The sequence below is a fragment of the Sciurus carolinensis genome, chromosome 2 (genome assembly GCF_902686445.1).
Source record: "Sciurus carolinensis chromosome 2, mSciCar1.2, whole genome shotgun sequence".
In the NCBI taxonomy this organism is placed as follows: domain Eukaryota; kingdom Metazoa; phylum Chordata; class Mammalia; order Rodentia; family Sciuridae; genus Sciurus; species Sciurus carolinensis.
Window position 1 is genome coordinate 1,173,640 of NC_062214.1, and position 69,318 is coordinate 1,242,957.

Genomic DNA, 69,318 nt, shown 5'->3' on the forward strand with positions numbered 1-69,318 from the left:
GACCCCAGATGCAGCCTGTTCGGGACCAGGTGGGCAGCAGCTGCAGGCCTCCAGGAAGCAGATGCACATGAGGGCTAGATGCCTCTAGGCTGAGCTGGCTGTCCAGTCCTAAGGACAGTCTGACCACGTGTAGATGCAGCTTCAGCATGGGGATATTGTGGGTGCTCTGACATTGAAGCATCACAGTGCTTAACTAGACTCAGAGTAGACTCATCCCCTAGGGATGCACATGTGTCTCGAACCCACAGCAGTTATGATGGGGGGGCTGGCCCTCCCGCCCAGGGGGCACTGTGGAGGAGTCCACAGCAGTGGGTGCTGCCGTCAGTCCTGCTGCCACGGTGACGCGTACAGCAGACGGGTGGGCACTCCCTTGCTAGGTCCTGTGGCACAGCTGCTTGCTCTGCTCTGGGGCTGGAAGGCTGAGAGGAGGCCCAGCCAGCAGGTTCCCATGTTCAGGCCACCATGGGGATCAGCCTCCTGGGTTGAGGGACCGAGGCCTGGTGTCCTCCTGCCGTTGGCTCTGGGAGGCTGCTGTTCTCTGGGGTCCCACCAGCTTCAAAGCCAGCGAGGGCAGGTGGAGTCCTGCTTACCTTGGGAGGTCAGCCTCCCCCGCAGGGAGGAGCTGGAAGGCCCTCTCTAGGGTTCCCGGGGTCACTCTTGGCCCACCTGGCACCCCAGAGCCACCTTTCACACTCAGGGTGCAGCCTTTGTCCCATCTGCAAGGTCACCTTGACCCTGTCACCCAACACCGCCACTTGTGCTGAGGTTCCAGGTTGGGGCCGAGGACGTTCTGCCTCCCGCAGACATCAAGCAGCCTTCCTGGGATGAGGCAGACCTGAGGCTCTGAAGTAGGAAGATCCAGAACTGCAGCCGGATGAAGAGGAAGGACGGGCCGTACGGGTGACAGAAAGCCCCGTCCCAGTAACCCCAAGAGGACCAGAGTGCCCTCGGGGCTCAGCTCTGGGCTAGGCCTGGGGAGGGAAGGACCCTGAGGTTCCCTTTGCCCTTCCTCTGAGTCAGGTCATGTGCTACTGGAAAATCGTATATATTTAAATTATACATTAGAAAAATGAAGACTGGACTTAGAAGCAGGTCCCGGTCAGGGCTCACAGACAGGCTCACAGCCATTTGGGGCTTCCTGGCAAGTAATGAATGGAGAATCATTTCAAGTCACCCACAGGCACTTCCTTTGACGAACTCCCCAGGCTCAGCTCCAAGTTTGCAGGTGGCCAGCAGCGAGTGTTATGATTGCTCCTTAAATCATGCAGGAGCTGGCCTTCCTAGGCTGGGAAAGCGATTTCAGACTCACCTCCCGCCGGCAGGTGGGCAGCTCTGGCTGGGGTCGGGGAAGGTGTCCCTGGCGGGAGCATCAGTATCTCCGGGTCCCGCATATTCCATTCTCCCAGAAGCTGCCTGTGGGTGTGTGAGAGTCAGGAGTAAGCCGGAAAACGCCCCAGTGTTGGGGGCACCCTGGGGCTCCTCCCCTGTAGCTGCCAAAGTTTGCAGAGTTGGGGCCATGGGTGTCAGAGAAATGTAATCGAAAAACAAAGCTCCTGCTGAAGCAAAAAGCTTCTTTGCTAAGGCAGAGAGAAAGATGACGGCTCTATCACGGGGTGAGTCTTAAACTGGAATACTGGGTGCTTCTCAGGCCATCGGCTGGGTGTTTGCAGAGACAGAGATCTCAGCCTGCACATAGTCGGGCTCATGCGACCCGTTACATGTGTGTTCTTAAGATAAGCAGCAGCTACGCCTCGGGTGGGCAGCGCCACACGTGCTTCATCCCGAACAAACCCACCGGGAAATCCTGGGACCTTCTGTGCCTGCCAACTGGCTTCTCCGGAGGGACCCTGCGCTTCTCTGTCTCTGGGACAGGAGGCAGCCGGGAGCAACCTGCAGTGGGAGTTAGGCCCCTGCACTCTTGCGGGGGCTGTCAGGCTAGGGCGCCTTGCTTGCTGTTTACATTTCAAAGAGACGCTAGCTTCCAGGTCCTCAGAAAGACACTAGAGTCCTTTTAACTTCTAAAAAGATCTACATACAGGTCAAGCACAGCCTCCAGGATCACAAGTTCTCAGTAAAAGCCGAAGTGGGTGGCTCTCTTTCCACTTTTGACCAGGGAAAATGGACTTCTTCCTCTTTTTGTTGTTCACCTGTCCCAGGGCCAGCGGCAAGGGCCGCAGGGAAGGTGGGCGCACACAGTGGTGCTGCCGTTCCCCTGACTGGCAGATCCTTTCAGAGTGCCCGATGCCCGCCCCTCAAGTCTGTTCCCACGAGATGGCTGTGCTGCCAACTCCTTCCTCAAGGCCCTTGTGAGGCCCAGATGCAGGAGGTTGTAGCCAGAAGACATTAGCCACGGTCACTTCTGTGGCCAGGGGGCAGGCCCTGGGGGCTACTCGTTCTTACTGAACAGAGTGAGAATGGAGGGGCTGCAGCTGGGTTGGTGGCCAGAGGGAGAGCCGCTCTTGCTGTGGTTGGGGCAGGGATCAGGATCCCTGAGTGGACAGTGGACCTTACAAGTCCATCCCTCAAGCCCAGCCTGATTCTCTTTCTTGGTGCACCAGTCAGGGCCTGGGGGCAGGTTGTTCAGGGGATGTGGGCCCACCCTGACCTAGGCCCCTCTCTGCATCCAGTCTACGGTGAAATGCAGATTCCAAGGCCGCATCCCACAGAGGAAGCCTCATGCACCCATGAACCCCTGGACTTGCTGCCCATCCTTGACTTGGTATGCACAGTAGGAGCTTATTAAATGTGGGCGGTGACAGAAATGTGGACTGGAAGAGTAGGCTGTGGGGACAGGTAGGTGCAGCAGCCCAGGAGTTACAGGTCCAGGGCATATGTGGGAGTGCGCCGTCTGGAGGAGGGGCCTGCTGTTCCCTCCAGCCCTGGGGTCACTTCTGCAGGCCAAGGTCCATGCCGCTGGACAGGAGAGGGGTACTCTGTGCCCTGTTGGTGGTGGCCCGCAGCATCAGCTGTCTGCTGGTGCTGCCTGAGTCCTGCTGGACTCTAATGCAGCTGGATGACTCTAACCCGGTGTGGAGGAGCTAGGCTTCCGGCAGAGGGATGAGGTGATCCAGGGTAATTTGGCCCAAGAGAGGGTTGAGGTAGACAGACAGAGCCAACAGCTCAGGGTGCACGCTGATCAGTTCCCTGTGGGAGAGCAGGGTTCCACCACCATGCTGGGGTGACTCTGGGGACAGGGGTGGCTGTTGGGGATGCTGTAAGTCACAATGTCCCCATTGCCTACATGCCCTCAGAGGCTTGGGGTGAGATCCTGTCCCTCCTTCCTGTCCCTGTTGGCCTCACCTGGGCTGCATCCAGTGACTGGCTAGGGGTAGGTCTAAAGCCCTGGCCCTCACCCTCCGGGGGCACACTGGAGGCATGGAAGCCCATCTCTTCCTGCTGCCCCACCCTGCTCTGCCCTTCCACAGTGAGTCAGTGCCTGACCCCCGCCCCCGAGGGCTCACCCTGGGGTGTGCCCCAACTCCCAGAGCCCTGTCCTGCAGACACTCTGTGCTGGGTTCCTCCCAGGGGGAGGCTCAGTCTCCCTGGGTGGGGGTCAGGCTGTGCATCCTGCTGTCGACCCTCTGCTCACTGAGACCCTGGCTACCACACTATTCTAGGAGGTAGACTGGAGGGAACCAGCCTGTCCTGCCAGCTCTCTGCCTGTTCAGTGGGGACGGAAGCCCCTGGGGCCTTTCCCCCTCTCCCTCTGAGGGAACTCCTCCTGTGGGCTTTGTGGGGCCTGAGCTGGTCTGACTCATTTGTGTAACAGAACAGGCTCTCATGGACCCTCCCGGGACCAAGGAGAGCAGGACGAGGCTCAGCCTCTGTCCTCTCCCACCCTGGTGCTGGAATTCGGGTCTCTGTCCCATGTGTTTTCTCCATAGTCCGTCCTGGGACGGTTTAAAATCGCCCACCTTTGGCTGTGGGTGGGAGTGCTGGGGTACCTTGCCCTGGGTCCTCTGTCCACACAGATCCATGGCTTCCACAGTCCCTGCTTCTTCTCGGCCTCTGCCTGGAAGGAGATTTCAGGGTCTTCCCCTCCGACCCCAGCTGGGGAGGAAAGCCCACGTGGGCCTGGGGGCTCCCTGCAGGGTCTCCTGCTGAGTCTGGGCTTCAGGAGCCACGGCCAGGGACTAGAGGAGACCAGGACAGCTGCACCCTGCCCAGGGCTTGTTACTGACTCTTTCAAGAGGCAGCCGCCCATTCAGCCCCCGTTCCCTCTGTCCCCTGCCCATGATGCTGCCAGGGCCCAGGAAGTGGTGACGGCCAGGGGGCCATGGCAGAGCAGCTTGACTGCAAGGCCTCACTGTTCCAGGTCCCCAGCCCAAGGGTGGGACCCCAGAGTCTGGGCCTCTGACAGGACAGTGCAGACTGCTTCCCGCTGCCCCGCAGGCGCCCTGGGGCTCTCTGCAGACCCACTGGGCCCTTAGTGGCTCTGTCTCCTAGGGAACTTTGGTCGTCTGATAGGTGAGAGCCAGAGAGCCCGGCCACCCCAGGAAAACTGGAACCAGCTGTCTCTCACACTCCAGGGCTCCCTGAGGTGCGGGCTTACCTAGCGCCACACCTGGGCCGTGTACCCTCTCCTTGCCCCCAGTGCTCCCTCCTGGGAGCTGGTCCTTGACAAGCCTCTGGACCACAACACCTGCTTCTGGAGACCCCCCCATCACCCTCAGGGTGCCAGGTCACAGTGGTGGGGGGACAGCCCCTGCACAGCCTCTGCAGAGGCCCAGCTCAGGGCTGGGTGGGGGGCAGAGGCCTTTGAGCCTGTCAGGGAGGGTTAGCCTTTGCTTTGGGGCCCCTGTTGGGGTCGTAGCCCCCTTCCACCCTGGGGCAGCAGCAGTGGGTCATTTTGAGTGGACAGGGCTGCTCCTGGAATTGGCGTCTCTTCTCTCCTTATGGCCTGGCTGCTTGACCTCATCCTCTGGGCTCAACACCGGGTGCCCCCCAAGGCCACAGCCTCCTTGTCTGGTGAGCTGTGAGCTTCCAGCAGGAGCCCACCCTGGGGCCTCAGTCCCTGGGGTGTCACCAGGCCTGTGTGGCACCTGTCCTGAACCCTGGGCACCACCTGTGCTCAGACCTACTGGGAGGTGAGAAGCCGGCAGTCCCACAGAGGCACCTGCACTAAACGCCAGTCAGGAACCGGGGACAGGTCAGCAGTGGTGGGTGGCCCCTGCACTTGGGACCTGGGCCAGCTCTGCGACCTTTCAAATTATCCACAATTTGCCTTTTCCACTGATTGACAGCCATGGTGGCTGCCGAGCTCTTGAAATGTGGCTTGTGACTGAGAAACTGAACTTTAAGTTTTTATTTGAAATAACCCCCTATACTCCATCCAGTTATTGAAGACCATCAGCAAACTACTGTTGTTTGGAGCAACATATGTGAATTTATTTTCTGAATTGCATAATTTACAAAAATCCAGATACAGAGCAAGTATTTCCAATGCAAATTGAGTGGCTAAACAGAGAGGTGCTGGAGCGTAAAATCCATGCTGGATCTCAAAGATGTAGCGAAAAGAAAGCGTGATTCCTTATCTTGATTCTAGGCTGAAGAGACAACATTTTGGGTGTAGTAGGCTAAATTAAATATTTTATTAAAACGAGTCCTACCTGTTTGTTTGGCCTTTGGAAGGTGTTCCTGGACGCGTGACTCCCAAGTGGATGGAATGCATGCCGGGAACCCAGCCCGACCAGGTGCATCAGTGCCAGAGACGGTGCAGAGTGGGCTGGGGGCAGTGGGCCACCACCACGGGCCCCCAGGCCTGGTCACTGCCCTGTGCGAAGGGCCAGAGGGGTCTCTTGGCTCCACAGGAGCCCATGGTGGTCCTGGAGTGGCCTACACTCCCTCCCCTGTGCATGTGTGAAGTGGCGACACAGAGCGGCACGGAGAAGAGGACAGGCTGCCGTCCTCTGGCTCCTCCCCCGCCAGCCAGAGGCTGGTGTTTGCTGGACTGAAGAGCAGCCTGGAGTTGCTCACCCGGGGGTTCTGTGAACCAAAAGTCCAGGCAGGTTCAAAGTGCAGCGGACGGTTTCACCCTCGGATGGAGCAGACCTGCCCGTCGAGAGGCACAGGTTCAGCCAGAGGCCTCACAGGGCCCTGGGAGGCTCCTGCAGCTCAGCTCCTGGCAGTGAGCGGGCACGGCAAGGCCAGGGCCAGGAGTGAGGTGGAAATTAGGCGTGTCCACTCAAACACCTGGGCCGGGGCCTGGGCTGGGCAGGGTCTGCAGATGACCTCGAGGAGGCCCTTCTCAGTGAGGTCCTGGGGGTGACGGTGGAGCTGGGGGTCTTTGGTGGCGGTCACTGTCAGGCGGCGTGCGCGAGGACCATGCTCTCCAGTCTACTAGTCCGTGTCTGTGCCTCCAGGGTCCCCGCTGGGACCCTCTCTCGATTCTCAAGGCTCTCAGGCTCCTCTTGCAGTTCCAGGGATTTCCTGACAGCTCCCAGCAGGGCTGGGAGGAGCCCGTGGGTTCCTCTGTGCTCCGCAGTCCTGGCAGAGGCTGCCCTCGCTGGGGACCCACTGGCTGGGTGTGGAGCTTCCTGAGCAAGCCCTGATGAGGGGCCTGCACCGTGACGCCTCCTTGGAGCATGGCAGTGGGCACGTGGGGCCGAGGTGTCATGAGCCCTCTGCCCCACAACATCTCACGGCTCCAAACTCCCCACCCGTTGGACGAACCCATGACAACAGGCTCTGTGGTCCACGGCTCAGCCGAGAGAACCTGGTCAGCCCTGGAGTTGTCCCCAAGATGCATGGCTCTTGATTTTGGTGTGGCCCATGCAGCCCTGTCAGTGAATGGGGCCGACCCCTAGAGCGAGGGCGCCGGAGCTGTGGAGGACAGTGCAGGCCACCTGTAGCCAGGGGAGGGGCTCACGGATGACGAATCAAGCCAGGACAGCCGCCCAGGGACAGCCTTCCTTGCTTCACTGTGCATGCCGCCTGGGGCCTGGCCTGAGGGGTCAGCAGTGTCCCTTGCCCGGCTTGATGAACTTTGGTGCCTAAAGCAGCACCCACTTCCTGCAGTGGTGGGTCGTGCTGCACCCTGGCAACGCTGTCCATTCACAGCCTTTGACCCCATGCGAGGCCCTGGGGCTGCCATGAAAAGTACCACAAACGGGGAGCCTTCAGTGACAGAGCTAGTTCTCAGCTGGGGAGGCCAGGAGTCCCTAGCAAGGCCATGGAGGAATGGTCCTTCTGAGACTCCGGGTGTGCAGTGGTCTGCCCCACGCCTCTCTCCCAGCTTCTGGGGACAGCTGGGGATCCTTGGTGTCCTGGGGACGTCTTACTCAGAGTGCCTCTGCGTCGCGTGGCTTCCCTGGGTCTCCTCCTCTTGCTCCTCCTTCTTCTTCTGGGTTCAGTGCCAGGGATTGAACCCAGGGGTGCTCTACCACTGAGACACCTCACCAGGCCTTTTTAGATTTGAATCAAGGTCTTGTTAAGTTGCTGAAGCTGGCCTCAAACTTTCAATCCTCCTGCCTCAGTCTCCCAAATTGCAGGGATTGCAGGAGTGCACCATGGTGGCTGACCCTCTCTTCTTCTAATAAGGACACTTTTCATGTGATTTAGGGTGCACCCTAATTAACGATGATCTCCTCTTGAGATCCTGAAATCTACCTCTGCAGGACCCCTCCCATGTAAGCTCCCGTTCTCAGGTACATGGAGAAAGACTTGGCTATGTCTTTAGGGGACACCGTTGGACCCACCACACTGTGACTCGTGGGCGCAGGGACTGTACTGCTCCCTTCATGCACTCCAGGGCCTGGACCTGGCAGGTGCTCATCAAACAGCCATTGACTGAATTGCTTTGGAGGAAACAGGAGAGGACGTGGGGGTGTGGTCCAGGGGCCACCAGACAGAGGTGAGTGGAGCCCGTTTGCACGTTCCCATGAAGACAGCAGCAGGCGGCCCGGCGCGGCCCACACAAGGCAAGGCAGGAGGATCGCAGGTTGGAGGCCAGCCTAGGAGACTCACGGAGACCTGTCTCAGACTAGATCTGGAGAGGGCTGGGATGTGCTCCATGGTAGGGCACCCCTGGGTTCCATCCCTGGGAGGAGGTGGGGCAGGGCAAGGGTGGGCAGTTAGAAGTGTGCCCACACTGACCCGAGACCCCTCTCAGGGTGGTGCAGGCTGGTGGGGGTTTGGCTCCGTCAGCCCAGGGGAGAGACGGTCGCGCTGCTGTTTCTCCAGACACAGGTTGCAGCGTTGGGGGGCATTTTGGTCCACCTGCTGCCTAACCGTGTCCCCTGCAGTGTCCCTAATAAAGAGGCTGGTTCTCTGCTTGGACACCACCGGAACAGGACCTTCATGCTGCTCAAGATGGGCCATTTTGCTTTGAGAAGCACTCAGTGTCAGGAAATCATTTGAGCTCTGAGTCTGAGGGACAGAGGTCCCTGCAGCTGTGCAGCCCGAGGCAGGGGGCGCCACATGCTCTGCATGGACGGGCTGTTGGCGTGGAGCCCGCGCTGCGAGCCGCGAGCTGCTCCAGGCTATATATACATCCGGCAGCTGCTCGGGTGCCAGAGCGCTCGGCAGCATGTTCTCCCATCTGTCAGCAGTGATTATCTCTTCGCAGGATGAGTGGAGACTCGCTGGTACTATATACTCTTTCATATTCAAATTCTTCACGAGAATGACTGCTTCTGCAATAAAAGAACAAGATTTTTCCATCTTGAACCTTAATGTGCGCACAGTGAACTGGAGGGACAGGGGAGGGGCTGGGGAAGCGGAACCAGGCCGTGTCGGCCCTGCTCCCCGGTGGGAGAGAAGCCCGGAGGCTGGGGTGACCCCGGTGGCTGTGTGGAGCTGGTGTGGGCAGTGGGAGCAGCACCTGGTGGCCAAGCGTGCTGTCTGGCGAGGTGCCGAAGGACAGAACAGTGTGACCCGAGCCTGTGGCTGCTGCTGGGAGCCCACAGGCCAGTGGGTGGGGCAGCTGAGGGACCCTCGCCTCAGGCCACCTCCCTGGGCAAGAGCCCACGGTGTCCCAGCCTCCTCCAGCTCTGGCACCAGGATTTGTCAGCACAATGCCCACGTAAGGGTGGCGACAGTGGCCATCACATAGCCGGTGCCCAGGGCTTTCTCCAGGAGCTGGTAAGCTCAGGTCCACACTGCACGCCCAGGAGTCCCGGGCAGGGATCTGAACCAGCTCTGCTCAGTCCTCTGGCTTGCCCTGGAGGTGGAGGGTGCTCCCCATCAGAAGAGTGGAGCCAGAGAGTCATTGAAGGGGAGCCAGCCAAGCTGAAGCTGCTGTCCTCCCACCCACCTGTCCAGTTCCTCCGACTCCCAGCGCAGCCGGGCAGGCCAGGCAAACGCAGGCCTGCTGGGGTAGCTGCAACCACTGCTCTGGGGTCCTGGAGTCCCATGCCAGGTCCACCTCCCAGGTGGCAGGAAGGACTCCCCTGGAGGTCAGGGCTTCCTCCGGGCTCTTGGTGACCAATGTAGTAAGAAGCATGTGGAACCTTCCTCCAGCAATTGCAAAGGGGAGCTGTAGAATTTCCCTGTGAATGCTAATGGGGCGTGGGCACAATTCTGCAGAGCACTTGTGGTGACAGCAACAGCAGCACAAATACACCAGCGTGTGGCCCAGAAATGCCAGTCCCACGGGAGGCACTGAGGTCAGGGGCACCCAGAAGAGGGTGGGGTGGCTCACTTTGCGTGCTGGAGAAGCCAGGGCTAGGAGACAGCCTGTGTGGCCGGCTTGCACTTGCCTGCCCCCTGAGCCTCATCTGCGTGAGGCAGATGGGAGGCCGTGTGGGGGCGCAGGTCCAGACCCACTCCAGGATGTGGCAGCCTGATGGGCACGGGGCAGACGTGGGGCACAGAGGGGGAGGAACCTGCGCCACCTCTGCCGTGGGTCACAAGGGAAGACTGGACAGGATCCAGGAGCAGAGACAACAGACTGGGCAGCAGTGACCAGCAGGTGGACTGTTGGGGCTAAACCAGTGACGATCAGACAGGCTGGAGGCCCCTGGCGTTTCCTTCTTTACTCCCTGACTTTGACCCCCACTAATGATTGGCAGCTGTGTCCTAGGGGCCCATCCAAGGGGCTGCTTTCGAGGACCACCCTGAGGCTAGGCCTGGGGTGCACCTGTTCTTCTGGGAGCTGGGCATTGATCCTGGCTCCCTTGAGTTGGTTGGAGGCTGCACTGGGGGAAGCAGAAATTCTGGGGTGACTTCCCTCCACCAGCTTAGTTTGGGGAGGTGGGGTGTGCAGTGCCCCTTACCTGGTTGCCCTGCCTCTCTGGCACAGGCCTCTTGCTGGGATCTCCGCCTGGTGTCAACAGCCCTGGAATGGCTTGCAGGGTAGCTGTGGCCTTTGGGGGCACAGGAGGTGGAGCACTGGGCTTTCTGGTGGAAGTGGCAGGGTGGGCCTCTGGCAAAGTCACCCATGGTTGCATTCGGCCTGCACAGGAGGTGGCAGAGCATCTGTCCAGCCTGCAGGCTAGCTGGCCTTGGAGCTATCGGGCCCCCCGAGGTGGGACTGGGAAGGCACAGGGTTCACCGACACAGAAGCACATGTACCTGTGTCCCCAGGTGTGGGCAGTGCTGGCAGACTGCCCACTCTCACGCTGGTGCCCCTCTCCCCATGGGTCCTGCAGCAGGGGCACCCAGACCCACTACTGCCCTGGGGTGCTAGCCGTCCTCCTCTGCAGGCTGCTGCCCTGCAGGACTACACCCCAGGGGTTCTTTGCGTATTCTGTGGGCTCCAGGTGGGTCAGCCAAAATAGCCTTGCTGTGCTCTCTGCTTGGAGCAGGGTAGGCGCCATAGCCTTTGAGCCTTAGCTTCCCCATCTGAGAGTGCGGGCGTAACACCCAAAGCAGAGTCCAGGTGAGGCTTAGATGGGGCAATGGACATAGACACCCGGTTGGGACGGCCACACACCCAGCACTGGCCCTGCTCCTCATAGAGAGCATGACTTGAGCAGAATTTATCACGCTTGTGAATGTTCCTTGTAAGAGCCATGGATGCCACTTTTCCAGATGGATCTGTGGCCACTGCTCCAGGGACAGTGTTCTCTCCAGGACAGCCCATCATGTGTACACAGGGACAAGTCCCCTGTGCCTGCTCTCTGTGTCCCTCTGTAATGCACAGTGGAAAGAAAAGTGGGGGCATGACCACTCCAGACACTCCTGGGGGAAGTGTCCCCAATAGCCACTATGTACAGCAAGCTTCCTCCCAGAGCCCAGACATTCCGCTTTATCAAGAGAATACCCTGGTGGCATTTGTGTGCTCCGGGATGTGCAGGAGGGAGACTGACCCATCCTTCTCCAAGGCTAGCACAAAGCCTAGCACCCAGGATAAGCAGACCAGGGAGAGGGTGAGGAGGGAAAAATCCCAGGGAGTACCCCCGGCAGAGACCCTCCCTTTGTTTGTGGCCCCAGGGCCTCCCCATCTCCCCGCTACCCCTCTGGGAGAGTGGCAGCCCTTGATCCCCTTCCTGTGGGCTGTAGGACCCTTTTAGCACTGTCAGCTTCCAAAGTCCCTGACTGCTGCTAACATGACATCTAGAGAACCAAAGTGCCCATCCCCATGTGCAGCTGTGAGACCCACTGTCCCTGGGGAGGAGGACTCGCTGGGGCCTCAGCTGCAGGCCATGGACTTGTGGGTGGCATTGGGGAGGGTCCTTTTCTCCAAGGGCAGCTTGGGCAGGAATGATCACGGACTCTGTCTTGGGGGCAGAGGTGGGAAACAGGCTCCTGGCAATTGACTGGCCTGTGGGAGCTGGGCCCCAGTACTGTGGCGTGCACCCCACTGCCTCTGCCCTGTCCTGCGAGCATGTACCCAGAGTCTCGATTCCTGTCTGGGTGCAGGGAAGGATGTGGTTTTAGTTCCATCTGACACTGGCACCTCTGGGACCCTAGGCAGGACCCTTCCCAGTCCAGGTCTGTTTCCTGGGCTGTACAAGGCTCACCATAGGAGCCAGGCGGTCCTTCCAGTCACGAGGCTCTCTGTACAGGGAAGACCCTTGCCACCTGCCCTCTCTGTACAGGGAAGACCCTTGCCACCTGTCCCCTCTGTACAGGGAAGACCCTTGCCACCTGCCCCTTCTGGCCTACAGGCAGGAGGGCATCACCTGGAGGCAGACTCTGCAGGGTGAGGCTGTCTCTTGGAGGTGAGGGAGCCCTGACCGTGGGCAGGAGTCTTCTCTCTGCCCATGACACCCCTCCTGTCTGTCTCCCTGGCTGGGTCCCTTCCTCAGGGGCCTCCCTTGCTCCTTTCCTCCCTGTCCTCCCCTTTCCCCTCTCCCCACTCTCTCCACCTTCCTCTCCACTCACGGGTCTAGGCCAGGGAACTGGCGTCGGGACTCCGGTCCCCGCGTTGCCCTGTCTGTGGCTGTGTGGCACGCCCTTGTCTCTCTCTGGCAGCCGAGCCTGAAACCAGGGTTCGAGTGTGAGGCACCTGAGATGACCGAGGAGGAGGGAGTGGGGAGGGGCAGGGAGGGAGGACGCCCTGCAGGGCAAAGGCTGGAGGCTCGCTGGGGGGACGGATCAACCTGTGGACGCTGGAGTGATCGCCCTCAGGGAGAGGAGGATGCTGGATTTTCATTCAGTTCCTGTCTGCAGAGGGGCGTGGGTTGCTCTGGGGCCCTGTGTGTGCTGGAACTGGGTGCTTATGCCTCCTCACCAAGAGCTTGGGTCCAGCTGCAGATGGGCTCCCAGCAGCTGTCAGTCTTGAGCTGGGGGAGGGGCAGGGTCTGGCTAAGGGAGGTCTTGCTCCAGGCAGCTTCTGGGCCCAGCTGGGGCTCTCCTGGGCTCCCCAGTGGTCTGGATCGCTTGTTAGCTGGGCAGTCAGACCAAGCAGCGAGGCTCTGTGGGTGGGAGGGAGGCCCAGGAAGGCTGGTGTGTGTGTGCAGGTCATGTGCTCATGTGGCGTACCCTGGTGTGTGCACGCGAGCATGTGCACTAGTTTATGCTCTTGCACACGTGTGCCTGTGTGTGTGCCAGGAGGGCCCTCAGGTGGAGCAGGTGCTGGACGGCCTCCTGCCCGCCTGATGCTGCCTGCCTGTCCACCCCCACTGGCCCCTGAGTCGGCTCCTTCCTCGCCTTGGCGGGCTCTCTCTGATGGGCGGCGCTCCTTTCATAAATTCAGCCTGGCCGTGGTTTCCATGGAGTTCTGGTAGGAACTGGATTCAGATCATAATTGCAGGGAGTGGGGTGTGTGTGCTGCGTTTCCTTCCTGGCAGCGTATGTAAGATGTATAGGATTCTCTCTCAAGCCCTTCTGTTGCCTAGCAATGGTGCTAAGCCTGTGGGCTCCTCTGTCCAGGCCCTGGAACAAGGGCCAAGTTCAGAAGACCTGCAGGGTGGGACAGGGCGCAAACAGGGCTCTGGCCTGGTGGGCTTGCATGGATGGTGGCCAGGGCCAGGGCTCCCTGCCTTGGCAACTGGCTAGACTTTTACCACGAGCCTCATTCCTCTGACACTCTCATCAACGTGCCTCTGAGGTCAGCGTGGTGGCCAGCTTCCCACACCTCTGTGAACAGGATTGAGGTCCTTCCCTGCAGAGCTCTGGAGCCTCACAGCCTCATCTCTGCCAGTCAGGAAGCAGGCTGAGCCAGCTCTGAGGAAGCCAGCCCAGGCGCACCTGGCTGGAACGGACGAACGGAGGATGAGGTGGGAAGCTGGGGAGGCGTGGGTGGTTCCTGCACTCCAGGGGCATCCGACTTCCCAGGAACCGCGGTCCCAGGGCGACTGACTGCACGGGCTGGGCTGGGCTGGGCTGGGAGTCTGACCTTCAGCAGGCCCTGTGGTTCTGGTGCTGACCAGAGCCCTGACCACCAGGGACACTGGGGTGGAGGAGTCATGGAGGCCTGCAGTCTGGAAGACTTCCTTATTGCCCCACAGAAGAGAGCACTTGGCTATGGACAAGGCCCTTCCTCTGCCTGTTGGCCAGGGGACATGCTGCAGGACAAAGGCAGAGATGGGGGTGGCAGGACAGGGGACGAGGCATGGATACACCCCGATCCAGAAGGAATCCCCGCAGGGATGTTCGCCTGCCCGGGAGAGCTGAGAGGTGGCTCCGGAGCTGGGAGACTGGATTCTCAGTTCTTTAAAGCTGGTGTGTGTGCGAATGGGCACGAGTGTGTGTGAGCACACAAGTGTGAGGACAGGTCACATGAGAATGTTTACACATGAACATGTGAGTGTGGGAGTGTGTGAGCACAGGTCACATGGCACATGAGCCTGGGAGTCTGTGTGAGCGTGTGTGAGCACATGAGTGTGTGTGAGTGTGCGTACCTCACCACTGGCTACTCACACAGGTGGACAGGACCACACCCCTCTGTCCCTGGACTCAGTGCCGCTTCCCTCCCTGCTCCTGGTTTCTGGGACGGAGAAGAGACCTGGGCAGGTCAAAAGGAGTGAGGGCGGGGCCATGAACCCGGTGAGGGAAAAGCAGACAGTAGACCAAGGGAGCCAGGGGAGCTGGTGGTCAGCACCAGGCCCTAGAGGCAGGGAGCTGGGTGGGGTCCCCCGACAGGGTCTTCCGCTGCTGCTCTGACCTGGTTGGTGGTCTGCGCTGTGCAGCTGGTGGGGTAGGGCAGGCCACTCATGGCGGTCAGGGGTTGCCCTGGCTCCTGTCTGGGACCTGGCTTCTTACTTAAGGAGAGTCCAGCTTGCGGAAACCCAAGGGTCGTATTATATTTCACCAAGTACGTCTGTGAGGAGCTGGGGATGGAGCTCAGAGCCTGCTAGGCAGGGCTCCGCTCCTCAGCTACAGCCAGACCTGTAAATCCATTTTAAAACAAGGAACCAGAGTTTGAGAACAACCTTCAGTCGTGTGCGGGGACTTCTCAGAGAACAGTGTGAGGCTGCGTGTGGGTGAGGAGCGCGGAGGGCTCTGTGCCCACCTGGCAGGGTCCCCAGCCAGGGACGCAGGACCTCAGCCCATGTGTCTTGGTAAGAAGGCCGAGCAGGGCTCTGCCTGTGGACCGCTGTGGGCATGAGCGAGTGAGAGAAGGAAAGCATGCAGGCAGGCCCTCAACAGGAAAGTCAGGCTCCGAGTCCACAGAGTGCTTTACTGAAGATATGGGGCTTCTTCGATTGCAGAGTGGTGGAGTGGGGACGTTTGGAGGGACATTGGGGGCACACAATGGGTCTTTCCACTGGGCTCATGGGACTCTGGATGCTGCCGGGGACATGCCCACGGCACTCAGGGCTGGCCTCCAGATCTCTGCACACCCGGCCGGCAGTTGGACTCTGTCAGTGTCACGGCGCATGTGGCGGTGCGTGGACATGTGCCCCACTTACTTGGAGCCACAGGGCTGTGACAATGACATAGACAGATACGGGGGTGCAGCTCAGACCTGCCTCGCAGACCTGCCGGCAGTGCTAAGGAGGACCCGGTGGTGGTCAGCTCCACCCCCATCTCAGGGTGCGTCCCTTCTGCCTCTCCAGGTTTTGTCCTCCAGGACAGTCACAGCAATCTATAGGCAGAACAGCCAGACTTGTTTCTGGATGGGGAAACTGAGGCTCGGAGGATTCGTGCTTGCCAACCTCTGGGAGCCCCAGGGAGAGGTCTGGGCTGGACTGTCCGGTCCAAGCTCAGGAGTGTGGGGCCAGCACCCAGCCTCAGAACCTTCAGGGCACACCGCTGGGTAGGGTGCTGCCCCAACCTCCAGGCCTCCCAGACTGGGCAGAGCAGACCTCCGTGGGCCCTGGGATGAAGGAACAAGGGGCTGACTTGCCCAGGCCTGCCATGGTGACCCGAAAGGCCGTGTGGCTCGCAGAGGGATTTGTGGGGTCCCAGGCACACTCGATTCACAGCAGAGAGCCGGAGCTGGGTGGTCACGGAGCACCACCCTGGCATCTGAACAACTCTGCTTTGCAGGCGTCTGCCCATCCTCCTGCTTCTCTCTTGGGCAAGGGGCCCCAAAAGAGCAAAAGCTACTTTCAGACAGGCTTAGTCCTGCTTTCTGCCTGGCTGGTCCAGGGCCGCTCATCCTGGGGTCTGTCGCAGGGACTCTGGCACCTTCTGGACAGGGGGCCTGGGCAGGTTCTGTCCTGTTTGGAGACAGTTCCTAGAGACCAGGGAGGCGCCTGCCGGCTCTTCTGGGCGCCGGGAGCCTGGGGCCAGGGCTGCTGCCTGGCGGCTGGTGACAAATGAACCCATGTGTCAGCCTCGGGCTGCCGGCCAGCTGGGGGCCTGCAGCTGGCTCCTTACCTGTAGCCGGGTCCTGGGCACCTGGCATCTCACCCAGGACATGGCACCAGCAGCCCTGACCCATGCCTTCCTGCTGCGGAGGGCACTCACACCCCCGGAAGCCATCCCAGGCTGCTGCCAGTCCTTAGCCTGCTCTGCTGTGTCGGAGACTCAGAGTGCACTGCACTGACCTAGGGTGCTGGGCAGGGCAGGCAGGCACCCCTGGTCTGTGATGCCTCTGTGCCTGAGAGTTCTCAGTCCCTCCTGCAGGGCCTCCAGGGTCTTGGCCTGGGAAAGGCCAGGCCAGGAGGAGCGGAGGCCCTGGGCTGGAGAGTCCAGGCTGGCTCTTCTTGGACATGTCAGTTGGAACCTGAGCTCCTTCGATGGTCACCAGGGTAAGGGCGATAAGAGGGGTCCCCACATGCCATGTGGTCCCCAGGCCTGAAGGAGGGTATCAGGGCTGGTCTGCCATGGAAGGGTCTGGATGTGAGGCCCAGAGTCGTGGTGCTCACTAGGCCTTGGCCTGGGCCCACCCTGAGCTGAACCAGAGGCAGAGGGAGGCCGGGACAGAGCCCACGCCTGGGCAGGACTGCCCCCTCCCGGCTCACCCCTCCCCTCTGGGGCTGGGCCACGTCTGTGCTCCTGCTGGTGAGACCCCAGGGGCGCTCCTTTCATGTCCTTTTCTCTGGCCATCCATTAGCCTGGGAACAAAGACAGCTGCCTTTCACTGACCACTGACTGGTCCTGTGAAAGGCCTTTTTTTGGGTCTGGGAGACAACAGTGTCTCTATCTGGCTTTTAATGGCGGGGAGGAGGAAGTGGGGGAGGAGGAGGTGGGGAAGAGAAGCCTCTGGGGTGTGGGTGCTGGGCTCAGGCTAGGCGAGCTGGCCTCTGGCTGGGCTGTGGAGGCCCTGGGTGGGGCTGCGGCCTCCTCCCAGCTTCCTTAAGCCTCGCAGCTCCCGCCAGACCCTAGTACAGCGTCTCCCGGGTGGCGCTGCTGGAGAAGGCGTGGTTGCTGGACACACTGTTGGGCTTCCGTGAGAAGGCTGGCCTCTTCCTCCTGCGCCGCCATGCAGGACAGAGGCAGGCCAGGGTGGACAGGAAGATCTCGCGGAAGTTGGCGGAGACCAGGTTGTAGAGGATGGGGTTGATGGTGGAGCTGACGTAGAAGAGCGCGTTGGTCAGCATGAAGAAGTAGTGGTAGAAGTCGTAGAGGAACCTGCAGGGAGAGGCACTCAGACCCAGCGGCCAGCAGGGCAAGGCGTGGCCAGCTCCTGAGAATGGCGGCCACAGCAGCGTGGTGGCTGGGGACACAGGCACTCCCTGAGGACTGTTCTCCGTGCCTACCTGGTAACAGGCCCGGGGTGCGGCTCCTGCACTCCGGCCTGGACGGGCCTCTTCAGGCGGGGCTCAGCTTATGTTGTCTGGTCCCAACCTCCCCCTGCAGCCCACCTGGACTGTTCTGTAGTCCTGTGCAGAATCCCAGCACCGAGACCATGCTGGACCCTAACCTAACAGGGCAGCCTGGGCAGGGTTGTGGCCTCCCCTCAGCTCGCCGGCCCCGGCCCTGGGTGTCTCACTCCCTGGCTGGGTGGGAGTTCCAGCAGCCTCTTCTCAGCCTGCCCTGTGCTGTCTCTCCCAGCCAGCCCTGGGCACCCTGACCCAGGGATGCTCGATATGTGAAGGCCCCGCCACCCGTGGACCTGGTGGCCCTGCTGTGCATGGGGACAGTGTTTGCTGTGGGTGCTGCTGTGCCTCAGAAAGGCCTGCTGGCGGGGAGTGTGCAGCCAGGGGCTCCACCACCTCCTGGAAGGAGGCTCTCTGTGCCTAACCTGTCTGTACATTTAGGGAGTATGCAGCACACCTTCCCTTCCCTCTGGAGCCCAGGACACCACTGCCCACCGGGCAGCAGGTGCCTTGTGGTGTCTCCATGACCAGTCCTGGGAGAACCTGGGTGCTGAGTTGCCTGCAGGTTCCCAAGTGACTGGCCTCTGGGGAGCTAAGCATGTCGCCCCCCCCCCCCCCTTCTGGCTCCTGCGTCCTTTCCCTTTGCTGACTTAGCTGTGACAAGCCACAGTCCTGAGGGTGACCCTGCTCAGTCCTTGAGTCCAGCCTGGGTTGCAGTGGCCAACAGCTGCCCGTGTGCCAGGAAGCCCCGTTCAGACCTAATGTAAATGCGGCAGGACTCTAGGATCCACTGCCCCTCCACAGCTTCTCCTGCCCGGCTGCCCACCTCCACCTGCCCTGGGGGTGCCCACCCAGGGCTCAAGCACTCACGGGGTCCACTGCTCGTCAGAGATGTAGCAGAACATGAGGCGCCGCACGTGGTAAGGCAGCCAGCAGACCACAAAGGCGATGACCACAGCACCTGAGGGACAGACGGGCCTCACAGGACGCAGGGAGATACTCAGAGCGCACGGAGCGGGAGGACCCCTCTTGACCTCAGGACCTACCACAGGTCACTTGCTGGGGCATTGACAGGATCGCCACCAACGACGTCCCCAGGGCAGCTCTGCTTGGGGCGGGGACGCCCCTTTCTGTTCCCAGCCAGGGCCCCTCTGACAGCAGCCCACTCCTCAGTGCCAGGGTCCCACTCATTCTCCTTCAGTGACTGGGAGACCAGGTGGGTGCTCTGGGGACTGGGCAGTGCCTTCCAGGGGACCTCTTCACAGAGGCTGCCTCCGGGCGTACCAGGGCCCAGGATGGCCGTGGCTCAGGAGTGAGCCCTGCCCCAGCTCCTGGATGGGGGGCTCTGAGCTTGCAGGGGTGTGCAGGCCGGCTGGGGCAGAGCCCAGGGGACCTGGCCACAGCCTGGGACAAGTCTGAGGGGCCAGGGACCAGGAAGGAGCTGAGCCTTGGCTTTGGCAAATGGAAACAAAGACCGGGCCTCCAGAAGCAGAAGTCTTTCCTGACTCTTTTGCTTCACACCTGGAGTAAAACCCATCCTGAGGCTGTAGGGACAGGGATGCAGCCCACCCCTCTGCCCAGCACCCTCTGGCCACGGGGCCTTGGCACGGCTGTCCTCTGCTGTGGCTTTGGTCCTGAGGGCTGGGGTGCCTCCTGGGGTCTCTCAGCCCTGCTTTCTTTTTCTGGCTTATCTCCTTTTGAAAGTGCCGGGGCTTGGGCCTTCACCTCTGCCACCCTCACGCCTGTGAGCAAGAGGCCCCGCTCCAGACTCGCAAGTGAGGCATGAAGGACAGGGTCCACCCTGGCCTTCTGTCCCACGTATTCAAGCCTCGCTCCACTCAGGGTCCCACGGCACCAGTCACCTTTGCCGACCCTGGCCGCCCCCTGCCCCCAGGGCCAACAGTTACGTACGTAAGACCCGGACGCCATGCCGCAGGGCCTGGACCCTGCCGGGCTCAACGGACATGCTGAAGGCGCTGTGCTGGGCCCCCACGGTGCACACCCGGCCCTGCTCGGCAGCCTGGCGCACCATGGTGGTCAGCTTGTTGGCGATGACCGTGTTCAGGACTGAGATGACCACCATGGGGAACACGAAGGACATGAAGGTGTTGATCTGCAGGGAGCAAGGGAGAGCGTCAGCCAGGCAGCAGGCCGGCCTGGGCCTGGAGGGGAGGCACCCTGCCCACACAGGCTTAGACCTCCTGCCCACCAGGTGCCCGACACCCAGCCCTGAGCTGACCCCGTCTGCGTCCCCAGCCCTCCTCATCCCACCTGGCAGCCCCTCTGCCACCTCGGAACAACAGGTGCACAAACTGGGTGCTGTGGGGAGGGGCCAGGCTCCAAGTTCAAGGTCTGGGCAGGTCCACACCTGCAGCCCCCGCGGGTGTGGTCACTCCAGACAGCGGGCAGGTCCCACCCTGTGCGCCCACCATTCAGTCACACTAGGTGGACCTCACGCTCCCGCTGCCTCTCAGACTGGGAAGCATCAGCCCTTCTTCCCAGCACGGGGCCACCCACACCTCCAGCTCCCACGCCCACCCTGCATCTGGGGAACCGAGTCTCAGCGAGGCCAAGGACTAGCCTCGGCCACCAGTGCAGAAGTGGCAGGACCTGAATCTGAGCCTGGGCCTGGCTCCCTACTGACGCCGGCCTGAGGCTGCCTTGGTGGGCACCTGTTTAACCGGGGGCCAGATCTGTCCAGAGAGGACAGTGGTCATGTCACCTTCCTGAGCTGGAGCCGCTGATCAGCTCAGGAAGAGAGCACACCAGTGGACATGCCCCAGGGCAGTGAGGGGGCAAGTCCGGGCTGGAGGGTGGCCTCGGGGCAGGGTCTGCCATAACCTGTGAAGGAAGCAGGGATCATGGGGATCCAGGATGGCCACCCGGAAATGCTGCAAGTTTCTGGAACGAGGACAGGTTCCCTCCCTGGGCGTCTTATGCATGGCCCTGTCCCCACAGCAGCTCCAGACCCCCCTGAGGAGGGCTTGGAGGCTTCTGGGAGGAGGAGGCCCGAGTGCACCCGGTTCCTTTGGCTCCAAGCTCAGCTCAGCAGAGGCCAAGCTGCTGGGGCTCGGGGGAGCACTGCCCCACACCAGCCCAGGGCCAGAGCCTTCTGACCTGGTGTGTGGACGGTTCTGCTCTCCTCAAGGGGCTCTGGGGCCTGGGGACCCACCCCTCCCACCTTGCTTCTGGGGCCACTTGAAGGAGAGCCAGGTAAGGAATCTTCCTGCTCTGGGGGCTGGAGGGGGTGCAGGGCTGGCCGGGCCCAGGCTCCGGAGACAAGCCAATCCTGGTGAGTCCTTGCATGCAGTCCGGGTAGGATTTAAACAGAGGAATGTATCCAACAGAGTTTAAATGTCAAAACATTGAAAATGCCATGCCTCAGTGAACACGGCCTTCAAAAATAGCTACTCTGGGGCCAGCAGTAGGGTCTGGCCCGCACCCCAGTAGCGACCCCTGCTGGGAAGTCTTGGCCCTGGACCCTGGGGCTCCCAGGGGCGAGGAGAGAGGTCCCTGCCCTGCAGGCGCACCCTGACCAGAGTCCACTCAGGGGTAGTGTGGGGGGTGGGGGGACAGAGGGAGTGGGGCCAGCAGTGCCATGCAGAGGGTGACCACCTCCCAGGATGAGTTCTGAACGAGGAGGGGTTCTCCTCCTCTTGTGCAGGCTCACAGCAGGGACCAGGACTTCAGCTGGGCCCCCGGTACCTCTGGGCAGGGGGACAGCCCACGACCCCCATCAAGCAAGAGGAACATGGCTGGGGCAGGGCGCAAGATGGCTGGGAGGCCCGGGAGGCCTGGAGGAGGGGTGTGACCGGGAGGAAGGCGCCTTCCCTGGACAGCGGGCTGGCCTTGCCTCTTCGCTACGCCTGGTCCTCAGGCGACATGAATAGGCACAGTGGCTCTAAAGTTCAAGTGGAAGACATATCAGAACAGCCAGGAACATTCTGGAAAGGAGGAGTGGTGGGAAGCCTCTGCCTCAGCTCTCTTGCTGGCCCTTGCTGGGACCACCGAGCCTGACCGGGTGAGAACAGTGGTGAGAGGGCAGACTGGAGAGCAACCTGGCCAGAAGCAACGCCCAGTCAGACAAAGACGTGGCTCGTGGTAAAGATGGCATCTAAGTCACGGGGGAAGGTGGGATCCAGCAAGTGCACTGGCCAGCAGGGCAGGATGCTGGGCTGCGGGGCCTTGCTCTTTCTGCCTTCTTTCCCTGGGGAGTTGCCCGCTCCTCCACAGGGAAGTGGCCATCGGCACATTTCCAAAGGCCTGGGCTGGTCCTCATCAGACAAGTGCCCGCCATGCTGCCCTCTCAGCACTGATCACATTAGTCTGATGCAGGACACAGGCTTTGCCCTGGGTTCACTGAACTGGAAACAGCACCTGTGGCTGTGGACTCCATCTTCCCCCTGGGGAGAAACTGCCTAAGAATGAAGCCATTACTGGAGAGAGAACACTCAAGACACCTGGGAGCTCCTGGACCCCACGGTGCCTGCAGCTGTCACTCCTCGACTTGCAGTGTTTCTTGAGTAGAATGAACATTCCTTTCCCTGTTTAAGACAAGTTGGCTTACTTCCTGGAAACTTGTGCCCCAGCTCAGTGATCTAGCACCAAGAAGGTCCAGATGGAAGGAAGATTGACACGTACAAACCATAAGATTATGAGCAGAAATCATGGAAGATTCACATACATATGTCTCCTTTTGTATCTCTTCCCCTACGTCAGACTTTACTGCAGCACGGGGACCAATAGCAGTTGTCTGTGTGGAACGTTTAGATGTATGGGTTTGTTGTGAATGTGTCCGCACCGTCAAGCCAGTGAACTCACAGTTAACGCACAGTCGGCATTAGTGAACGCTTCCGATGCGTTCACCTCGCATGACTGAAAGCTCAGCTCCTTGGACCAACAGACCAGTCACCACCCCCAGCCCCTGGCAGCTGTGTCCTGCCCATTTCTGAGACTGCCCTTGCAGGTCCCACACCTAGCTGAGGTCACACGGTCTCCATCTTGCCAGGCCTGGCTTGTCTCACTTAGCACCCTCTCCTTAGGTTTACCCGCATTGTCCCAAGGGCAGCATCTCTGTAAGGGCTGAGTAGCATTCCGCATGTTCTTTACCCATCGTCCACCTGTGGATGCTCAGCGTCATCCCCTGTCTTGGCTGTTGGGGCGGTGCTGCTGTGGGCAGGGGTGCAGATGTCCCTGTTGCACGGGGGTCTGTTCCTCTGGATAGCCACTCGGTGTGAGACGGCTGGCTCCCGGACAGTTCTAAGCTCTTAAGGAATCCCTGCGCTGCTTTTCCTGAGGACGGGAGCAGTGTACCTCTGCACCAGCAGTGTGGGGCTCGCTGCTCTGCCTGCTCCCAGCGGGGCTGGCCACCTGTGTTTCTGAGTAGCCACCCTAGCTGTAAGGCCTCTGCCTGCAACTTTTGATTTGCACTTCCCCCATGTGGGTGCTGGCCACTTGCTCTCCTACCTGCTGGCCATTTGGGGTCTGCTTTGGGGACGGCCATGGCAGTCCTCTGCCCACGGTGGCTCTGTGCTGTGGAGAGGTATGAGCTCTTTGCTTATTTTGATGCTAATCCTTGTCAGGTACACAGGTTGCAAGCGTTTCCTCCCCATCTGCAGACTGCCTTTCGCTTCCCTGTCTCCTTTGCTGAGCAGACACTTTTGAATTTTAGGTGTTCTTACTTACTTTTGCTTTTGTTTCTTATGCTTTTGGTGTCATGGCCAATAAACCATGGCCAAGACCGGTGCCAGGGAGATGCTCCTGTTTCCTTCTAGCACCTGTCTGGCTTCAGGCTTCGCACTCAGCCCGGGATCCGTTTTGAGTTATCCTTCCCCTGCGGTGTGACACAGGGCCAGATCCTCTTCTTTCACATGTGGATATCTGTTTTCCCAGCTCTGAAGTCTGCAGAGACCTTACCTTTGTGTACTGCTGCCCACCTCTCTGCCTGTCAAGGATTGTCTGACCCCACGGGTGGGGTTGGTTCCTGATCTCCGTTCTCCTCCAGTGGCTGCCGTATGGTTCTCTGCCAGCACCACACAGAGTGACTGCAATAGCTCTGTAATGCAGTCTGAACTCAGGATGTGTGGAGCCTCCAGTTTTGTTCATCCTCAAAGCTACTTCAGCTCTTTGGGACCTTTAAGGATGGCTTCTTCATTTCTGCGAAGAATGTCAGTGGAACTTTCGTAGGATTTGCACTGGGTCCGTAGATTGCTGGGCATTTGGCCGCATGGATTCTTGCAATCCCTGAACACGGGACACCTTCCTGTTCTGTGTTTTCCTGATTCTTCTGTGTTTTATAGCTGTATGCATCTTTCATCCCCATGGTTAAATATATCCCCAGATATTTAGTTTTACTTGACTTTGTAGCTACTGTAAATGGAATTGTTTTCTGGATTACTTTTTTAGCTAGTTCTTCATTACTGAATAGAAACAACTAATTTTTGTATGTGCAACATCCAAAATGTAACATTTTGTATTTTTGCATCCTTTAACTCCAGCTCTTACTTTGTGGTGGGATCTTTGGGTTTTCTGCAGGGAGGTAGTTCTGTTGATGAGCAGACCATGCCATGTCTCCCTCTCCAGGGCAGAGGGCTTCTCTGTCTCCTGCCTACTTGTGCAGCCAGGGCTGGTCTCCCTGCCCAGGGCGGGCTGTGGCTTTCACCACTGTGACTTGTCCCATATGGCCTTCACAGTGGGAACTCGTTCCCCAGACCACAGGGAGCCCAGCCTGTCCTTGGGCCAACTGTGGCCTTGGACAGGTTCTGAGTAGACTCTAGCCTCAGCTTGCTCCTTCCTAAAAGGGAGACTTAGAACAGCTTATCCCAGAGCCAAGAGCGTCTTTTTCATCAGGCGCAGACAAAGGAGCAGGTTGGGGTCGGCACGGGTCTCAGGTTGGGAAGCTGGCACAGGTCACTCTGAGGGAGGCCTCTGTCCTCCTGTGTGTGGACTTTTGTGGGGAAGGTAGAGTGCAAGGCTTAAATGGTGAAAAGGGAGTTCAGGGGCAGCTGGAAAGGGGTGCAGCCTCTGGGTGTGGGTCTGAGCTTGCTGTGGGCCACCCCTTGCGGATGGGGCGCAGGAGGGTGCACTCAGCATGCCTGGAGCAGGAGAGGCACCCAGGCTGGTGGGAGGCCTGACGCGGCTGCAGACTCTGGACGTTGGTCTCACGGTCACCTGCCCTCCTCTGCAGGACAAGGAATGCTGGCTTTCTTTGCACTGGGGCCTTTTGCTAACTAAAGCCCGCGTGTTGCTGGAGAAACAGCTCTGACCCACTGACTGCCTCATGGCTCAGCAACCACCGGACATGAGGGGCAAGGGAGCTCAAAACCTGGCCCAGGTTGTTTTCAGAACCCTGCAGAGGGCGGCGGTGGGGAAGAGGCCTCCCACACCAGAACCCTAACATATAACTGCGGGGACAACTGGCCAGTCTGGCAGGGACTGCCCCTCCCCAGGAGCGTCAGACGGTCAGCCCCTGCCAGGCTAGCTCAGTGCCCCCTCCAAATGCTGACCCAGGGCAAGTCCAGCGTGCTTGCGATTGCCCGTCCTGCTCCTCCGCCATGCTGGGCCCAGGAGCCCCGAGTGCCGAGGTGCAGCCTTGGTTGAAATGGAAAGCTGTGTGGGACTCACGGGTCACCCTTAGGGTGCTGGCCAGTTGTGTTGCATCGCACCTTGGGCGTTGGCTGACTGGGGATGTGTGGCTGAGACTGTGGCTTAGGGAAGCGCGAGCCAGGACAGGTGAGGTGTGGCGGCTCCCATGCACCCCTGGAGCACCCAGCCCGTTCCTGCGGGGAATCACCAGGTTGAGCAGACGGGCAGCAGTCTGAGGCTCTCGGGATTCGGGCAGATTTGGGCTCAATTTGGAAGTAATGTTTGGATTCTCTAGCTTTCACCTCTGTGCTGGTATCGCACGCTCTGGTCAACACTGGGGTGGCTTGCAGGAACCAGTACCGGACCACCTCAGTGGACAGGTGTCGACTCTGAGGGAGAAACTGCTGCTGCCTTAGCTGCCTTGCTGGGGACCCAGGAGGTGCGTCCCAAGCCCGAGCTGATACTGCCATGTCTCAAGGCAGATCTACAAGCAGGTATGTGAGCTGAGGGAGCACCCACTGGGTGCAGACTAGGTGCCAGCCGGGCGCAGGGTCCTCCTCCTCAAGGGCGTGTGGTGGACACGCCCACTCCTCTTCCCAGGGGTGCCCTTCCTGGGCTGTCCCAGGATCCTCTGCCCACAGCCCTCCTGTCCTCACCCCTCTCCTCCCCACCTGCTGTCCTCCTCTGGCTTGGAATCTCTGGGCAGGGCTGGATCACACTGACTGGGGTCACAGTTAGAGGCTACCAGAGCCTCAGGGAGACTTGGGAGGTCAGCACCATGGACAGTGTCCCCTCACCAAGGGCACAGTTGACTAGCCTTTGTCCACGGTGGGGCAGGCAAGCAGCCTGGCCTCGGCAGTACTGCCCTCCCCACCGTGCCACACAGCTGGCAGCCCTGGACGTGGGCTCGGGAGGGCTGGAGCCATGGAGCCCACCGTCTGAGTGTGAACTTGGCAGAACAGGAAGCCTCAGGAGCCACATCCTGTCTGCTCCCATCTGTGCTGCTGGCCTGGCACCAGCCTGGCTGCTGGGAGACCACTAACTCAGCCCAGAGGCCTCAACTGGATTAGGAGATGGCCTCCCCACAGGCTGGCCTCCACCCGTGCTGAACCCTAAGCCCTCAGGAAGGGCCGCCCTGGCTCGGTGCAGCAGGACGGCTGGGGCAAGGCCTCGTGGCTTGCCAGAGGGAGGGCTGGGGCCTAGCAGTCGCAAGCTGGACTTCTCTGTGTGTCTCAGAGCACACGTGTAGAAAAGGACTAGGGTGCCGGCCCCACACTCCTGCCCCGCACGGCTGGTTGCTGTGGGTTCTCTGGCTCTGGTGGCCACTGGTGACTGAACCGCTGGCCCCACAGATTTGAGTGTTTCCTTGCCATGTAATTGTGTGGGGAGCTTAGCAAATATCCTGTTCCTCCAGCGTCTAATTGCCTCCCACTGGCAGGCTGGTCCCCGCACTCCCCATGGACATCTGGCTCTCAGCATCTCCATGACTTTCAATAGAATTAGTGCTCTGTCCTGCTTAGGTGAATCTGATTAGGGCAGACATGGAGCCAAGTGTCCTCTCCCACCGGAGGACGCTTTGGGCGAGTGCCGTGGGCTGGCAGAGGGTGCCATGTCCCCAGAGCCCTCGGTGCAAGAGGCGCTTGCTCCCACTCAAGTGAAACCAGACTTCTGCCTCTCCCAAGATGACCGGGCGCAAGGTGTCTCCTGGGATGCGGACGTGGTGCCTCAGACCCGGCCCCTGACTGGCAGCAGCTCCAGCCCCAAGAGCACTTAGGAACTCGGGCTCTTTCACAGGCAGCAGGGCCGGCACTGCCCTACGCAGGCCCTGGTCACTCTGGGGAGCCCCCAGGGGCCCACGGCCCAGAGGGGCTGCAGAGTGCCAACGACAGCTGGAGACAGCCTTCCCTCTCCACGCAGGCCCCTGACGTCACCCCCCTGGACCCTCATGGCCACACGGGTTTCTTTGCCAAAGGCAGGGTAGTTTCTTCCTATTTCTGTCTTCTGTTGCTCCAGCTCGGCCCTCCACGGCGCACTCCTGTGTGCGACAGGGCTCTGGGTGGGACAGCCTAGGCTTTCTCTCCAGGTGGTGGAGAGGAGGCAGGTGGTGGGCTCCCCTGCAGGGCAGCCGATGCCGGCTCAGCACTCAGCCTCCTGAGTGGGCTCAGGAGGGCCAGGGCGGGCACCTTCCTGCCACTGCATTGCGAGGCTGGAAAGCCGAAGTTGTGGTGAGGGTCACCCGACAGTGGCCCATGTCTCGCCCACCAAGCCCTGGCCCTGCCACCAGACCTGGGTCTTAGAGTGGGGCCCACAGACGTTTCCTGTGAAGCCAGAAGTTACTGATTTTGGCTTTGCGGGCCAGACAGTCTCTGCCACAACCATTCAGCCCAAATGCGGCCAGAGACCACATGAGAAAGGGCGGGTGGGCTGTGTGTCACCAGAGTAGGCCGGGGCTGGCTGCTGTCCCCTGTCCTGTAGGCTTGTGTTCATGACCATGGGACAGGCACTGGGTGCTGACCAGAGCACTGTCTGTCTTGGAAAACTCAGGACCAAAGTGACCAGGGACTGGGGAGCGGCCGCAGTCTGTGCCTGTGTGAAATGGAGGAGCAGAAACAGAGTGTGCAGAGATGCTGGCTGGAGACGGCAAGGAGCTCTGCCCCCACCTCTCTCCTCCCCACCAGAGGCAGTGACCCTCACAGGGCGGCTATGGGCCCTGCAGTCAGGGTGTGGCCAACGGGGGCCGGGCCATGGCGGGGAGCTTGTGGGGAGACGTCAGGCTATGGAAGCCCTTTCCCTTCCCTTGTCATCCTGTGGCCTGAGGTGACCCCAGGATGGGTGTGCCTGGCGGAGGCCTCCCTCCCGGTTTCCCATCTCTCCTGCCTAAGCTGGGCATTGTCACATTGGCGGTCACGGCCCTGCTGGCCTTGTCTTCTGGGATCAGACTAGACCTTGCCCAAGTGCCTCATGCTGACCCTCTCCCAGCCAATGGCTCCCTGACCCCACTCACTGATGGCTGGTGTCTCATCCCCATGGAAGCCCTGCAGAGAGCCTTCGCCCTCTGGAGAGCGAGTCCCTTCCTGCAGGCACCGGCTCCTGATTTCCACTGGGCGTCACCAGCTGCCAGTCGCCTGGCTAGAATGTCCAAGGTGTGCGTGGGATGAGGTTTGTTCCCCTTCAGTGGAATTCAGAGTAAGTGCCACCCCGTGGCCCCCCCCACGCTCAGAGCCAGAGGAGAGGGGACGTGGCCCCCACGCTCACACGGGGTCTACCTGCAGAGCCAGAGGAGAGGGGACGTGGCACCTCCCTCCCCGCAGATGAGAGGGTACTGCCTCCACTGATGGGCAGAGGCTGCTCTCTGCTGTGTCCAGCCTCAACCAGGATGGATACCACCTGCCTCCCGGGCCCTTCAGGGCGACTAGGCCCTGGATTCCCACCTCGGCCGCCCACACAGAAAGGAGTGGGCTCTGGTGCCTTTGAAACGGCCACTTGAAGGCTCGTGAGGGCTTTGGTCTACAAGTTCTCCCAGACTGCAGTGGCCATAGGGGATAGTCCATAGCAACTCGGTTGACCCTGCATTTCAGGACTCCCTGGGAGAGGGGGTTCAACGCAGCTGTCCCCCAGGAGACCTTGTGTCTGCTGTAGCCCACTGGAGGCCTACGGGCCTCACAGGCTGCCCACCCGTGGCACCGTGACAGCTGTGTCCTTGAAATCACCTCCCAGCACCCTGAGTTGCGGAGAGCTGTGGGCTCAGGGTGACTGAGCTGCACAACCACCCAGGGTCGAGCGGAGCCACACTGCATCCAAAGGACCATGAACAGATAGTCACTGTGTTAAGACAAGACGTTTGGGCCGTTTTCTTACACAGCAGAGATAACGGAGCCACTGCCCTCGGACAGAGGACCGTGTCTTCCTTCTGTCCCGCCCTTCCACTCTCTCCCTGGAGAAGAACACCCTTGTTTAAACAAAACAAAATCCTACCCCAAGGGCTGAGAAGAAGGCAGGCAGGCTCCCTCCTCACTGGCCGGATTGGGGCTGGCTTGTGGTAACTCAGCGCCACATGGAGTCTCCCTGCAGAGCCACCGTGGAGCTCGGGGCACAGGCCAGCCTTCTAGACACACTTCCTGTGAGGAGGGCTGTCGTGAGCCTGACTTGCCATCTGGCTCTGGACCCCAGGTCCTTCCCCCTGGAAGAGAAGGGCTGGCTCTCCTGTGGGTTCAAACTCTGTGGAAACAGACAAAACAGCCTCGGGCACTGGGTCTGGGGGCAAGAGTTTCCCAGTCCTCAGAGGGCTCAAGAGCCCAGTGTCCATGTGGCATCCCCTTGGGTACTGACCCTCAGAAAGTGCCAGTTCAGACTGTATCTGGCCGTGTCTGGCATGTGTCTGGTGTGCCCGTGGCTTCTGTGGGCATGAGCAGGGGTGGGCGTCGGTGTCTTTGTGTGAGCGTGTGTACATGTGTGTCTCTGTGGTCCAGGTGTGCCACCTGTGTCTCTGCACACGTGTGTCCCTGTGTGTGCGGGAGCACGTGCATGTGTGCAGCTACCATTTTTGCTGTTTTGCTGTCATTCGCCCAGAGCCATGACAGTCGCTCAGACATGAAGACACCTGTGGCTGCCTGCCCCGAGCAGCCCCGGGAGCGGGGACCCCCACCACACAGCTGCGTGGAGGACGTTTGGTGGGCCCCTGCTGCCTGGGGTGGTCCTCAGCCCCGAGTCCACGCGCCCTCTGACGAGGGTCTTGGGTGGTTCCCTGGGAGCCGCACGCCAGGGCCCCGCAGGCCTCACCATGGGAAAGGGCTTTGGGGTGAGTCTGACCCCCCGTGGCCAGGGCCCCTTATTCCCTGCTCCCCCAACCTTGGCTGCCTGGTCAGGACGAGCAACCCAGGAGATTCTGAGTGCAAACTGGGCCCTAAGCTGGGAGCGTGACTGATCCTCAGCTTTCCACAGACAGCCCATCGTGCCCCAGCGTTTGGAGAGGGCCTGGTCCCGGCTCCCAGGGCCTCCCCACTGCCAGTGCAGGGACCCAGACCCGGGCCTGGGACATGTCTGGGGTCCCTCTCACCCAGCTCCACCTGGCTGGGCATGTGCAGAGCAGCCCCGTGGCCCCCAGCCGCCCTCCCAGCTCCTGTGACCTCAGCTCTCACTCCACACTGCAGGGAGGAGTTCCGGAACAAACTTTCCTCTGAGCTGGCAGCCCAGCTGGATAATCACCACACTGGCTCCTGTCTGAGGGAGGAAATAAACAGATTTAGACGGTGCTCACCCCTGGGGACAAGACTGCAGTGACGGAAGGGGCTGAAGATGGAATTCAGACTTGGGCGCAGACTAGACCCTCTGAGGAGACTTGAGGCCATGACTTATCTCTTCCACTGGCCACACTGGCCTCCAGGCCGAGGCTACCCCCAGCAGTGCCCTCCACCCTGTGCCCCTCCACCCCGTGGTGTTGGGTAAGGCCTCTTCTACCCTCCGTTCCTGCAGCCGCGCGGCACACGAGGGCTCAGGACTCCATGTCGGCCACCTACAGCGTCCATCCGGTGGGGCCTGGGAGCACCCTGCAGAGCAGCTGGGAGGGGGCTGCTCCCAGGCGGGACCACTTCCACAAAGGAACCTCCCGCTCCTAACAGCGTGTCTGTCACAAAGACACAACCAGCTCCTTTGTAAGGGCCAGTGCCTGCAGGCTGTACGTTGGGTCTTTGTTGTAGAGACGCCAGCAGGCTCTGAGGGAAGCCAGTGAGGCACTCACCCTCCTCCCGGCCCGGCTTCTGCATGCACGTGGTCGTCTGCCTCCTCCGCAGCCAGGCAGGCTGGGTGCTGCGAGTGGGCCTGGCTGGAGCACGGGGCTGTTTGGCACAACCAGGCAGGGATAGATGGACCGTGTGCACACCGGCCTGCGCTTCTGCAGAGGCCCCAGCAGGTCAGGTGGTGACCCACACTCCCAGGCAAAGGGATGGAGCCCTGCTGTCCCTCGCCCGGCCCGAGCTAGTGGAGCAGGAGGAGGCCGGCTCCTCCCTGTTCACGTGCACCCTCCACCTCAAGATACCTTTTGTTCTGAGTTGCTGCGTCCTCCCCCAGGGATGTCTGGGGACAGGCTGTGTTCATGTCATTCAACACAGGTGCTCAGACTTAGCGAGGAGTGCCCATTAGGAGGGCAGCCTGCCCTGAGAAGAGCCTGGCAGCCTCTGGAGACCTCACAGCACAAGGAGAGCATGCTCACAGGCAGGCCCCTGCCCGGGGCCGAGTAGGAGGCCGGAGTGAGGAGGGCCAGCACGCCGCCGTCCTTCAAAAGTAGGAAGAATGGGTGGGAACGGTTTTAATAATGTCTCTTATTTAAGTCAGTAGGTCCCTGCTATCCTTGTTTCGACCTGACAGAGAATGGGCAAGGAATTCTGCTTCCTCCTTCGTGCCAACTCTGGGAGATCATGTGGGCTTCATGCCTAAGAACGCGTGCCTCACACATCTGGGGGATCACGTGTGCCTCAGACCAGCGGCCACTGTGGACAGGGCAGCTCCCTGGGGCTTGTGGAAGCCTTGCAGAGTGATTTTGAGGTGGCATCCACCCTGCAGCTCCGTGGGCAGCAACTGGGCCAGGTGCATGTGCGTTGGCCACTCACCTAGAGATGGGTCAGCTGAGACTTGGGACCTCAGGGTCACCCCTGAACAGCGTGTGGGACTCTGCACAAGGTCAAGGACGAGCTATTCATTTTAAACACTTGTGGAAAAGCAGCGCTGAAGAATGGAGCTCCGCCCGCTGGAGAGGTGAGCTGGGCACCGAGACTCCAAGGTCTTCTCTGCAGAGGAGGCACCAGAGAACCTTCCGTTTCCACCAGCCCTCTCACACCCTCCTCCCTCCGCCTTCCTCCACCAGGCCTCAAACAGACCCCAGTGAGGCCGAGAGCTGAGCAGGGGCGGATGGTGGGGATGGTGGCCTGGGGAATGGGTGGCAACAGCTGGGGTCAGCCCTGTGCCTGAGGGGGTCTTGCCCACCAGCTGCAGGCTCCTCACCATGAAGCAGGGACAGTGAAGAGGCCCAGCCTCTCGGCTGGACCAACACTCAAAGTCTTCCACCAGGTGACGGATGACATCCACCAGGTGACGGGTGACTTGACTGCAAGGCGAGTACTGCTGGGCACCTCGCCTCTCTTCCTCCCTGTCCCCTGAAAGCCACCGGCCACCCTGAGCTGCGGGTGGGACATCCCCGAGAGTGCCAAGTCCTGCGGCGCGTTCTGCAGCTGCTCTTTCTGACCTGGAAGGCTGGAGTTTGGGATTCCGCATGGAGGAGCCGCCTGCTCAGGGGCAGCAGCCCGAGATGCCTGAGGGGCGGCAGGGCCAGTGCCCACAGGGGTGACAGCTCCATCCCACCTAACTAGCACCAAGTCACCCTCCCTGGAGCCGCAGGGATGCGAGGCCTCCCTGGCGGCTGTGCGGGGTGGGGACGCGCGTCTCTCTGCTGCGGCTGTCGTCAAGTGCACTTTCTCTGAGGGAGCTTCTCCAGGACACCCAGGTGCTTGTGACTCAGCACCTGAGGCTCCGCAGGACACAAGCGGGAGCTTCTGCAGCTCTCGGGCCACTGCCTGCTGGGCGCCACTCCCAGTGCCACACCTGCGGCAGTGATGGCAGCAGATCCCCGACTCCCAAGTGGGCTACAGAGTCCTTCCACCAGACCACAGCGAGGGGCCGGTGGGCCAGGGCCACCTTCTCTTTACTTTGCTTAACACAGTGGGCCATCGCCTGCGTGGAGAGCCCGGAGCCGCGGCCTGCACTTGGGAACACGCACGTGCCCACCTTGTGCCCACGCTCAGCAGTGCCAACTCCTGCAGTCCTGGAGGTGGTCCGGATGGGAGGTTGGCACAAGCCAGCACTGTGTCCAGGAGTCCTGCCCCTGTCCTTCCATGGTGCCTCGTGCCCCTGGGGTGGGGCTGGGTAAGACCCCTGTGGCCCACAGACAGTGCTGAGTCCTGCTGGTCATGGAGCTCTGCAGCTGCTCCAGAGGCACCCCTTCTATTAGAGAGAAGCCCAGCTGTGGTGGAAGGACGGGTCTGGTCCCTGGCCACTGCACTTTGAGTGTAGCTGCCAGGCTCTGAGGCCGAGGCCAGGTAGGCTGTCCCTCACAAAGGCTGCCCCTGGGGTGACCAGGTCAAAACTGCCTGGCAGCTCATTTGCAGCTTGGGCTCAGACAGGTGTGGCCCCATGAGCTCAGCAGGACGAGATGCCCCAGACGCAGGGACTGAGTATGTGTCCCAGCCCACAGATCCTACGGAGGCCTCTATGGCCATTGGCAACACACAGGGTGCCCTCTGTGAATGGACACTGTCTTCAGATCATCAGAGGAAAGACACTGGTCAGGCAGAGGAGCCCCAGAAACTGTGTTCCGGTGGGTCTCAAGTGGGCTGCCTGGTGGGCACACACCTGCCTCCCTCCTGAACTCCCAGGGCACAGCCCCCCACTGCGGTGACGGGGCAGTCACAGTTCCACAGTCTCTGAGCCTGGTGCATGAGTGACCACCTGGACGTCTTGCTACATTGAACCTGGAAACAGGAAATCAGTCGAGAAAATCAATAGCACCAAAAGCTGGTTCTTTGAAAAGATCAATAAAATGGACAAAACTTTAGTTAGGCTAATAAAGAAAAAAGACTGAAGACAAAAGTTTTAAATCAGAAATTGAAGCAGGATCTTCACTGCTGAGCCTGTGGGCATTAAAAAGACACGAAAGGAATCTGTGAACAGCTCAAGTCTACTGACCTGATGACAGAGACTAAGTGAACCAATTCCTAGGGGCACACCCTACCAACACTCATGGAGGAAAGGCAGACAATCAGAATAGCCTTTACCTCCTAAAGAAATTGAATTGACAATTAAAAACCTTCCAAAACAGAATCGGCGTGACCAGACGGTTCACTGGTGAATGCTACTGAACACATAGGAGCCAAGTTACCAACTGCCCACAGTCACCTCCAGAAGTCAGAGCAGAGGGAAGGGCTGGTGGCTCATCCGGGGAGGCCAGCAGCATCCTGATGCCAGAACTAGACATCAGAAAGAACTGTAGACCAGTATCTCCTGAACACAGATGCCCAACCTCTCAGCAAAACATTAACAAGTCACATCCAACCCCACATATACTATGGTTTGAATGTGTCCCTGAAGTTCAAGAGCTGGAATGATCCTCCATGCAGGTGTGGAAAAGAGTGGCCTGGTGGTCAAGAGGAGAGTCCGTGGGAGTGCAGACGGATGTCACTATCTCGGCACCGAGTTCATTATGAGAGCCGGTTGGCCCCTTGTCCTCTTACTGACTGTTCTCACCACATGATGCCTTCTGCCATATTGCACAGCAAGAAGCCCGTGCTAGATGTTGTCCCTTGATGTTGGACTCCTAACCTGCAGAACCATGAGCCAAATGAATTTCTATTCGCTTTAAATGTCTTAGTCTGAGGTAGCCTATTACAGCAGAACAAGCTGACTCAGACAGTATAATATGTGTCATACGCATCCCTAGACAGAGCTATTCTAGGTGTACAAGTCTGGCTCAGCAATCCAGAGCGGATTGCAGTTCAGCACAACAGCAGGCTAAGGAAGATGGATTTCACTATCATGTCAATTTTTGCAGAAAAAGCATGTGACAAAATGGTATATCCATTCATGACAGACCCTTTAGCAAGCTAGGAAGTAGAACAACTTTCTGAACCTGGTGAAGGACATCTACAGAACCCCATGGCTGTGGTCTTACCAACAGTGAGCAACTCAAAGCTTACCACTAAGGTCAGGAACAAGGCACAGAGATCCCTTAGCACCACCCCTGCTCAATCTCATACTGGAAGTCCCAACAAGCAAGATAATAGGAGAGAGGAAAGTGAAGGGTCCATGTACATATTAGGAAGGAAAGAAGAAAACTCTGTTTGCAGATGGCCAGATGTCTATGTAGAAAGTACCAGAGAACCAACAAACTCCTGGAGCCAATAAGCAATATTACCAAACTTGCAGGATATAAAGTTAATATACAAGTCAAATGCTTTCCTACATACCACCAATGAATAATTAGAATTTGAAACTAAAAACAGAATGCCACTTACAATAGCACCAAAAAGATGAAATACTTTAGGTGGAAATCTAACAAAACATGTACAGAATCTATGTAGAAGAAAACCACAAAATTCTGATGAATAACATCAAGAATCTAAATAAATGGACAGATAATCCATGTTCATGGATAGGAAGACTAACATTATGTGGGAATTCTTCCACTCAATGTACAGATTCAACTCAATCTTTTGTTGAGAATGTTCTGTAGCACAGGCTTTCTATTTGTAAATTCTTTTAACTTTTGTTTATCATGGAAGGATTTTATTTTGTCTTCAAATCTGAAGGTTAGTTTTGTTGGGTATAGGATTCTTGGTTGGCAACCATGTTCTTTCAGAGCTTGAAATATGTTGTTCCAGGCTCTTCTAGCTTTTAGGATCTGGGCTGAGAAATCTGCTGATATCCATATTGGCTTCCCCCTATATGTAATCTGATGCTTTTCTCTCACAGTCTTCAAAATCCTATTTTTATTTTGTATGTTAGGCATTTTCATTATAATGTGCCTTGGTGTGGATCTGTTGTAATTTTGTGCATTTGGTGTTCTATAAGCCTCTTGTATTTGATTTTCCATTTCATTCTTCAGGTCTGGGAAATTTTCTGATATTATTTCATTGAATAGGTTGTTCATTCCTTTGGTTTGTATCTCTGTATCTTTCTCATCTCAGTAATTCTTAAATTTGGTCTTTTTTTGATGTCCCATAGTTCTTGGAGGTTCATGATTTCTTACCATCTTCTCTATTTGGTCAACTTTATTTTCAAGATTAAATATTTTGTCTTCATTGTCTGAGGTTCTGTCTTCCAAGTGATCTAATCTGTTGGTGATGCTTTCCATTGAGTTTTTTATTTGGTTTATTGTTTCCTTCATTTCAAAGAATTTCTGTTTGGTTTTTTTTTTTTTTTTTTTTTTTTTTGAGAATCTCTATCTCTTGTTGAAATAATCTTTTGCTTCCTGTAGTTGCTCTTTCAACTGCTTATTGGAGTGATCATTCATTGCCTGCATTTGCTCTCTTATCTCATCCTTTGCTTCACAAATCATTTTAATCATGTATATTCTGAACTCCTTTTCTCATATTTCTTCTACCATGCTGTCACTGGATTCTCTTAATATATATAGAATCTAGGTTTGTTTGGATCATTTTTTTTTTTTTGCTTTTTCATGTTGTTCATGTATCTTCCCCTCTAGCAGTGCAGATCCGGGGTATTGCTGTTTCCCCCTTATAGGCTTATAGTGACCCTATAGGTTTCCAAAACCTTTTCTTTAAGGGGGAGATCAATATTAGCAGTGCCCAGTATAGACAATATGTAGCCCTAAACCAAATAGCCCCTATGAAGACATTAACAATATTGTCATAATAAACAGAATGAGTTCAATTATCATCTACAGTATAACAAATAGATTTGCAATAAGGTCTGCAGTTTCTAATGGAGGACAAAGAGGATGGGGATGGGTGTAGGATGTAGCTATTAATGGGATAAGAAAAGAGTATATAGAAGCTCTAGATCATAGAAAGTGTGAAATTTTAATCAAAAGAAGTTGGTTATTAGCATGAGAAAAGGGAGAAAGAGACTCTGAGGAAATGGGCAATCAAAAGGAAAAGAGAGAGAGAAAAGTAAAGAAATAAAAACTTAAAAATTTCAAAAAGGAGAAGAAAAAAAAAAAAAAGGAAAAAAAATCTACCCTATAACATATAGTATTCAAACCTCCAAGCCTTCAGTAGCCTGATGCAAGAGAGGTACCTGACAATGAGCTTCCATTCTCTAGCAGGCGTCTCAGGATGGGATTTGCCCCAGCTAAAGATGGGAGATACTGCTTCCAGGATAATCCAAGATGGCCACTCTGGCTTCCAAATGTATTGGCAAATGGGGAGCTGCAGCTCGGGGTGTGGGCGTGGTAGGCCAGTGGTCCTGGAGGCGGGGTGTGGTCAGTTGGGCTGTGGGGTCCTGGAGATGGGGCTTTGTCAGTCCGGCTGGGTGTCCTACAGACCCTGGCTGTTGTCTCAAAATGGTGGCAGCCACATGTAACCAAACCTGCAGGTACTGTGACAGTGAACTTCCAGGAAATAGCAGGCAGCTGGCGATCCACTGGTGGTCTGTGGTCAGTCTGCTGGCTACCGTGGATGATCAGCAGGTGGACCTTGGGCAGTGAGTGATGGGTAGGTGAAAGGTAGGCAAAGGGCAGGCAAGGGGCAGGCAAATGGTGGATGATAGGCACCAGTCAGTGAGCAATCTGCACTCAAAAAGTAGTTGCTATGCTGGCAGACGGCAGGTGGTCATGGTGGACAAATGGGGTAAACAGCAGGGGATCGATAAGCAGCAAAAACTTCCTCACTGAGAAACAGGTATCCTCTGCTTGAAACCCAAGTTATGGAGCGACAAAGAATGCAGCCTCCCTCTAGTCCGCCATCTTGAATCCACTCAACTCAATCTTGATCAAAATCCAGCAAGTTATTTTGTGGATACATTATGGTTTAGATGTGAGGTGTCCACCAAAAGCTTATGCATGAGACAATGCAAGATGGTTTAGAGGTGAAATAATTGGGTGATGAGAGTTTTAACCTAATCAGTGAATTAAACCCCTGATAGGGATTAACTGAGTGGTGACTAAGTGTGGGCAGAGTGGGACTGGAGGAGGTGGTCACTGGTAGTGTGCCTTTGGGGTTTATGTTTTGTATCTGGCAAGTGGAGTCTCTCTCTGCTTTCTGATCATCATGTGAGGTGCTTCCCTCCACCACAGTCTTCCACCATGATGTTCAGCCTCACCTCAAGCCCTGGGGAATGGAGCCAGTTGTCTATGGACTGAGACCTCTGAAACCTGAGCCCCCAAATAAATTTTTCCTCCTCTAAAATTATTCTTGTCAGGTCTTTTGCTCACAGTAGCAAAGTCTGACTAAAGCAGATATCAATAAACAGATTATGAAGCTTACATCGAAAGAGAGGAAAAAAAAAACAAACCAGAATAGTCAACACATACTAAAGAGGAACAAAGCTTGGGACTGGTGCCAGGTGATTTCAAGAGTCACTCTAGCCAGATGTGATGGATCACTCCTGTGATTCCAGAGGCTCAGAGGCCGAAGCAGGAGGCTTGCAAGTTCAAGGAGAGCCTCAGCAGCTTAGTGAGACACCTCTAAAAATAAAAACAGAGAAAGGTCGAGGATGTGGCCCAGTGGTTAAGTTCCCTGGGTTCAATCCTTTGTACGTAAATAAATAAACTAATGTGCCCTGTAAAGCCCCAGTGGTCAAGACAGTGTGGCGTCAGCTAATGACGCGTTGTCCGTGGGACAGAGCCCAGGACAGACTCTGACAAGTGTGGCCCAGTGTCACTGACAGAGGAGAGAAGGCAGTAGGTAACGGCGGTCGATTCCACATGTGGTGCTGAGGAAACCGAGTGACTCTGTGTGGAAACCAGACCAAACGCCAGGAAAACAGCTGCAAAATGAGTCCCAGAACGGCAGACCAGAGCAAGACCACGGAAGTTCACTATCACAGCCAGGAGAAAGTCAGCGGGCCGAGCGGGTTTCAGACACACCAAGAGCCCGATCCATGGAGGAAAGCGTCCTGACAAACTGGACTTTTGTAAAATAAAAAACACTGGCTCCACAAACATTGCTCTCAAGAGAATGGGAAGATGGACGTAGCTGGGACGGCCACAGAGGGAAGGGGCGGGAGCCTATCCTAACTGCCCCCAGCTGGGGCGACTGAGGTCTTCCGCAGGCGGGGACCGCAAGGTGCATCAGAGAATGGAGTCTGGCTGAGCAATTCGAAGAACCGCACCACCAAGCCCTGAAAAGACAGGAGGAGCTTTACATGGGAGAGGCCCGTCGGAAAAGCCCACGGGATTCCAACTGTACCGCACTGGAAAAAGAGAAGCTGCAGGTAATAAAAAGATCAGAGGTGGCCAGGAGTCGGGGGAGGATGGACGGGTAGAGCTGCTGTGTGACTCTGTGGGGGCAGACATGCCATCACGCAGGTGCCCAGGGCTGGGGCCTTGAAGGTGGCGTCTGCCATCCCAGCCTCAGCCAATGCTCTGCTAGCAAAGGGTGAGGGTCCTGTGGGGGGCACGGCCTCTCCTCTCATGTCCAGCTGCACCCTCGTCCTGGAGCTGGGGGCTCAGAACCACTGCCAGGTGACCGTCCTGTGGTGGACACTTGACAAGGCCGCTTCTGCTGGAGCTCTGGTAGCTTCACACAGTGCAGAAGCTACTCCAGATCCACCTGCTGGATGGACCCATCTACAGGGAAGGACGCCAGCTGCAGGTGGGGACAGCCCTGCTGAGTCTCAGTGTCCACTCCTTGGTGGACTGTGGTGCTAGCAACCACCCATCCCCCACAGAGCCGCTTCCTGACCAGGACTCAGAGGAACGATTCTGAATGGGTTTCAGAAGCATCCCAGCGCTAACGGGTAATGCTCCAATGCTGGGCAAGGGCTGTTGGGTCTACGAGCATCTCAGAGCACCTGAGGCCCAGCAACGGGCAGCAGGGAGCCAGGCTTTGCCTTGGGCACCAGCTCTTTGGGCAGAAGGCACTGCATGACCCCCAGCAGGAGAACAAAGAAGGTCCTAGGTGTTCTCCAGGAGCTTCCGTGTTGTAAATGCCTGCAGGTGTGCAGGGTGACTGGTTTTCCAGGAACCTGCAGGGCCGAGGCGGGGACCGGCTGTCTGATGGGATAGGGCAGGGGTGCAGAGCAGGTGCCCCCTCTCCAGTTCCCTTCCTAAGAAGCCCATCCTCCCGCTTCTCTCTCCTGCCCTCCTGCCGTGACTGTTTGCTGAGGGTTGGAGAAATGGAAGCTAGGTTTGTTTATCTGCCAAACATGGCAGCTCCCCTGGCAGATGCAGGCTGTGCTGCTGGCTCTGGGACACCAGAACCTCCCGGGAGACACATCTCCTCGAATTCCCGTGCTTGGGTTTGTTTGTATTTGGCACCAGGGATTGAACCCAGGTACTTAACCAGTGAGTCAACCCCAGCCTGTTCTATTTTTTATTTTGAGACAGAGTCTCACTAAGTTGCTTAGGGCCTTGCTAAGTTGCGGAGGCTGGCTCTAAACTTGAGAGTCTCCTGCCTCAGCCTCCCAGATCACTGGGATCACAGGGTCCCCCATTATGCCCGGCATGGTGCTTGAGTTTTAACTGTGGCTTTCACAAGGTGACCTTGGCTGACAGTTTCAGGGAGTGGACCACAGAGAGGTCATCCCTCTGTAAATTAGTTGCAAAGGTCAGGGAAGAATTCCATTAAAACTCAGCAGGAGCCCCACAGAAAGGGCTGGAATTGGGTCTACTGTCAGTCACAGCTGCTCACACTGCTGGGCTTGTGTCGAGTGGCCCAAGTCTGCCGGAATGGGGCAGGTCCCAGGGCAGAGGGCAGAGGGCAGAGGGCAGAGGGCAGGTGGGCATGTCAGTTTCATCCCTCTCGGTGCTCCTTCGTCCAGCTCCAGGACAGGGACAGGGCAGCACAGGCCTGGGTGCTCACTGCCTGGCCTCTCCTCTCCTCATGCCTTCTGGGCTCCTTAGGACAGAAGATGAAGCCCATGGGGGAGAGGCCCAGCGCCAACGGCCTTCATGATGCCTTGGTGGACACAGACCCTGGCTGGGCTGCTCTGGGGACCTGCTTTGTGGGGCAGCAGGAGTGGGCAGCAGGGGCCTGAGCCACAGCATTGCCGTGCCCTCCCTGCTGTGGCTGTGGCAGCCCTGTGGTATCACCAGTCACTTTGATTTGACCTGGGGCCTGCCACACGGTGGGCGGGACTGGGCAAGGTCCAGCCAGCACGCTGCGACCACCCTGACCAGGTGTGGGCAGGGGGACAGCCAGTCAGGCGGGAGCAGGACCCGGGGGTAACTGAGGCTGCAACTGAGGGGAGCCCTTGCCCAAGGGGGCAGGAGGTCCAGGCAGAGAGGGACCCAGGGCAGCCCTGGGCAGAGGGAGCCGATGTGCTCTGGGGAGAGGCAGGTGGCCAGCTCCAGGCTCCTCTGCCTCCTCCTGAGTCGCCTGCGGGCCTCACAGCACGTGGCCAGGGGCCCGTGACAAGAACAGCATCCCAGGGCTTGGGTGAGACAGAGACGGCAGGGAGGACCTGGAGCGAGGGCACTGGTGGACGCTGCCCAGGGGGGTGTCCAGGCTAGGGGACAGCAGTCAGCATCCCGCAGCTCAGCGGTAAGAAGCCGCAGCTCCGTCGTCGCCATGGAGCTAAGAGAGGCCATGAGAGAGGAGTTCACCTCCTGCCCACCTCCGTCCCTGCTTCCCCCGGGGGGGAGGCCAGAAGGACACCTGAGCCAGACCCCATCTAGGCTGGCTCTGGGGACAGCTCTGGGCACGTTGGGGTGGAGGGGAGCTTCGTGATCTACTCGGGGGCCTCGCATTTTCTCCCAGGTGACTGTGGAGAGCACCGGCGCCAGCTGGGCACGGGAGGCGCGCCCTGCGTCCTGCGAGCAGCGTGGTTCTGGGCCAGGCAGACGAGCGCAGTGGCGAGTCCTTGTGGCCAGGCAGGGACTGCCTGGCCCCACGTCTGTCTGTCCTCCTGAAGGTGATTGGAGACCCCAAAATGGACACGCCGAGGAAACCGAGAGCGTGACCTTACGTGGGAAGAGTGTCTGCAGACGTGATTAGGGCTTGAGGTGACATCCTGCTGGTGCGGGGTGGGCCCCAAGTCAACGACTGTGTCCTCAGAAGACACAGAGTCACTCAGAGGAGAAGGGGATGTGTAGCCGGGGCAGAGGCTGGAGAGATGCAGCCAGGAGCCAAGGACACCTGGAGCCACCAGGAGCTGGCGGGAGCGCCGGCCTGTGACACTGCACACTGTTCGGCCTCCGGAGCTGTGACAGATGGCTGTCCTTCACTGGAGCTGCCAGTCTGAGCACTGTTACTGCAGCGAGGAGACTGTGTGTGCTCCTGAGAGCTGGGGTTTCCACGGCCTTGCAACTGGCACAGAGGCGAGAGCTTCTCCTGGCACGAACGCAGCCCTGGTGGTTTCCGCTGGAAGCTTTCTGAGCGTCTCCAAGCTGATCTGACGAAGGCAGGTATTTTTAATACATTAGGCTCCCTTTCAACAGCTGTCAGGAAAATGAAGCGCAGGAAGTCTGACCGGCACTAACCTGCCTGAGAGCCCTGCCGTTAATGGCTTCCAGTCTGCAGGCAGGTCTGACAGTATGGGGCCCGTTCCAGAATGCTCTCCTCAGCTTGGGGCACCCTGCTGATGCCGTCACTGCCTCAGTGTCTGAGCAGCTGCCCGGGCCTCTGATGGGGCAGAGGGCTAGAGTGTCCTTGGGGCTCCTGAGGCCTTGGTGCCCAGTCCCTGGCACCAGGTCCCTGGTCTGCCCATCTCCTCAGATGCAGTCCAGTGCCGTGTGGTGGCTCCAGTGCCCTGAGGGGACAGTCCACCTCTGAAAATGGGCCTCAGGGATGGGCAGAACCTGGGGCCTTCACACTCATGCTGGGCCTGTGCGAACAGAGGGATGGTGGGGACAGTCATCCATTCCTGCTTCCTCTGAGCACGGCTGCTGGCACAGGGACACAGCCCTACCTGGTCACTTGATCCAGGGTGCTCCCATCCATCCTACAGGGACACGGGGCCCCTCCTGACCTGCTATCAGGGAAGACACCTGGAGACCACACAGTGAGTGGCAAGGCCACCCAGAGCTGGCTTCAGAGACATCTGCATGCTTTTCCCTGGTGAAGCCTGCCCCCCCAGGGGTGGTGACGTTATGGTGACGTTTTGGGGTCCCTGTACTGACGACAGTCCAGTTGAAACAGACACAATTTGGAATTAAAAGCAACTTCCTGATAATTGCCTTTCTGAATACTATTCCTCTGCAGCTGAGTGAGGACAGACGCTAGGAAATTGAGACTGACGTTCTCTGGCTGAGCACAGGGCTAATCTGCCTGTGTGCAAGCTGGCTTTCATTTCTGTGAACTGCAAGGGCTTCTGCGGGCTGGCAGAGAGGTCATCTAGCTGCTTCTCCCCACTTGATCAAACTGCATGAAATGAACCTTTCCTTCTTCCATCGTCTGCCTGTTTCTTCTGTAGGCCAGTCTGGATCCAGGCAGGGTCCCTGGCTGGGCTGCTGGTCACAGAGAGGAGCTTCAGGCTGCCGCATGCAGGAAGGGCTGTGGACTGGACAGTTTCTACCCACGCTGGCTACTCTGTCCTTTAAGGGTGCTGGGCAGAGGCCAGTGACTGGGCACAGGGATCCTGATAGCATGACCAGCCAGATGTGACGGCTCCCTCTTTGCCTCCAGGCAATAAATAGTGACCTCGACGGCCGCTTCCTACTGTGCACATCCTGCTGGGCGCAGGGCCCGGGGAGACAGGCTTACAAACGAGCCAGCCCTTGCCTGGCTCCAGATCAGCACAGCCTGGACGGTGGACAGGCTCCCAAATGACAGGACACAGACGTGCTATGTCCCTCCTGGACCCTCGGGAGGGAACTCATACTCCCGACGCAGCGTCTGTGCCAGCTGGGACCAGTTGCAGGTCTGCAATTCCCCAACAGGCTATTTCTGAACAGCGCCCGCGTGCCTGCAACTCTGGGGCAGAACCAAAGGGTGTCTTTTTAAATAGAGGAACTGTTTAGTTCCAAGAACACAAAGCTCGCCGAAGAACACTCTTAACCTTTAAATACGTCAAAGGAGAGTTACTGAAATTTACAATAACTTCACCTTTTCACAGACAACAGGCTAAAAATGTTTTAAAGTCCAAATAATGCTGCTCTTTTTTTTTATAAGCCCCGGTGTAAGATTTACTCAACGCGGCACCTCATGCGGCACTGTCCCTGACTTTGTTTCTAAGGTAATTATGTTTCTTTGCTTTGTATTCTCTTGCAACACTGTTTTAATAATTCCTTTGACCTGCAGTCTTTTATCCTAAGCTGCCTCAGATGTTTCTGAGCACTGTTTAAGGCAGTGTTGAAGTGTACAGCGCTCACGTGGGGTCCGGGACTAGCTCTTCTGCCATAAATGACCATAAAACCACACACGGCTTGCCAGCTGTCACGGGCAGAACTGCACGGCCCAGGACTGGGCTCCCCACAGCAGGGGCACCAGAAGAGACCTTCTCCACCTGCCCTCGGAGTCGCCGCGTTTTCCTGCTAGGGTCTGGGCGGGACATGGTTCCTCAAGCTGAGGAGGCAGAGCCTGGAGACAGGACCCTGCAGAGCTAGGTGGGGGAGGGACCGGCAGAGGCCTGCTCAGCAGCCTAGGCAGGGCTTTCCTGTGGGCAGACCAACACCATGCAAGGCTGGTCAGAGGGCAGGGGCGTCTGTAGGAGCTGGAGCTGGAGGAGAGGCCTACGAACACACCACGCCTCCAGCAGAGGTACCAGGAGTGTGCTAATAAGGGAGGACCGCCCCAGAGCAAGGCCTCACAAGCCTGAAGCAAATCCCCAATCCAGAGAGGAGACCCTAGCCACTGAGCCCTTCTTGGACCTTCACTTGCAATCTGCACTGAGATCTGCACTTGTTGAAGGAGAAATGGAGCCTGCACAGCACAGGACAGGCGGGCTGCATCGGACGGCCCACCAAGGGGAGAACCAACACTCTTCAAAGGAAGATAACAGAACCCAGAGGCTTCATAACGTGGCATTTACAACGTCCACTATAAGCAGGGAGCTGCCAGGTATGCAAAGAAATAGGAAAGTGTGACCCACTGAGAAGAAAAGAGCAGCCCCCTGAAACAGACCTTAGAGTGAGCCAGGAGGAAGGAGCACCAGGCACAGCAGGGCACCAGTCCTCCTCAGGCTGAGCACCTGGGGAGGCAGATTGAGGGTCCTGCAGCACACCAGGGAACAAGTGCAGACAGCTGCATCTGCAAAGTCAATGGGGAAACAGCACGGGCACTTCGGCTTCCTAGCAGAGGACAAAGAAGGAGCCCCAGACGCCAGGAGAGTGTGGGAGGGGTCTGAGAGGAGAGCAGCGGGAAGAAGGTTCCCTGACTCTAAATCCACAGGTGGCCTGGGAGTGCCCTGAGTGACACGCGCAGGAACACACCTAAAGGACCACAGAGCTGCCACCGAGACCAGGACGAACCCGAGCAGAGCCTGCCCAGCAGAGCCTGGGAAGACAGGACTGTGCAACTGCACCGACAGATGGCAAAGCAGAAGCGTCGGCTCTCGCTGGGCCGGCTGCCTGCTGCAGAAAAAGTCTCCAGAGGGCTCCGCGCCCCAGACGCCGCGGCCGTGCTCCAGTGCTCCCAGCAGCACCAGGGCTTCCCAGCCGAGCAGGGCACTCCAAAGGAAACGGCTATAGACACACACCACTCCCCACAGCCAGAGGAAGGGGCGGCAGATCTCAACACAGCATGGTGATGGTGACCGCGCTCCTGAGGAGGGACCCCCGTGGAGCCCGTGAAAGATGACAAGAGCACTTACAAGGGAAAAAGAGCATGTGCTGAAAGAACCAGCGACAACAGAGAACTCGAGAGCAGCACACCACCAGCCAGGCGGGCCTGGCCACAGCAGAGTGGCACGAGCTGCCCACAGGCACAACCTTCAGCCCACAGCTGTACCCGCGACCCTGACGTGAGCTCAGGTCTCTGAGTGTAGCAGAATGAAGTTAGACACGCATAACAAAATGGTATCTGAAAAATATCCAAACATCTGGGTGGAAACTTAAAAACACACTTGCAAAATCCTCAAAGGGATTGCAACAGAAATAATAAAGTCTATTTAATTAACCACGCATACAATGTTTCAAAAACTTCGAGAAGCCACCAAAGGAGCACTTAGGAGGAATTTCATAGCATTGACTGTTTCCATTAGAAAAGAATGAAGGTCTCACATCAATAACATAGGCTTCCACCTTGAGTAACCTAGGAAAAGAAGAACAAATGAACTTCCCAGCAAGCAGGAAAAGAAATGAAGAAAGGTTAGAAAGGAAATGGAGTCAGGCATGGTGACGCGCGCCTAAAATCCCAGTGGTTCGGAGGCTGAGGCAGGAGGATCCCAAGTTCAAAGCCAGCCTCAGCAAAAAGCGGGCTAAGCAACTCAGTGATACCCTGGGGATGTGGTTCAGGGGTCAAGTACCCTGAGTTCAATCCCTGGTACCTCCCCCCACCTCACACAAAAGAAATAAAATAGAGAGCAGAAAGTCACAGAAAATCCCACAAAACCGAAGCTGGGTGTTAAGGAACAGTAGTGTCGACAAACTCCCAGCCACGTGGACCAGGGAAGAGAGGACCTCGGTTGTCAGCACTGGGAACGGAAAAGCAGACGTCACAAGCCCCGGATGCCACAGGGAACAGGGAACACGGGAAGCAGTTCAGGCCCCAAACTCGACCACACTGACCAAGTGGACCAACTTCTCAAAAGACACAGGCTTCCAGAACTTACTCAAGAAGGAATACACACCCTCCTTAGAGACCTCACGAAACCCCAAGCCCAAGGGCTTCACGGGAGAATCCCACCAGGCCACTAAAGGAGTACTGCCAACTCCACAGTCCCTTCTAAGAAGTGAGTAGGCGGTCCTCCCCACACGCTTCATGGGGACCGTATAACCCATAGCAAGACCAGATGGAAAACTCTCAATGAGATGCTAGCGATTCGTACACAGCACACGCGTGGCCAGTGAGGTGTATCCCAGGGACGTGCGGCCAGCTCCATGTCAGATACCAACCATGCTTTCCACAACGGGCACTGAGAGGAGTCAAGTTCATGGGGACAGAAGGCAGAATGTGGCTTAGAGGGGACACAGACAGGTGAGTGAGGAATCATGCTCAAGGGCATAGCACTCTGTTCAGGACGATAGGAAGCTCTGGAGTGGGATGGTGGTCACCCTGCAGTGTGACTGTGCTTAATGGAGCTGAATCGCACACTGAAATGGTTAAGTCATGTGCGTTTCACCACAATGAAGGAGTAGTCAATAAAATTCACCGTATTAACTAACAGAGAAACCACATGATAAGCACAAAAATCATTGCACAAAACTCAACACCCATTCATGATTAAAAATCTGCCAGCCAACAAGGAATAGGAAGGAACTTTCTCACTTGATGAAGAGAATCTTATCAAAATTTAAATAAATTATAACCTTCAAACTTAGAAAGATTCAAGAACAAAGCAAGGAGATTGCTCTGCCACTCCTAGTCACCACCACCCTGGAAGTGGCAGTCAGACCAATGGGGCAAGAAAAGTGGGCACGTGCACAGAAAACTCCACTCATAGGTAACACGTCTACATGGGCACCCCAAGGAATTTGAAAACATCTTCCTTCTAGAGTAAGAAGCATGCTCATCGTGGCTGTAAGATACAAGGTCAATATACAAAAGTCAGTGACATTTAAGTATACTACACATGAAAAATTAAAAATATAAATACTTTTAAAAGACCTCATATGGTAGCACCCAAAACATGAATACTTAGGTACAAATCTAACAAAATACTTATAGGATTTATATGCTGAAAATAATGTCTGATGAAAGAAGTCCAAAAAGACCCAAATAAATAGACAGATGTACCATCTTCATGGATTGGGAGGCTCAATGTTAAGACACCACGGTTCTCCTGTGTATTATCACAATCCCAACCAAAGTCCCTGCAGGATTTTCACACATACTGAGAAACTGATTCTAAAAGTAGGTAGAAGGTAAAGAATTTAAAATAGAAAAAAAAAAAATTTGAAAAAGAGGAATAGAGTCGGAAGACCCAGGCTATCCAAAAGACTTACTATCAAGCTACAGGAATCAAGAGACAGATTAGGGGGCAGGTGGGGGTCTGGCCACAGAGCACTCAGCTATGCTCAGCTGATGCAGGCTGACCAAGTTGCAGAGAGACTTCAGTGGGTCAAATGTCACCTCTTCACAAGGGGAGCTGAGGCATTGGAAAACAATATGCAAGGCCTTGAAGTGTCCCTCATGTGCTATAGAGAACTCACAAACATAAAACCATAACACTTCCTTGGCTCTGGCACTGAGACACAACACCGCAAGTACAATTCATGAAGTTCCTATAAGTCAGACTTTGTCAATGTGACAAGCTTTCACTGTGTGAGAAGGTAAGGACAAGTCCCTCCTTGGACAGGAATCACGGGCCTAATCACGGACCCATGAACAGAGCATGTAGAACCCTGGAAACAGCCTGAGAAAACAACCAGCCAGGCCTAGAGCAGAGGCCCCCACCAGCCAGGCCTGGAGCAGAGCCCCCCAGCAGCCAGGCCTGGAGCAGAGCCCCCCAGCAGCCAGGCCTGGAGCAGAGCCCCCCACCAGCCAGGCCTGGAGCAGAGCCCCCACCAGCCAGGCCTGGAGCAGAGCCCCCCACCAGCCAGGCCTGGAGCAGAGCCCCCCAGCAGCCAGGCCTGGAGCAGAGCCCCCCACCAGCCAGGCCTGGAGCAGAGCCTCCCCACCAGCCAGGCCTGGAGCAGAGCCCCCACCAGCCAGGCCTGGAGCAGAGCCCCCCACCAGCCAGGCCTGGAGCAGAGCCTCCCCACCAGCCAGGCCTGGAGCAGAGCCTCCCCACCAGCCAGGCCTGGAGCAGAGCCCCCACCAGCCAGGCCTGGAGCAGAGCCCCCCACCAGCCAGGCCTGGAGCAGAGCCCCCAGCAGCCAGGCCTGGAGCAGAGCCCCCCACCAGCCAGGCCTGGAGCAGAGCCCCCAGCAGCCAGGCCTGGAGCAGAGCCCCCCACCAGCCAGGCCTGGAGCAGAGCCCCCCACCAGCCAGGCCTGGAGCAGAGCCCCCACCAGCCAGGCCTGGAGCAGAGCCCCCCAGCAGCCAGGCCTGGAGCAGAGCCCCCACCAGCCAGGCCTGGAGCAGAGCCCCCACCAGCCAGGCCTGGAGCAGAGCCCCCAGCAGACACATGGATGCCTGTCGGGCCCTGGGAGATGGGCGGCCATGCTGTCCACAAGTGTAAACTGGAACCACCGCAGGACTCCATGGGAAGCACCCGGAAACCACCACGCCAGTGTGACTCAGAGGCAGAGACCAGTGCTCCCAGAACTCCAGCCAACCCCACTGGAAATGCTGGCCGTGTCCCAGAAAGTCAAGCACTGCCCCCTGTAGGGCCAGCCTGTGACTCCTGTGCATTTACTTAAAGGAAATGGAAATGGTTCACATGGAACCCGGCCCGTGATCGGTACATTCACCCAAATATTCATGATCACGCCAAACTGGAAAGGGCCGAGTGTCCTCAGGAGACAAGCGGGAGGGCCTGCACGCTCCCGCCACACCTACCCACTGTGGTCCACCTGTGGGCAGCGTGTGCAGGCCATGGCAGCCTTCTTCAGCGCAGGTACGGTCACAAGCACTCCACGCGAACGAACTCATCAGCCAGAGTGACCGTTTCCTCCAGCTGGCAGGTGAGGAGGCTGAGGCAAGGAGGCCCGCTGCCTGCCCAGGTGTAGCACTGGCACTGAGGAGGTGGCCCTGCAGGCACAGGGCTCAGGCCCTGAGCAGGCGAAGGGCTCAGGTAGGTGGGCTCCAACTGCGGACACCGGCCTGTGGCAGCAGCCGTGAGTGGCATGAAGGGGTCGCCTGGGGACCTCTGTCCCCCTGGTTTCCTCTGGTTCTTTTGGGCACCACGCCCATCATGGCCACCCAGGGTAGAAGACTCTGCAGAAAGAGGACCTCACCACCCCAAAACAGACACAAGAGGGCGGAGCCTCGGCACGCTCCGCTCTGCTGCTGCTCCCGGGCCTCCCTCCCAGCCTCTGCTCCAGGAGCCTCCCAGCGGTGCAGCCCCTGCAGCCAGGACACTGGACACTCCCACATGGCTTGCAGAACCTCAGCCGTCCCTCTGCTGCCTGTCCCTCGAGGTGTGCCTTTCCAGGCGTCACATAGCCAGGATCCACAGTGGCCTCTGGGCCTGGCCTCCTTCACTCAGCCTGAGATGTCCCCTCATGAACCTGTGTCAAGAACCTGTGGTTCCCATGAGCAGGTGCCCAAGTCCAGACCAGACGAGAGCCGGAGAGGCTGGAGCAGGGCAGGGCGTGCACATGCTCGACAGGGAGGTGGGCCTGGCTGAGGTGGCAGCAGCCCTGGTGTCCATGCTCCAGGTGATAGCTGCCCATCTGCAGGTGGCCACAAAGGACACTGTGCTGTGGGAATTCTGTGCCAATAAGTATGACGCTCGGCGCTTTCCTTCCCTCAAACACAATGCCAGACGATCACCTGGACAGCTTCTGTGGTCCCAGGCGCCCGCTTTGCCCTTGTCCCTGCCCGTCTGGGGCCTCCCTGTCCTGCTTGTGCCCACAGGAGCTCTGCCCGCCATGCCAAGGGTTCTCAGCGGCCTCTGTCTCTGCTTGTGCTGCGACAGTCCGGGCTGTTGTCCTGGGCGTCTGGCACTGGGGGCGCTCCTGTATTGCAGCCCTCCCTGCCCTGCACCCCAAGAGCTGAGGGTGAGCTTCAAGACACTTGTTTCCTGGAGATGAATGTCCTCCAAATGCCACCACTCGGTCTGAGCGCAGGACAAGCCCGGAGAGCCCCATGCTGGGTCCTGATGCCAGACAGCCCCCGCCCACTCTGGGCCTGAGTGCCCACTCCTCACCGCACACCTGAGAGCGTCAGACTGGACATGCCGGCTACACACCTCTGGGCTGTGTCCCCCTCCAGCCACGTGATGGGCACAAGTGACTCTGGCCTCTGCTCCACCTTCTGGACACAGACTGCAGGTGTGGACGCTGCTTGGCCTTCTGGACACAGGCTGCAGGTGTGGACGCTGCTTGGCCTGCTGGACACAGGCTGCAGGTGTGGACGCTGCTTGGCCTGCTGGACACAGGCTGCAGGTGTGGACGCTGCTTGGCCTGCTGGACACAGGCTGCAGGTGTGGACGCTGCTTGACCTGCTGGACACAGGCTGCAGGTGTGGACGCTGCTTGGCCTGCTGGACACAGGCTGCAGGTGTGGACGCTGCTTGGCCTGCTGGACACAGGCTGCAGGTGTGGACGCTGCTTGGCCTGCTGGACACAGGCTGCAGGTGTGGACGCTGCTTGGCCTGCTGGACACAGGCTGCAGGTGTGGACGCTGCTTGGCCTGCTGGACACAGGCTGCAGGTGTGGACGCTGCTTGGCCTGCTGGACACAGGCTGCAGGTGTGGACGCTGCTTGGCCTGCTGGACACAGGCTGCAGGTGTGGACGCTGCTTGGCCTGCTGGACACAGGCTGCAGGTGTGGACGCTGCTTGGCCTGCTGGACACAGGCTGCAGGTGTGGACGCTGCTTGGCCTGCTGGACACAGGCTGCAGGTGTGGACGCTGCTTGGCCTGCTGGACACAGGCTGCAGGTGTGGACGCTGCTTGGCCTGCTCGCACACCCTGTGTCTACCACCTGACGTCGACAGGCAGGCCAGGGCCAGCACCCACCACACGAGTCCAGCTCCTTCCCACAGGCCGCTCCTCCCATGGCCTTGGAGTGGCGTTGTGTTCTAACCGCGTTACAGTCTGAATGCCAGATTTCATGAACCAAATTTGTATTCCCCGCATAGGGCATCTTGGGCTCTTTAAAACCTTTTTTGGGTCAAGATTGGTCTTGAACTCTGGCCGGGTTGGTCCTCTTGCCTCAGCGTGCCACCTGCTAGCTAGCGGTGTGGCACCATCACGCCCGGCTCTCCACACTTTGAGCGTGAAACGTTTCAAACTCCTACAAAAACTCAGTCCCCACCAAGGACCCGTGGCCAGTCCTGCTTCACCCACAGGCCACCTGCGTCCCTGTGCCCAGACTATTTCCGTGAATCACATTTGGTCTGTAAGTCTCTCTGCGTGTGCCTCTAGGAGATGAGGGCTGTTTTAGAGACGACACCAGGTAGCTGCCGCACAGGAGCAGCCAGGTGTGTCCAGGAGGCGAGCCATCGCCAGGCCTGGTGCCTTCCCTGCTTCTGGCTGAGGGGAGACTGCAGGCCACTGTGTCTGGCTCCTCCACACGGAAGCCAGTGGTTTGCCCGAGGCACTGCTCGCCCCGGGTTTGCTGAGTGTGTCCTACCTAGTGTTCCTTGTCCCCAGCCTGTCCTGTGAGCTGGTGGCTGCCTTCGGCGTTTCCCTCCAGGCTTCGTGGGGCTGTGAACCAGCTCCTGGACTCAGCCCACCCACTCCCTCCTCTGCGACCTTGGCTGCAGAGAACCAGCGCCTGCGCTGTCCGTTTCCCCAGGATTGCGTGTGGTGGTTCCCGGCGCCCTGCTTCCTTCTTCCCTCGTTAACCCAGTGTGCTGTACAGATGCCACCCCTCACCATGGACTATTCTAGAGCAGAGACGGTAATGTGCCTGCAGAGGGGCACTACTCGACTGGAGGTGCCCGGTGTGTGGGTGTGCTCCATGTGCGTCTCTCTACACAGATGTGCATGGATACGCCTCAGGCCCCAGGACACTGGGCTGGAGGTGATCAGGGTCTCCTAGGCCCTCGCGCTGTCCTTAGGTAAATGAGAACCCACATAGGGGCACGTGTCCAGGGTTGTGGCCTGGAACTCAGAGCCTGGGGCTGTGCTGTGACTTCCCTGGGCTAGGGCATGGCAGGGTGCAGCAAGGCCTTGGCCAGATCTGAACCAGACGCCCAGTTCCCCCAGACCACTGCCATCAGTGCCCAGCTGGCGCATCTTCCCCACACAGGTGTGCACACTCGGTACACACTCCCTGGTTGTGTGAACCCAGGACCTGCCTGAGCTGCTGCCTGGTCCACCAGCCCCAAGGACAGCAACACAGAGCTGTGACATCCGAGGTCAGAGCAGGAGGCTGGCCTGGACCATGATATCAGGATACTGTGAACTCAGGTGGAGCCCTGTGGTCAGGACCACGTCACAGTCTAGAGGAACCCTTGGGCACCCCGTGGGTCACCTATCCCACAGCTCTTCTTCCCAGCCACCCTGCTGGTCCCAGGACGGGTCTCCGGCCTTTGGGAGAAACCTGGCATCATGTCCCAGCTGCCCTGCCCAGTCCTGCCCCACCCAACCCCATGCTTAGGCTACACACTCAGAAAATACCTGGCTCCCTGCGGCAGTGATGCTTCCGAGTTGCTCAGAAACCCCACCAGCAACACCTGGTTTGTTTTCAAACACACCTAATTGCAAATGCCCAGGACAGAGTCTCATGGATGTGGGGGACACTCAAGCTGGGAGAGGCCCCTGTTTGGGAAACTGGGACCATTTTATTGGCCAACACATTAACATTTCCAAACGTGGTCAGTGAGAGGGAGACACATGGGCAAGGATGCCCCTGGCTCAGGTCAGGTGCTGGAGAGAGTGATGTCCACATGGGCACTGGGCACTCTGACCCACCACCAACCACTCCTAAGATGGTGGATATGGTGATATGGGAGGGAGGGAAGGTTCAGGCCTCTCCTTGGGGCTTTCTTTTCAAGCACACTGTGCTGGTGCTCTGGACCTCAGGAGCCTGGTCGGAGCATCACGTGGAAGCGCGTCCTTGTAATCAGCCGCTTCAAGAACACAGCCAGTCCTTCAAAGAGAAATGGATGTGCCAGGGAAGCCAGTAAGCACTAAGTGGACCTGGTAGAGCTGCGTCTGCTGGGACTGGAGCCCCACCCAGGGTTGACACTCAACGGGCATCCTCAAGGACCAATGACCAGGACCAGGCTGAGTCCACCTTCCCTGCTCAGCAACGAGACTAGATGAATGGCACCTGGAGGGGCCAGGTGGGATGTCGTGGAGGGTCCCTGGGCATTGGGAGAGGAGGGCTGCCTCTGCTGCTGGTGATTGGAAAAGCCCAGGCTGCTCCAGACCGAGCCCCAGAGCTGGGAGGCCGGGGCTGTGCCCAGGTACTTCCAGGGGCAGTTGCCACCTGACATGTCCAGTCAAACCTTCTGTAGGGGAAGGTGCTGCGTGTGCGTGTGAGCTGGGGAGGGTGCCCCGGCACAGCCCGCGAAGCACAGGCTCCTGGGAAGGAAAACAGAGTGGGGAGGTAATTCTCACCGTCTGCCACTCGGGGTGTCCTGTTTGCTTCTGCCTCTGGTGTGGGGCGGGGTCCCTGGTGGAGAAGATGCATCCCCTGCTGCCGACTCAGGGTCCCTCACCTGGGGACACCTGGAGCCACACGTTCTACATGCAGGCCAGGGGGGACTGAGAGTTCATTCTGCCCCTGTGACCCATGTTGTGGTGGCTGGTGGAGGGTCAGTCACAGTCCAGGATGACAGCCAGATGACCACGGCCCCCACCCTGGCACTGCTGCCCCCTAACACTGCACCTCACCACACTGGGGCTCCCAAGGCCACAGAAGAATTCTGTTGGAGGCTGCCAACAGCTCCACTGGTAAGGACCAGCCAGATGGGGACAGTGGCTGGCCCCTTGTCAATGTGGCACAGAGCAGAGGCCCTGCCCAGACCCCCATCCTCTGCCTTCTTTACCTGCCCAGGGGTGGAGAAAACCTTGTACCTTGGGGCCAACTAGGTCCTAGACCCAAGACACCATGCGAAATGCCATTTCTGCCCCAGCTTCCTCTGTGGACACCCTCCTCCGACCTCGGGCCTTTGCCCGATAAGCCTTCCCCCAGCACGAACTCCCCAGCCTGCGGCCGCCTCGTCCACACCACTCGAGGGAGGGCTCTGGGTGGAGGTCCCAGCATGCTCTGCTCAGACCTTTGGCCCCCTTTTATCCACCTGGCCCTGCCTGCCCGCTGCCAGTCCTCACAAGCTTCCCAGCATCAACCATCACAGAGTGATGGTGGTGGGCGCTTCTACCCCGGCCCTGCAGACCCTCCAAGTTCTTTCCCAAACAGCCAACTTTATAATCACCCCACTTCACAGATGGTAAGACTGTGGCTAAGCAGGAAGCAGCCCACCGTGCACCAGGCTCAGCTCTACCTCCCGGGTTCAGGCCAGGGCAGGGTGGAAGCGCAGGGGGAGCCCAGCTGGGGCTCCTGCTGCAGAGGCCTGGGGAGTGACCCTTGAAGGCACAAAGCCTCTAGAAAAGCTGATGAAGGGACCTCTCCCTCACGAGCACACGCACGCTTCCGTCAGCTCCCAGAGCCCCACGGAGGTCACTGGCTGGGGCTCCAGCCCCCTTCAGTGGAAGGAGGGGCTGAGGGGGTGTGGGGCTGGCTGTGCTGGCATGGGGAGTGGGAAGGAGTCAGGCTGCTCCCAGGCACCTGGATCCCTTCCGGCCTCCCGGGAGTGGCCTTTCTCAGTGTCGGCTCTGGGCCCTGGCACCCGCAGGGCACACCACTGCAAGCTTCTTTGGGGCGAGGAAGGGGGAGTGCTCAGGCTCCGGAGAGGTGGCTGCTGAAGCCCGTTTCCTCCCGCCCTGCTCTCCAGAGGCACTTACCTGGATGACGGCCTTGACGGTGGCAGTGTCCACGATGGGTGTGCACACCAGGCCGCCAGGGTGCTGGCCGTCAGCACTGCGGTTCTGCTGGCCCATGGTGAAGAGCATGGGCACAGCCAGCAGCCCTGAGGCCAGCCAGATAGCGCTGATGAACTTCTTGGTGCGGCTGCGGGACATGAGGGTCTTGGCCTTGAAGGGGTGGCAGATGGCCAGGTATCGCTCCACGCTCAGGCTGGCCACGTTGAGAGCGGTGGCATAGGTGCAGGCATCCCGCAGGAAGTAGTAGCCCCGGCAGACGGCATCGCCGAAGGCCCAGGGGTGGTGCACCCAGATGAAGTTGTACAGCTCCACTGGCATGGCCAGCAGCAGGATGAGCAGGTCGGACAGCGCCAGGCTGCCCAGGTGGTAGTGCACCGTGCTCTGCAGGTTCTGCAGGGACTTCTTGCGGGCAAGTGTGAACGCTGTCACTGAGTTGCCCACTGTGCCCACCACGAAGAGCGCCAGGTACACTGCGGTCACCAGCACCTTGGAGTAGATGTCTGTGTTTACGTCCAGGTCGCTGCCGGGCGCGGGGAGGCTGCGCTCGGACACGTTGCCGGAGCCGTTGGCCACGTTCGGGGTCAGGAGCGTTGTCTCCAGCCCAGACTGGGGCCGCTGGAAGGGGTCGGCGCCTGGCGCACCAGGGTTGCCTGGCATGGAGCTGTTGAGGCGCATGGTGAGGGAGGGGTCCTCGGCTTTGTCCTACGCCTCTGGGGCTGGAAGTCCAGGTGAGGGTGGGTGCAACTCAGGCAGGGGCAGATAAGGAGGAGCCGGCGCACCGTCCAGTCAGGAAGCGCTGGACGCGGACCGCGCCCCCCGGGAGCTCTCGGGCTCGCGATCGCCCCGGGCTTCCCGGGCTCAGCTCTCCTTCGGATTCGCGGCTCCGGGTTCCCGGCTCCGGATTCCCGGCTCCGCACTCCGCGGCTCCTCAGGTCCCTTCCGCTCTCTGCGTTTGCCCTGGGCTGGGGTCTGCCTGCGATCCCCAGTTTCTGTGGTCACCGGGGCTCCGGGGAGGCGGCGCGGTCCCCAAGCACAGCACCCGGCCCAGTGCGGGCTTCGCGGGAGAGCCTGTGGCGCCGAGCGGAGCGCACGCACCGCTGCCCGGCGCGCTCTCTTCCTCGCGGTCGCTCCCCAGCCTCGCGCTCTCCGCGCACCCAGGCTCCGCACACCTCCTGCCGCGCCCGCGCCCTCCCCGCTCCTCGCGTCTCCACTGAGTTGGCGGCTGCGCGGCGCGCCCTGCCGAGAGGGGCGGTGGAAGAGGAGGGACGCAGCCCCAGCCGTTGTCCCCTCCCCGCTCTGGTGCAGACTGACGGGTCGCCCCTGTGTGCTGTCAGGGGCAATCCGGACTGGGGTGAACCCAAGGACCGGGAATCCGGATCGGGTGCGAAGGGGTACTGGGGAAAGGGTCTTTACGGTCACCCTTCCCCAAGCACCACAGCCTTTTTCCCGTCTCTCCAAACTTTTCAGCCCCCCAGCAAGTCCCCCAGTGGCTTCCAGCTGGCTGAGCAGGAAGAGGTCTTGGTGGGGAGGGTGGGGTTGAAGAGCTTCCCGCTGGCAGGCTGGGTCTCTGCACTGGCTGGCTGAGCCCTCCTCCCTCCTGAGTGCCCACGGGTGCCAAAGGCTGAGCACCCAGAGGGTTCTGGTACTCTTAAATCTGGAAGGGGTTGAAGGGGGCAGAGAGAAAGCAGGCGGACAAAGCAACACCCCTCCCCATGCAGGCCCAGTCCTCCCAGGGAGTGGAGGGACCCTCTGGGTGGTCTTGTGCTGGAGAGGTGTGAATGGGCACCCTCTGGGCCACTGTCACCATCAGGATCCCATCAGAGCCCTGCCCTGCAGGGTTTAGTAGGGAGGGGCATCTGCCTGAGGAATGGCACAACCCCGCGCACCTTAGCCTCCCTGAGCCTTCCGCAGGTTGCCTCTGCCCCTAGCTGGCCCCTGGCGGAAGAGGTCTTTGAGCTTCCCCATGTCCTCCCCTGCAGGGCTTCTGGCAAGAGCAACCAGGCGTGAGCTTGCTACCTGCCTCTGGCTTGCCCAGGGCCACCCCAGTGTTTTTACTCTGGTTGTCCCTGCCCCTTCCCCTTCTCCTTTCTTCCTAAGAACCTGTCCTGGATCCTGGGGTATCCAAGGTCAGGAGGACAGCCCACGGGCCTGTCCCTGTCCTTCATGGGCCAGCTGGTTACACCTGCTTTGTTGGAAATTGGAAATCTGCAGGCTTGGGGGAATCACAGGGTACAGAGAGCAGGGGAGGTAGACAGGAAACCCCGCCCAGACCCCGGGCCCAGATTCAGCCAGCAGGGAGGAGCTCAGGCTGCTGGTAATATCTCTGCTGGCCCATGTGCATATGCTTCTGTTCTCAACCTGTGCTGGGCCTGCCTGCTCAACCAAAACGTGATGTTCTCGTCAGGGTGTCTTAGCACATAAAAACAAGCACATAAACAATTGGTCTTCAATTCAAAGGAAACACGAATGGTCGCTTTGCTCACAGTTCATATCACAGGCTTGGAGGCCGACAGTGATGATCAAGTTTTGGCCCTTAATGTTTAGCTTCTCTGCCTAGCAAGGTGGTGCACACCTGTAATCCCAGCAGCTCGGGAGGCTGAGGCAGGAGGATGGAGAGTTCAAAGCCAGACTCAGCAACTTAACCAGGCCCTAAGCAATTCAGTGAGATCCTGTCTCTAAATAAAGTACATTATAAAGGAGCAGGGGAGGGGGACTAGGGATGTGGCTCAATGGTTAAGCGCCCCTGGGTTCAATCCCTGGTTAAAAAAAATAGCTTCCCTGTGCCTCAAGTCTGTCAATTGCTGAACTGGGCATGGGCAAACCAGCACTCCCCGGGGCAAGGCTGGTGCTCCTGGGTCTCATCTGGAGCTAAGGGTGTTGAGTGACTTGTGCACCAGTTTTGCAGGATGTGAAGCACATTTCCAGTCCAGCAAAGTCGGTTTGAAAGCTGCTCTGGATCAACTGGATTTACCTCTGGAAAGCACTTCCCGCTGGCCACAGAAGTAAGCATGGGCTGGGACCCAAGTGTCCATCCCACACTGGAAGCGGTGGTGCTGGCCACTCGCTGCCCTTGCAGGGCCTGCAGTCACAGCGGGTCTGACTGAGAACTGTGCCGTCTGGCCACATCTGTCAGGAGTCCCTCACAGCACCTTCCAGCCAGGGGCTGCGGCTGCCCAGGAGAGCACACTCCCTGGCTCCTGAGTCCATATTTGTTTCCAGCTTGACCTTTGGCTGAGATTCTCTTGAAGCCTTTGTTCAGTGCTAGCCTAAGAGCTTAGAAATCGTAAGGCAACTTAACACAAATGTGATGATGAGGCATTTGCTTAAAGCCACCAATGTCCCTGGAGAGTCTTGCTCTACAGAAAGTGGGCAGCAGGCTGTCCTGGGACCTGGTGACCGTGCCTCTGGGTCGTTTTTCTCTGACTGAGCCCGACAGGTTCAGCGTCCACAATCAGCTGATTCTGTCCCCCGTCCTGGTGCTCTGGATGGAACCCAGGGCCTTGCATGGGGCAGGCAGGTGCTACCTGAGCCACACACAGCCCCAAGCAACTGATTCTTCAAGGAGAGTCGTGGTGAGGAGCGCACAGGACTGCAGTTCCAGCCCACTGACGCCTGGCGCAGCCTTGGGGAGCAGAGCTCTGGGGTGAGAGCCATAGGGGCCTCCTGCCCTGCCCCAGGCACTTCAGAGGCTGGGCTGGCCTGTCTGGTTGCAGCGAGGGCCGAGATCCACTCAGAGTTCTGTGTGTTGGCCGCAGCAGTGCAGGGTGGTTTCTGCTCTTGGTGTGCTTTTGTGACATGGCAAGGTCAAGTCCTCCTTACCACTCACAGCAAGGGTCTGTGCCTGGGCTGGAAATCCCAGTCCCAAGAGACTCCAAACGACGGGGGCTGGATGGATGCCCCAGGGCTGGGCCCTGTTTTGCTTTCTTAGCCAACTTCTCCTGTCTCCCTGACACTGCCCAGGACACACCTGGTGCCCCGTGGATTTCTGCTGAACGGATACAATGAGTCAGTACCCAGCTGAGCTCCTCCAGCAGGAGCTGAAGCCACCTGTGCACAGTGTCCAGAGGGCTCCCACGTGGGGGCATGCCACTGTTTTTAGGCACCATCCCTCACTCCACTGACCACCAGACCACTGTTGGGCAAGAAACCTTAATGAAAATAAAACATTAACCAAGTTCACAAAATAGCTGCTTCAGTTGTCTACTGCTGCATAGCAAAGCACCCAGAAGTCAGTGGCTTCAACCTGCATGCCTTTATTTTCATTACTGTTTCATTATTATTATAAATGGGGACGTAGGTGGGGGTGTAAGTGTGAATGAGACCCAGGAGATGCCATGTGCATAATCCGTAGAGTTGAGCTCCCACCACATGGGAATCGCACATGTTCCAGGACCCACTGCCTTCCAAGAAGGGATCTTAAAAATAGAGCAACACACGTGCCTGTGTGAGGGGGAGGGGCCTCTGCCTGGCACCTGCTGGGGCACAGCAGTGCCAGGTTGCTGGATCCAGAGTCAAGCTCCAGGCCCGCCCAGCCTCCGAGTCGGCATCCCTGCCCCTGGTACTCCCAGTCTCTCCTGGGCCATCGGCCGGCTCTCTGGAAATGTGAGCTGCCTTCTGGCTGAAGAGTCAGAGGGGAGTGGGGTGACTGTAGGAGTGCATGGTGCTGCAGGGGATGGCCCCCAAGACCAGGGCAAAGGCCCTGGAGGCGTGGCTGGGGTAGGAGGGGCTTTGAGTCCTGGCGCCACCACATCCTGGCCCTAGGTTCTGGGCAAGGGAAATAAGTCAGCCGGGCCTCAGTTTCCCTGCCCCTGTGAGGGGCAGATGGTGCGATTCCTATGTGGCTGGCAGCTGGAAGGTCACATGGCAGACAGCTGCTCTTCATTCTGCACAGGGTTGCTCAGCACTCAGCAAACACCAGCTTAGCCACAGAGCTCACCCTGATGCATGGGGAGGCCAGCTAGGGAGTCCAGGAGGGTCAGCAGAAGGCCTAGAGTAGGGTTAGGGTTACTCTTCCTGGGGGCCTTTCTATGGATGTCCACACAGACTGCCATGGTTGTGGTCACCAAAGGGGTGTGGGGTCCCTGTCAGCTTCACAGACACTTGGCCAACACTGCCCTGAAGGAGCTGGTGACCCTCCCATGGTGCTGCAGACCCTCTGGGAACAAAGGCAGGGTGGGTCAGGGCAGGTCTTCACCTCTTCACCTTGGTTTTCCCAGGACTTTCCTGGTTTTAAAGCAGGAAGTCCAGAGGTCTGAGAACTGGGGCCCTCTCAGTTCCAGTAAAGGGGACGCTGGCCACTCCAGCTCAAGGAGGTGAGGTGCTGCTGGTGCGCCCCGCCCCATCCTCCACTAGAACCTGCCTTCACCTCTCCTTCCCATCCCAGCCTCCAGGGCCCCCTTCCCTCTGGCCAAAATGCCCAGAACCTTCTAGTCCCACCCAAGGCGCTCAGAGCATCGCTGACTGGTCCAAAGCAAGTTGTTTAAGTCTATTTCCGCCAAGCTGCCTCTGCCGACGTCTGACTCAGTCGCCCAACACTTATCAACAGTGTCTGCCGTCGACCTCTGTGGAGGCCGGCCTGGCCCTCCCCCACCTCAGGGAGCACCGTGCTGGGCACCCCTGACCGCAGAGTTCCCCCGTTTCCCTGTCCCCAGGGCCCTCTGCCTGGAGGCTCCTCAGGCCTGGCCCCAGATGGGCAAGAGGGGTGTGTGGAGTGGACAGAGCACTTTTGGGCAGCCAGTGCTTCTCCCCTCCAGCGTCCTGGTGCTGGCACCCACGCCTTCTTGTGAACTGCCTGCTGTCCTCGTGGCTGGGTGTGCACGCCTGCATGTGCCGGGCTGTGGCCAGCACTGCTGTGCTGGGCTCCCAGCCAGGGCTGCGGAGGGTCTCGTTCGTCAGGAGCAGGCCCTCCAGGCCCTCTGCCCCTGCTTGGGGACCCCCTCAGGATGCTCTGCTCCCTCTCCCGAGGTCTGGGCACCCACCTTGCCGTGCAAGCTGTACCCAGAGTGGGGAGGGAGGAGAGTCCCTGCAGCCCTGCCTGGCTGACCCTTCTGTTCTTTCCACTTGGGAGCCCCTGGCCCTGGTTGGAGCGCTGGGAATTTGCCTCCAGCTTCTGCTTGGTCCAACATGGGTGAGTCTGCTCCAGGCACCTGCCCACTCTGTTCAGCTCCAGAGGTCAAACAGTCTGCCACGTGCCTCTTAGGCACAGTCCGGGCCTTGGAGGGGCAGGGCCTTGCAACATCCATTTCCTTCCTCGCCACTCATGGGTCCAGCAGGGAAAGCACTCAGGAAGGGGACCAGCGGGGAGGGTGGTCAGTGATGGTAGGCAGGGAGGGTCCAGGCTGCACTCCAGGGCCTGTCCCGTAATCCAGGCTCTTCCGGGAGGGGCCGCACGTCTCCGCAAGTGTGTGGCAGGTCAGACCCACAGGGGAGCCCCGGGGAGCCCAGAGCACCTCACCTGGCTGTGTCCGGAGAGTCTGGTTGAATGATGGGATGAGCGAGGACTTGGGAAGGGCTGGCCAGGTGGGAGGAGTTTGTGACGGGCACCTGACCTCAGGCCTCTCCCTCCCAGCCACCAACTCAGGGCCCCCAGCCCTGGCAGCTGCCCTTCCTGGCCAGCAGGTCTATTTCCACTTTACTTCCCAGGGACATATGCCCAGGTGCAAGGAGGACAGAGGGAGGGACTCCCAGGGACAGGCCAGCCAGGGCCAGAGACTGGGGAACCAGAGGTCCAGGTGGCTGCAGCTGCTGCACAGCCGGAGGCTGGTTTGGGCTCACTTGGCCGGGAGCAGGCCCTCCCTGAGGGGCAGGAGGGCCGCTGGTTCCCGTTCCCTCCTGCTGCTGAAGACTTCACTGAGTACTCGCTTCTGGGCACTTCAGCTCCCTGCTGGAGGCCTGGCTCCCCACTTCCCACCCACTGTCTGTCCAGCACTACCGAGTGTGATCAGTGTGGGTGACAGAAAGGCCTGGAGGGAGCCAGAGAAGCTTCGAGTGGACCTGCATCCTGGCGGCAGAGAAGGGTGCTGGGGAGAGGGGTGTTCCTGAGTAGGAGTGTGCATGAGGAAGCCTGGACAGGGCCCAGCACTGGTGGGAGGGCTGACCAGTGTGGAGGACAGAGCTGGACGCAGCGCTGAGCTCCTGACCCCCAGGTCCACACAGAGGGCGTGCTTACAGAGGCTGACTCCAGCCTGCCCTGAAGGGCCCACCAGGCAGTCAGGATGGACCCCTACCCTCAGCAGCAGATGGGGAGGTGTCAGGATTTGGGGGACAGTGGGGCCCCCTTTGCTGCTGCTGCCACTCGGCCCTCACAGGGACATGGCCCCCGTGCACCTTCTCAGATGCCTTCAGCAGAGCAGCTTGCCAGAGCCAGGGAGGCTGAGGACTCTCCAGGCAGGGGCAGTCCTGGCCACTGCCATGCTGGAAGAGGTCCCTGGCCCCTGAGCCCGAGGGAAAGGCATTTCTTTCTTCCTTTCTGGGGGATCAAGCCCAGGGCCTAGTGTTCTCCAGTCGTGTGCTCCACCACTGAGCTACGCCCCTGCCTGGGCACTTGATTTGCTCTTAGAAGTCAACAGGGGAATAACAACTTCCTTGGGTTCAGTCTGCAAAGAATTAATGCTACTGAGCTCACACCCAGGAGGCTGTGGGCTGATGCCTCTTGCGATGGAACCGAGCTTCAGCAAGTGTCCCAGGTGTGCCTCCGGCCACATCAGGCAGCCGTTGTCTTCCTCTGGGCAGTCAGGGTCAGTGGGGCAGCTCTACATAGTCTCCCAGATGGCGGGGCTGAGTGCAGATTCCCCGCAACCTGACTGGGAGGGGCCTAGGGACCCCCTGCTGCCCTCTGAGCCTCTTGCAGCCCTGGGCCTTCTTGCCTGTGCTGTCTGGGGCTCACTCTGTGGGGGCGGAGAAGTGGCCCAGGCGCCTTCTCTCTCCCTGACCTTTCCTCTTTCCAGGGGAGGGATGAAGCTCGAACATGTCTCCAGGGATCCCAAGCACACTGCCGTGTCTGCACCCAGGAGTTTCAGCTGTTTAGAAATTGAGGTAGGAAGGACGCGCACTTTGTAGTGGTTTCATGAGAATCAAAACTGAAACCTGGAAACAGTTCCTCCCTCGTCCTTACCTGAGGCCCAAAACCTGGGACAGCACCAAAGGCAGACAAACCCTAGGGGCAAGAGGGACCAAGGGCAGGCGGCTCTGTGTCCACTGTCCACCCCACCACCCATGGGAGCCTCAGAGAGGCCAGAGGGTCTGAAGCAGCCAGGCTGGCATGTGGATTCCATGCTAGGCCTCCCTAGTCTGGGCTCCCAAGAGCTGGGCCACAGAGGGGTCCACAGTCTCCCTGTGTCCCTCTGCCCCCTTCACCCTGACTCCCTGCTGAAGCCTCCTCTTTCAGCTTCCCCTCAGCTCCTGCTGGGATGTCTGGAGGAGGGGTTCCACCCACCAGGCATCGCCCCTCTGCCTTCCTACTGATGGCATCTGTTCATGGTGGCAGAAGCCGGAGGTCTGCAAGGAAAAAGAGGGGGTCCTTCTCAGTCCACTCAGGCTGCTGCCACACAAAGCCAGAAGCGGACGTGCCTGTAAGTGACTGTCTTTTCTCACTATTTGGAGGCCTGAAATTCAAGGCCATGCGGCAATGGACTTGGTGTCTGGAGAGGGTCACTCTGGCTCAGGGATGGTGCCACTTGTGTCCTCACCCTGCTGGAGGGACAAGGGGATTCTCTGGAGCTTCTTCCAAAAGGCACTGACCCCCTTCACAAGGGCTGTCAGGTACTGCGTCCTCAGAACCTGAACACCTCCCGAGGCCGCACCTCCTGACCCCGTCACCTGGGGGCTGCAGCGTGGATTTGAAGGGACACACACTTTAAGTTCATTGTAGAGACCCTGTGATTCCAGACCAGGTCTCCCTGGACCCCACATTCCGCTGAGACCCCTCTTTCTTCCTGTGACCCCTACTCCTCAGGACCATTCCTAGAGTGACGTGAAGCCGTGGCTTACCAGGGCCTGGCTGGGGCCTGTCCACCACTGTCCCCTGGACTCCGGGTGCAGGAGCTTTCCGTTATCTCAAGCAGGTTTGGCCTGGGCTTTCATCCCTTGCCCCCGCCATGTCCTCAGGCGACCTTGGTGTCTCTTCCTACAAGATGAGGGGCACCCCTGCCGCTGAGCTGGCAGGTCCCAGCTCCCTGTTCCAGGCTGGGGCTGGAGCCTTAGCCTGGCAAGTCCCTGGCGCCAGGTTCGATTCCCAACACTACAAAATGAATCCCTTAGTAAAGGTGGGAGGCCTCTCTCTGCCCACAGCAGGACGGTCGAGCCCCTGTGGTGGGCTGAGGGTTTTCCGCGCAGCCGTGCTGGGAGGTACACGCTCCCTCGCCCACCTGGCCACCATCAGCTTCAGAAGAACATTCCATGTTGATATTCGGTCTTTGACACCAGGACCCCACACAGACCCCCAAGAACTCTGTGATTTCCTGGGTGGCAGGAGCTCCTGGGTTCTGTGAAGTGACTCCTGATGGGCACTGGCCACCAGGGGACAGTCACATGACCAGAAGGCTGAAGTTCAAGCTGACCTCCAGTGCCTGGTGGCTTGATCCACCACAGAGCCCAGGAGCACTGAGCCTGGGTGGTGGGCATCCTTTTGCCAGGTGGGACACCCTGCTGCTCTGCTCCTCAGGGGACGCTGAGCTCTGCCCACCCACCCTGAGGCCTGCACTCACTCCAGGCAGGTCACGCCAGGGTTGGGCTGGACTGGACGCCTCCAGCTGGCCCCCTTCACGTTGGCTGGCAGTGGGGTCGGTCCTCTCAGGTGGCCCAGCCTTGAGGTGGTCCCCTGACCCAGTGCATGTCACAGGACCAGGAGTGGGCACAGGCTGCCCTGGAGCTCCCGGCCCAGGCTGCCTGCTGGACCTGCCTGGGAGCGGCGGCCCTGGGCTGGCTGTGTGGACGGCTCAGAAGCCCACGCTGTGCCTTGGAGCAGACAAGCTCCCAGCATGTTTTCCCTAGGCCTTGCTGGGGTGAGCGGAGGTGCACTGCATGGTGTCCATGTCCCCACTGCCCTCCTGCTGTCCCGCCCCTGGGACCTTAGTGACCCAGTGGCACACAGCCTGCCTGGAACAGGAACTAGGACAGTCTCTCCTGGAAGGCCGCCAGGGTGTCCACCACGAGGGCCCAGCTACTGCTGGGTGGAATCTGAACATCTGAAAGGCCCACAGGTTCCAGGGACCCCTGACCAAGTGACCCAAAAGTAGAAGCTCCAGGTGTTCAGGCCAAGGAGGGGGTTGGCGGCAGAGCAGGGGGCATCCACCCAGGGGCTTGGGGGCTTTGCTGGGGCTACTGAGGGTCAGCTGCCCAGTTCTGCGTGTGAACCATGACAAATGACCCTGAACTGGGTGGCACAAGACCGCGGGCATCTGCCCTCCTTCTGGGAAAACAGGGTGTGCTCAAAGCCACCTGTGGGCTGGGAGGTGGCAGGACCCCTTGTGGTCCCTGCCCTGGGGAGCCCCCTGCACCCCACCAGCTGGGGGCAACAGGACTCTGCACCCTGGTGGGGTCACTCTGGGAGGTGCCAGCCGGCTGCCTCCCGGGAGTCTGGGCACACCAGACAGCTCTTCAATCTGGCTCTCAGAACCGTCATCCTCGGGGGAGAGAGGAGCCAGAGAGCCGGAGGGAAGGTGCTTCCGCCTCCGTGAGCAGTTGGTGAGTGAGGCTGCGCCCACAGAGGTCACGCCCTCACCCTGCACATGCCGGCTCCCCATGGACGCAGAGCCCAGCACCACTGCCTGGCCACGCTGCCCAGTGTGCATGGAGTATGCACCATCTGCATGGTGCGGCGGCTAGGAGAGACGCCTGTTCTTCTGTGCTCTTCAGGGAGGGCCGAAGCTGCCGCGCGTCTTGGAGTGAGAAATCCTGCTGTTGACACTCCTAACGGCCTCCCATCCAGCCTGGCTCTGTAATCTTTTTCCAAATGCCACCTTTGTTTAACAGGCCTGCCACCGAAGGGAGGCGGCTCTTCCTCCGCTGACCTTCATGACAGGCCCCGGTGCTGTGCTGCCTGGACAGCTGTGCTCAGCCCCAGAGGCACGTCTGGGGATTTAACCTGCCCAGACCTGGGGCACCCGCCCAGCCTGCCCCTTCTGCTGGGTCACCAGCATTTTTGCTCCTGAGAGTCTGTCCGCAGGGCTTGAGGTGGGCTGGCCCCGTCCCCCCTGCCTCTGGCAGCCAGAGGCCCAGTTCTCGTGGCCCTGGACTGCGCCCAAAGTGGCCAGGTTGAGCCCCACCACTGCTGGGAGGGGCAGTTCCCAGTGGCCTGGGGCGGAGCTGGGGTGGAAAGAGCCCCAGACCTGCTTGTCCTCGAGCTGGTTCCTAACATGGTGACCGTGCCCCTGAGCCAAAGGGGCGACAGACGGCCCCCGTGGGCCCTGAGTCCTGAGACCTGCGAGCCATGAGACAGCAGCCAGGGGCGCCGGCCCCTGACCCACTGGACGCTCGTGCAGCATCGCCGGCTCTTGCCTCCTCTGGAAGTCCAAGGCTTGGCAGTAGAGGCATTTGTTCTTGTTCTGAGCTGCCACGGGCTGGGGGAGCTGAGTGGAGATAATTTGCTCCTTCCTGCGACAGCTAATGATTAGCTTCCTGATAGCAAGTCGCTCTCATCGATCTGCCCACACAGCCAGGCACTTGAGAAATGGCTTCAAGAAAATGATCCTAAGACCTCAGGGCTGCGTCTTCCAAAACAGTCAGATCTGTCCAGGCCCTCCAGCTGCAAGCATCCCAGCCGGGCACTCTTGAGCCACCCTCTGCTGCCTGGGCCGCAGCTCTGGCTGCTCCTGAGACCCCACTGTTCACGCTGAGTCCAGGAGCTCCTCCAACTCAGCACCAAGGGAGCTGCCCTGAGGCCGGCTCTGCACTGCCCCAGTGCGAGAGAGTCCTGGCCTTGTCAAGGAGAATCAAGCTGGAGTTGGAAGATCGGTGGCTGAGCAGAGGAAAAGATGGTGAGTTGGAGAGAGCCCAGCTGGACTCGCCCACACGCTCTGCCGGCCACTTCCCTCAGCCCAGGGGTAAGGCTTTTCCTGCCTCAGCTAATGTGAGCCGTCCGCCCTGAGCTGGAAGCCCTGTCATTACTGAAGATCTTCCAGAATCCTCCAGCTCAGGTGACTCCTGGGGAGCACGGGGACGCTCATCTCCTCTCGCAGCTTCTCTTCTTCTGAAATAAACGGTGGCTCAGGTGAGGACAGAGCAGTGGGCCTTGCTGTGGCCTGTGAGGTGTGCAGGGAGGGTGGGCACCTCCTTCCCTTACTGCCGGGATTCCAGCTTTCCAGCAGGGAGTGGCCAGGTCACCAGCACCTGACACCTTCCCTGGTTCCTCCCCGAGAGTGGGATGCTGATTCTACTCCCCTGGGCACCCAGAGTCAGAGGAGAGATGGACATGAGGGGACAGCAGTGTGTGGGGAGTCCAGAGCACCCTGGGACCACCTGGGACAGCTGAAGGCCTGTCCCAGGGCTCCTGGAGGCTGGTGCTGGTCAGGAGTACAGAGTGGGCGTGCTGGGTGCTCCGGCCTGCAGGAGCACACTGCGGGCAGGAGCACACTGTGGGGAGGAGCACACTGCGGGGAGGAGCTCACTGCGGGGAGGAGCACACTGCGGGGAGGAGCTCACTGCGGGCAGGAGCACACTGCAGGGAGGAGCTCACTGCGGGGAGGAGCACACTGCGGGGAGGAGCACACTGCGGGGAGGAGCACACTGTGGGGAGGAGCACACTGTGGGGAGGAGCACACTGCGGGGAGGACCTCCCGGCGAGGCCCAGTCAGTGCTGCCCTGTGCTCTGCCATCCTCTGGCTCTGGGACGCATGGTCCCTGCTGCTCAGGGGCCTCCAGCAGCCCGGCTGGTGCGAGGTGTGGTCATCCCCGGCTACGTGTGTGCACCTGTGTGTACCAGTGCACTGGGGTCCGAGGGTGGGGTTGGACCGACCTGGGTGGATGGGGCCCGAGGACCTGGGGCTGCAGCCATAGGTCAGGGGGACAGTGGGGAGGTGGGCAGCTGGGAGCTGTCAGCCCCTGGGTGAGTTACCCGGTGCCTCAACTGTCACTTGCTCAGGGCTCCCTTGAGGGCCAGGTGGACCATGGTGGTCAGTGTCCAGCCTGGCCTCCTGGCCTGGCAGCACTGCAGAGGCCCAGAGTGGCAGGGGTGCTCCTTCTTGTCCAGGAGCATCCTCCCTGGTGAGGGCCTGTGATGTGGCTCAGACCAGCCTGCCCTCGAGGCAGGGTCAGCGGAGAGGTGACGCCAGAGCGGGGGGGCAGTGCTATCCCAGGGGACTGGCCTCCTGCTCTTGGCTGCCATCAAGCAGCCCTGCCTGGCCCATAGCCATGTAGTCAGTGTCCTGCTGGGTGGGCCTGGCAATGCCCACGCTCTGCTTCCTGGCCTCCACTCCCCCACTCTCCCTGCACTCCCAGGCCCCCTGCAGGCAGTTGAGGAACCCCATGGGTGACTGACCAGCATGTGGCCCTCTTGTCAACCTTTGGGACACTCTCAGGGTGAGCTGGCCCAAAGGAGGCGTTGCCCACAATGGCCTCTGGAGTCCAGCTCCTGCCTGGGGACCCTATCCTGCTTCCTGTGCTCCAGGTGCCTTGCTGAAGCCCCTTCCCTCTCCTTGCACTACCCACGTTGGCACAGTAATTCAGACTAGAGGGTGAGGGACAGCCAGGACACGCGGTTCTTTATTCTTTCACCTTGTGAGAAAAGGTTTAAAAGAAGGAGGAAAACAAAGTGAAACAAAGCCCTGGCTGTGGAGCAGCCACCAGCAGGTGGGCAGTGTGCAGGGGAGGCCCCATCAGGTGGGCTGAGACCCCTCTTCAGGCAGCCTCAGGATATTCAGCCACCACGGGGACAGCAGTGGAGCAGAGCCAGGAGCTCCTCTGTGGACCCCGCAGGCCTTGCCACCCTCCTGA

The 69,318-nt window shown here is 58.9% G+C and overlaps 1 protein-coding gene across 1 annotated transcript; it reads right to left on the reverse strand.

The window, feature by feature from the left end:
* Nucleotides 1-16,632: 16,632 nt before the first annotated feature.
* Ntsr1 (neurotensin receptor 1) lies at nucleotides 16,633-56,305 on the reverse strand. The gene is made up of 4 exons (XM_047541873.1): nucleotides 55,351-56,305; nucleotides 19,449-19,650; nucleotides 18,408-18,498; nucleotides 16,633-17,349 (listed from the first exon to the last, which is right to left on the reverse strand). The coding sequence occupies exons 1-4, from the start codon at nucleotides 56,062-56,064 to the stop codon at nucleotides 17,100-17,102; spliced, it is 1,257 nt and encodes a 418-aa protein (XP_047397829.1). The 5' UTR covers nucleotides 56,065-56,305; the 3' UTR covers nucleotides 16,633-17,099.
* Between the last annotated feature and the right edge of the window lie 13,013 nt (nucleotides 56,306-69,318).

Bases quoted from the DNA above. Each gene is read 5' to 3' on its own strand.
- Ntsr1 (XM_047541873.1), bottom strand. From the start codon at position 56,064: ATGCGCCTCAACAGCTCCATGCCAGGCAACCCTGGTGCGCCAGGCGCC. The intron at 19,651-55,350 runs GTAAGTGCCTCT...TGCTCCCTGCAG, and splicing joins CCGTCAAGGCCGTCATCCAG to ATCAACACCTTCATGTCCTT. The intron at 18,499-19,448 runs GTACGTAACTGT...TCTGTCCCTCAG, and splicing joins GCATGGCGTCCGGGTCTTAC to GTGCTGTGGTCATCGCCTTT.